The 67,609-nt window shown below is 37.7% G+C and overlaps 5 protein-coding genes across 5 annotated transcripts in view; 2 read left to right on the top strand and 3 right to left on the bottom strand.

Moving 5' to 3' along the window:
• Positions 1-13,356, top strand: part of LOC139124891 (xylosyl- and glucuronyltransferase LARGE2s-like) — a 16,119-nt gene extending 2,763 nt beyond the window's left edge. Inside the window, exons 4-16 of the mRNA XM_070690994.1 lie at positions 282-362; positions 1,325-1,392; positions 1,633-1,684; positions 2,286-2,397; positions 2,863-2,993; positions 3,855-4,006; positions 4,461-4,536; positions 5,141-5,187; positions 6,272-6,434; positions 8,290-8,368; positions 8,992-9,109; positions 9,523-9,612; positions 10,262-13,356. Coding sequence (XP_070547095.1) covers positions 282-362; positions 1,325-1,392; positions 1,633-1,684; positions 2,286-2,397; positions 2,863-2,993; positions 3,855-4,006; positions 4,461-4,536; positions 5,141-5,187; positions 6,272-6,434; positions 8,290-8,368; positions 8,992-9,109; positions 9,523-9,612; positions 10,262-10,442 — 1,350 coding nt within the window. The 3' untranslated portion in view covers positions 10,443-13,356. The remainder of the gene's footprint in view (positions 1-281; positions 363-1,324; positions 1,393-1,632; positions 1,685-2,285; positions 2,398-2,862; positions 2,994-3,854; positions 4,007-4,460; positions 4,537-5,140; positions 5,188-6,271; positions 6,435-8,289; positions 8,369-8,991; positions 9,110-9,522; positions 9,613-10,261) is intronic.
• A 1,295-nt stretch (positions 13,357-14,651) lies between these two features.
• LOC139124580 (charged multivesicular body protein 5-like) lies at positions 14,652-26,558 on the bottom strand. The gene is made up of 7 exons (XM_070690713.1): positions 26,321-26,558; positions 24,332-24,436; positions 23,300-23,346; positions 21,925-22,090; positions 17,416-17,524; positions 17,091-17,212; positions 14,652-16,069 (listed from the first exon to the last, which is right to left on the bottom strand). The coding sequence occupies exons 1-7, from the start codon at positions 26,387-26,389 to the stop codon at positions 16,019-16,021; spliced, it is 669 nt and encodes a 222-aa protein (XP_070546814.1). The 5' UTR covers positions 26,390-26,558; the 3' UTR covers positions 14,652-16,018.
• A 1,502-nt stretch (positions 26,559-28,060) lies between these two features.
• Positions 28,061-32,461, bottom strand: LOC139124552 (heme transporter hrg1-B-like). Its single transcript, XM_070690686.1, has 3 exons — positions 32,241-32,461; positions 30,833-30,997; positions 28,061-28,516 (listed from the first exon to the last, which is right to left on the bottom strand). The coding sequence occupies exons 1-3, from the start codon at positions 32,383-32,385 to the stop codon at positions 28,389-28,391; spliced, it is 438 nt and encodes a 145-aa protein (XP_070546787.1). The 5' UTR covers positions 32,386-32,461; the 3' UTR covers positions 28,061-28,388.
• Positions 32,462-37,346: 4,885 nt separating this feature from the next.
• Positions 37,347-55,004, top strand: LOC139124432 (uncharacterized). The gene is made up of 12 exons (XM_070690564.1): positions 37,347-37,487; positions 38,646-39,007; positions 41,513-41,692; positions 43,720-43,831; positions 44,429-44,964; positions 47,196-47,319; positions 49,620-50,158; positions 50,474-50,579; positions 51,226-52,311; positions 52,834-53,067; positions 53,847-54,149; positions 54,730-55,004. The coding sequence occupies exons 1-12, from the start codon at positions 37,406-37,408 to the stop codon at positions 54,807-54,809; spliced, it is 3,744 nt and encodes a 1,247-aa protein (XP_070546665.1). The 5' UTR covers positions 37,347-37,405; the 3' UTR covers positions 54,810-55,004.
• A 4,309-nt stretch (positions 55,005-59,313) lies between these two features.
• LOC139124800 (heme transporter HRG1-like) lies at positions 59,314-66,423 on the bottom strand. The gene is made up of 3 exons (XM_070690909.1): positions 66,275-66,423; positions 63,767-63,934; positions 59,314-61,749 (listed from the first exon to the last, which is right to left on the bottom strand). The coding sequence occupies exons 1-3, from the start codon at positions 66,408-66,410 to the stop codon at positions 61,598-61,600; spliced, it is 456 nt and encodes a 151-aa protein (XP_070547010.1). The 5' UTR covers positions 66,411-66,423; the 3' UTR covers positions 59,314-61,597.
• Between the last annotated feature and the right edge of the window lie 1,186 nt (positions 66,424-67,609).

Here is a 67,609-nt window from a genome sequence, read left to right as displayed (position 1 = left end):
TGTGTATTCATTTGTATATAGCATACTCTTGCCCATTAACTGTGTGTCTTACTTTTAAAAAAAATTGGAACTCGTGACGTGTTTGAACTTGTGACCTGGAAAGTGAGATTTAAACTTCGTTGGTTTTCCTGAAAAATCAATGATTGGAGCCGGAAAATTTTTTAAATTTGGAATGGAAAATTTCAAGATGTCTGCGAGTCCGGTGAAAGTCTGCAAAGTTTACACTGAAAGACTAAATGTTGTCGCACTTTTGTTTTGACCCTTTTTTCTCTGTTCTGCAGTTTAAAAGTGGCATTCCCATGGAGAAGTTGCTATTTTCAGCAAAGAGTTCAGCCACTGATATGAAAATATTTGAAGGAATGGTAAGTACATGTAGGCACAGAGAAACCACTTGCTTCACCTTCTGCAGTCCAAAATTGGTTTAATCCTATTGTTGTTTATGGTTTGGCATAACTCACTTGACTAGGAGAGCCATTCAGAGGGGTAATTTTATGTCATCTTTTTTGTAAATTCATAGAGAAAGTTCTATCTTGGCCACCTTTCATGGTATAGCTTCTGTTTGGGTCTTCATTTTTGTTTGATGAAATTGAACAGGCCAGTAGTGTAACTTTTGATGATTTTGCCACCGATTTTATATTTTTTATATCAATAGCAATTTCTTGTTCTACTCCCTATAGCATGTTGAGATACACAGTATTCAGCTTGTCAACTCAGCCTGTACATGTGTAGACTGCATTGTTATTGTTGACAAGTGAATTCTGGTCCGGACTAGAATTCAAATGTAAACGATCACAGTGCAGTACACATGTATACAATTTGTGTTGACAAGCTGAAGAGTGGCCAGGGTTTTACAAAATGCTTTGGGAAGTAGAACAAGAACATGCAATTGGCATATAAGACAAACAAAAAATGCAAAAATCATCAAACGTTACAGCTACTGTCACTCAATGAGTTGCGTACTGTAGAATCAAGAATAAGGCTTTGATCTACCGGGTGCAAGCTCTTTCTAACACTGCTTCTTGGTACTTATCAGACCTAGTGTAACTCAGTTCACAAGAAAAGACCCCACTTCAATCACTATTGAGTCAATGGAAATTCTGTTGTGATAGTAGTTTCACAAATGCCACTTTCCTATGGCACAGTGTTTAATTTTTGTGTCAATCATTGCAGCTTTGACAAGTTAATATTAGCATCAAAACATAACCACTTTCAAAATTGATAAAATATACCAAAAACTCTCCTCTTCACCGTAATTGCCATTCAGCGGTACTACTGTTATGGTTTTGCACTCAGTAAACTCATCTCATTGTTTAATTCTATACAGGACAGAGATGCCACATACAGTGCCTTTGCTTTGGTCAAGTATGATAATGGCCAGCAACAAACACTAAGGTAAGTTCTCATTTTGGGCAAAGTTTCACAGCTTCTGTAAAAGCTTGTAAATACCGACTGGTGTTTTTCATGGTGGTGCTAGAAAAACATGATTTCGAGAAAAAAATCTCTTTTGGTATTTCTCCATCCACAAACCTCCCTACTGATGATTACAATGTATTATCTTTATTGAAACCAACTGATCACAGACACATAGTAATATTTATATTTTTGGATTTTTCTCTTCTGTCTTTCATCCAGGTTAGATTTTCCTGGTGGAAGTCATCCTTATGTTGAAGCAGAATATGAATTGGTATGTGTTTGCACAGCCTTGTTTTGCTTCAACCCTGTTCAAAATTCTAATACATGACCAGTTCCAACACAAGCATATATGCTTTTCTTTCTTTATGACTGAATGGGTGAATTAAAGTCAAAACTGTTCCCCAGTACTGGCTGAAATAAACCCGGTCACATTGTATGGGCTCATTTTAAAGCTCTTGGAGTGAGAAAAAGTTTCACCGTCGTAGTTTTTCAAAAATTGAACATATTTTCCCCCGCAGAGATAACACAGGGATGGCGGCCATTTTGAATTTCAAATATTGATAAATGCATAGACCCTCCAAAATGCGTTAGGTAACTTGTTTCTCTAGTGCCAAACTTTGCTTTGTAACTGCTCATTTTTATTCTCGATTCAAAAGTTCTTTTAGGAAATTTTGAGCAAATGTCTTTCACTTTTGAGATGCATTCTACCTTAACACCACATACGTGATATTTTGAAGTAACAAAAAGTCTTGTACGTGCAAAAAAATGTTTGTAGAGGCATTAGAACTTTCATGGCATTTTGTCACAGACAAGTTTACTGAATTCTTATCAGATAAACTTTCTATTAAACCTGAGTTCAATTTCCTTTCTAGAAAATACCAAAAGGTAGACAAATTTGCAGCGTGGTTGTCATGCTTGGTTGCTATGGTTACTACGGCAGTGTCAAGTTCTTGGCTGTTACAATCAGGCCAGTTCCTCCCACTGGTAAGTAGCAGAGATTATGACATGAATGGCAAGTGCCATGAAATGTTGAATTGATATTTTTGCATCCTGGTAAACATTTCTTTCTGTTCAGTTTCTTTGTTTATTCCAGAAATTGATACCAAATACGTTGCAGTTAGAAAATAAACTTTCTAACCTGAAAGTAAAATCAAAATACTATCAAGCAAAGATTGGCCCTGTGAGTGCTCTAATTTTTCCCACCAAAATTTTAGTGCAACAGTCCAGCAATTTTTATGAATTTTGTGTATTTTCTTGATAATTTTGGACCACATTGACATCCTTTTTCATGGATTACAGTTTTCGATCACAATTTAGGGAAAAATCTAAAGAAAAAGTCAAGATCTGAAAAAAAATTGCTAGGTTTTATTTACAAAGGAGACAAACAATTTACTTTAGCGTTCAAAGGGTAAGTCCTTTTCATGATTTTTCTCATGCTTATCTTTAAAGGAAAGTGGAAAAGCAGTGAATTAGTGAGAAGTAATTTTGTTGAGCAGTGCCCGTCACCGAGTCCGAGGATTGAAAGCAGAACTGTAATGCCATTTGTCACAGAACTGATTTATGACTTACCAGAAACACAGGTGGGTGGTTTCCATGGTTACTTGGCAAACCAGAGATTCTAGAGATGGATGCACCATCACAGTACAAGTAGTGTTTGATCAATGTCATGGTTGATCCATGTGCTTTGGTCCCACACTGACACATCACAATATACGGCACCTCGTCACCTAGCGAAGACATCATGGTCAAAACCACTCGACTGAATCCCCTACCTAAAACAAGAGTTGTTTCAATTTTACTGACTGCGGCAACTCCCACATGTTGTAGTGTTCATGGAGCACTTGCAAACACACTTGCTATCATACATCACTTATAAACTTAAAGCAACGAATACATCGCCAAACTGGGTTTTGAGATAGCCTTGCGATCCCATAGTAATCCCATGGGTAATACATTATCACTTGACTCCCACAGCCGTGGGATCCCATTGTACCATAGTTCTATTGGTAAGGTCCCACAGGAACTCAATGATACTCCATTTGGACATTCTCTAGATTTTGATTGCCATTTTTAACATTGTTCAATGGTCATTCCATTGTCTTGTCAACAGTTTTGTCCCAAAACATTTCAGACCTACTCTGTTCGCATATGCATTTGTGAAGATAACCAGTTAATATGCTCTGGCTTGGAAGATTCTGATAAGTAGATTGCTAATATTTAGGCAACTTAAGGAGTCTGAAAGTAAGGCTGTTTTCTATCTGATTTCAGCCAGCCAATCAGATTAAAGCTTTCTAGATGCTGCACATTAACCAAAAGTTTATAAAGATGGTAAGGTTTATAGACCTGAGAGAGAAAAATATCCAACAAAACTCTGGCAATTATAGGTTGTGAGAGACCAACCATGATTGATAACTCCCAAGATACTTAATTTTAAATTTCAGGTGGAAAATGATGTTACCTTGGTAACACAAGTGTCTATGGATAGAATTGATATGCTGGAGAAGAGCATTGAATTCTGGGATGGCCCAATGTCCATAGTTTTGTATGTACCAACTAAATCAGAGACGGTAGACACAGATCATGATTGGAAAAGGTAAGTCGAAATTTGGTGTTTGTTTACCTTGTATAATTACTTTTCATCCAACTGATTTCCCATATACGAAAAATCTGATTGTTACATGGACTTGCTCCTTCATACCCGGCTGAACTCATTGAAGTCATCACCCTCAGCAAGTCTCTCCGATCAAGTGTGCAAACCACACTTAATTTACCAATATTTGTAATTCAAAGTGGCTGCCATCTGTGTGTCAACTCTATGGGGAAAATTAAGATTTTCGAATTTTGAAAAAGTAAGACACACAAAATATTTCTATGCCAAGAGCTTGGAAATGAGCCCCCACAAGTAGTAGATCAAAAAAGTATCGTACAAATTTGAGAGTCAAAATATCTGTCCCCGAGGCACATTCTACCTTAAACACAGCAGGCAGAGAAACATACCAATACCAATGCAATAAACCTTTTGTGTTTTTCACCTTCTAAAACGTTAGGTACTACATAACCAAAAAGTTGAAGAATCCAAAATTCAAATCACAGGCTGTGGTCAGAGCAGTCTATGCAAATACGGTGAGTTCCTCAGCCAATCAGGTTTCTCCCTTTCATACCAGTCTATGCAAATACGGTGAGTTCCTTGACCAATCGGGTTTCACCCTTTCAGAGCAGTCTATGCAAATACGGTGAGTTCCTCAGCCAATCAGGTTTCTCCCTTTCATACCCATTTCTCTGTATGGAAGTCCAGTTTTCCTGGAGGAAACAATAGAAGTGGGTCAAACCATGATAGTAAAAGGGGTAATCTTTTCTCTACAGATGTGCATCAGTACCACTGTTTGCTTTAATTTGGGTCAAACTTTTTACCCAGGGAATAGGTTTTAAACTTTCATGTATGGTTGTTGTATATGTTCATGAACTGGTTACAGCTGACAAAATGGTCTGTCATTGAGAAGGCCTGTAATTCATGTATCTGAAGTTGATAACAGACAAATAGTCTGCTTTAGTTTGCAGATCCTCTTTCAATCTTAGTCTAGTACGCGGCTTGCAAAGACTACAAAATTCTGTCAACTTCAGGGTTTTTCGAAGTCCTCAATCTACTTTTCTGGAGGTATGACATACTTCTAACAATACTATGAAAATAGCATGAAAATAACATCTTCATCAAAATATTTCTTTTCAGGTTGGTGATGAATATCCAATCAATTATCTCAGAAATTTGGCAATCAAGTAAGTATTTGATATGGATTTTGTAAGCAAAAATGTTTTCCAATGTGTTCATGCATTCAGTATCTTTTAGTTTTGCAAAGGACATCGTCTCACATTTTGGATAGTTTTCTAGTAATTTATAATTCTCCTACCTGTAAAAGATGCTTTGTCGTCAGTATTCACAAGTCTGCTCTCATTTTGTACTTACTTTGATGCTGTTATTATGGGTTCATACAAATTCCTGTACGTTGAAAGTGACTTATTAAGGTAGTACTCACCTCAAAATTGAAAGACTTAATACTTTTCCTCAAACTTTTCTCAAGGAAATTTCAACCATTTTCTTTCAAAATGGAGGATCAAAGTTAGAGGTCACTGTACAAAATATTCGTTCCAGAGAACAAATTACCTTAACCCTTTCACCACCATGGTTTGGCCCAATCCCATTGTTATCAATGGTGGTTGTGGACCTGTTTACAGGGAATTGGGGGTGAACAGGTTAAATTAGCTGACATTTGAAGGTAAAACAATTCCACCATAAACATTTTACTTTCAATTTTCATAAATAAAGTGTAAAAAGTTTATTTACTCCAGAGCTTCTAAATGAGCCCCCACAAGTGGTAGATCTGAAAAGAATTGTAAACAATTTGAGAGTTTGAATATCTATCCCAGACTCCCAGAGTATATATTACTTTAAGGTAGATCGCGCCTATGGGACAGATGTTCAGATTCTCAAATTTTTACAATTCATTTATAATCTACTACTTGCAAAGGGTTCATTGTAAAGCTCTTGGCATAAGAAAACTTTTTACCGTCTTAGTTTTTCGAAAATTGAACATTTTTTTTTCTCCATTGAGTCAACACAGGGTTGATGGCCATTTTAATTTCAAATAGTAGTAAATCTTGGGTAATCCTTGAGGAAAGTTTGAGCAAAATTTTAAAACCGACTTTCAAGGCGCATAATACAGATGCCTGGGATGACGCCAGACCAGTGTTGGGTTAACAAGATTGTATTTTTAGTCGCAATTTGTTCAGGGCTTTGTCATTTTGAGCAGTGAACAAATAGTTTAAACAAATTTCTTAAGGTCATTTTCTTTTTTGCTTTCAGACAAAGTCAAACAAAATACATGCTATTGTTGGATGCAGACTTCATTCCATCGCCACAATTTCGAGAAAATTTCCTGAAAGAAATGTCAAATGGCATTGGGATGAATAATGACGGCTACATGGCATTTGTTGTGCCAGCATTTGAATTCAGGGAGGGCTTAGAGGTAAGTATTTTAATTTTCACTCAAAATTAAGAAGAATATTTCTTTTTGCTGCAGAATTTTGATACAGTTCTGCCATTTTCTTTTGCACAGAAAGACTACAGTACAGAGAATTGTGGATGAAAGAACCTGTGGATAGCATGATAGTGGTGCTCTTAGGCCACTACATGTACAGCGTAAAAAAGACCCTTTTTGGCCAACATGCTTTTAAAGCTAAAGAAGTTCACTGCTGTAATGTGTTGATACAACATTTGCATTGCTGTCCTATATTACCCTATATTGCCCTATTTTACCAACATTTGCCTGTATTGACCTAAGTGCCAACATTTGAATTGCTGTGTAGTATTGTCCCATAGTGCCAACATTTGAATTGCTGTCTAATATTGCCCCATAGTGCCAACATTTGAGTTGTTGTCTAATATTGCCCCATAGTGCCAACATTTGAGTTGTTGTCTAATATTGCCCATAGTGCCAACATTTGAATTGCTGTCTATGGTAATATTGCCCCATAGTGCCAACATTTGAGTTGTTATCTAATATTGCCCCATAGTGCCAACATTTGAGTTGTTGTCTAATATTGCCCCATAGTGCCAACATTTGAGTTGTTGTCTAATATTGCCCCATAGTGCCAACATTTGAGCTGTTGTCTAATATTGCCCCATAGTGCCAACATTTGAGTTGTTGTCTAATATTGTCCCATAGTGCCAACATTTGAATTGCTGTCTGATATTGCCACATAGGTGCAAACATCTGAATTGCTGTCTAATATTGCCCATAGTGCCAACATCTGAATTGCTGTCTACGGTAATATTGCCCCATAGTGCCAACATCTGAATTGCTGTGCCAACCTTTGAATTACTGTGTAGTATCAGCACTTCTTTATCTTCTTATCATCTGAAGTGAACTTTGATCCCTGCCATTGGAAAACATGTCTAGGTGAAAGGGCCAGCAGCTGTAACCTTTTTGCCATATTTTTCACTATTTTGGGTTTGTATGACAATTGCAAGTACTCGTTCCACTCTACAAAACATGTTGAAGCACTTATTGTCTACTTTGTCAACACAGCATATACATGTGATTGATAAAATTTGAGTTCCCGTGCCAGACCAGAATTCACTTGTCAACAATAACAATGCAGTTTACATAATTATAGGCCGAGTTGACAAGCTGAATACTGAGTATTTCAATACAGTTTATGGAGTACAATAAGAACGTTAAAAGCAAAACTGGTAAAAAAAAATCATCAAACAGTTACAGCGCTTACAGGCAAGCCTTGCCACTTCGATGCCTGGTATGCATGTTTTTTTACACGCACTAAACGTTTTCATATCATTAACAGGAAGAAACCTAATGACTGGATTGTTTGTACAGGATAAACAACAGAAAACTGACACCGAAATATATCTAACATGTAAGCCTTGAGACAGATTACTATCACCAGTCTGGGGTGCAAATTAATGTCTTTACGACCAGATTACAAGCAATCCAGTCATTAAGTTCCTTCCTGTTAATGATACGAAAATGTTTAGTGTGTTTAAAAAAACATGCATACCAGGCATCGAAGTGGCAAGGCTTGCCTGTAAGCGTTGTACAGCTACAAGCCTTCTGCATTTAGATCTGTGAGTATAGATCCTCCAGATGTGCTAAATAAGCAAGTAGTAACCCTTTCATAACAATGGTTTGGCCCAAACCTATTGTTATCAGTGGGAATTATGGACCTGCTTACAGAAAATAAGGGGTGAAAAAGGAATATATTCTGGTATCCATACAAGTGCATATAGTCTAGTTTACAGTAACACTTAGCCTTGGCGTATACCGGTATATTACAAACTGTTGTATTTGTTTTGACTTTTTTCAGGAGTCACCGGACATTCCGGAAACCAAGGAACAACTCCGTGATCAGATTTTTGGATTCTCGGCCAAAATTTTACCTTTTCATATCCTTTCCAACCCAATGTTGTACATTTATTGACTTATTATGACCACAGCATCATCATTTTCATCTCTGAATATCTTTAAGGATACAGTCACCACAACAGTTTAGAATAAATTTGAAACATTAAACATTTTATAGTCCCTGAAATGAAAGGGAGGCTAGCAGTCGTCAGAACTCTGCTCAAAGGTTACCAGGGATCCCTACAACCGATGTAAACACTGTGTCTAGGTTATGTTGGTGATTGATGAAAGTTAAAAAAACATGTTTCTTAACAATGAATTTTGTGAAATTTAAATGTTGCAGTTATGTTGATTTGATGCATCTAGATATCATGCATGAAATACATTGTAAACAACAAAGTCGCACACGTGCAGTTCCGACGACTCCTTCCCTTTAACGCAATCAGTGTACTGCAATTTTTTTTCATTCCATATAAAACAGGTGGGGTACACTCACTTAGAAACAGTAGAAGTCATTACAATTATGCCAAAACACATAGCGATGTTTTTTGAATAATTTTTAGCAGAAATGTTTTACTTGCTGTCTCTCTTTGCCATTGTAAGACTTAAAAAAGATTGTTATTAGAAAAGTATCAGGGTTGTTTCCTTAACAGACGATATTCAAGTTTTGTTGATTCTCCAGAAGCTCATCGTGCTACAGACTACAATCGGTGGTACACAGCGATGGAACCATACATGGTGACAACATATCAAGATAAATTTGAACCCTACGTAGTGTTACAGTAAGCTGACTTCACACCTGTTTGCTACTAGAGGGCGCTGTATACAAATCTTTTCCAAGAAATTGCACATCTTTTGTTTTGCCCAATGCACACAGAGAAGCATTCAAATCCTTTCAGAAAACATCTTAGAAAATATTCGGTGGGGTCAAATTTTTTCAACATTTACCCTAAAAGGAAACAGTGCCGGTACATAGCAAACAAATATTTCATTGAAAACAAAAATGTTAACATTTATTTGTAAAAATAAAAAAAATATAGCAACAAACATAACTGCTTCAAGATTTGTGAAGACAGCAACAACAACAATAAAGCTTTCCACAAATAAAATCATTGTATGAAACTGTTAGAGAAAACAATAGTTTGTTTCACGATATTTTTTAAATTTACAATAATATTTCTCACACATTTTTCAGGAAAACTCCCAGAATGCCCCTGTATGATGAAAGATTCACCGGCTACGGAATGAATAAAGTGACTCACATCATGGAATTGATCGCCGCAAAGTGAGTATGCAGAAGTCAAGGATTGGGAATTCAAAAATCTGCATGCTGAATGTCAAGATATGTTTCTAATCCAATGATAGGCATCTGCTGTTGTAGTTGTTTAACTTGAACGATAAAATGTATGACTGATGTGAATTTTACATGTTGTCACTCAAATTTTGGCGTGGCTGTTTACTTCATCAGCAGCGAAAAACAAACAATACATATCAACAGTCTGAATGTAAAAACTAGGCATTAAAAAAGCCAATAAATTTGACGTCTTCTCAGGGGAATAGTGCAGAACATTGCAGTGGATACACAAAATGAAGGCCATAGAAAGAAATGTTACTGATGACTTTGAGTCTAGATTTACCAAAGTACAGCTACAAACTGTCCGCATTCAACTTGGCGATCGTTGCCCCGACTGGACTCTATACAAAAGTCTCATTCGAAGTCCAGTGGGTGCAAAAACTTGAGAAACTTGAGGCTAAATGGGGTTCAAAAGAGTTCTAACAGTCCCATGCAAGTTTTATGCTTTATGAGGCCACTCAACAAATTATAGACATGTGAATTTTTAATCTGATACATAGCTTTCGTTGATGATAGAATTTTAAAGTATGAAGGCTTATGTTGCAAAAATGTTTCATGAATTTTTCCACTTTTTCGATAGGTATGAGATATATGTGTTGCCTAATGTATGGGCAATTCACATACCACATCGCAGCACTTCCTACACCATGCAGTTTCTCCAAGACCCATTGAAGAGACTAGAAAACAGAGCAACGAGATTTGACTTTGTTGTTGACATCATGAACAAATACAAGGTCGGACCTTGCCAGCCTGGGAGGTAGCAATGTAGTCTTATGGACACAAAAACAAAAGAAGAGACTATTTTTGACACTGAGGGTGCTGCATGGCATACACTTGCCATCTTACTTTGTGGTCAACATCATGAACGAGTATCATGTTTGACATTGTGAACCTGAGAGGTAGTATCCTGGCCCTATGGGCTGAAAAACAAAAGAATATATTACCTTTAATGCTGAGGGTGCTGTTCAGCCTACACTTGCCTTGGAGGTTAATCACCATAACAGAAAAGCGTATATAGCAAATCATGCTGCTGCAATATAGGCTTTATTTACAAGAAATCATGAAAATTTTCTTGCTTCCATTTCACATTGAAATTTCATTTCAAATTGGTGCTTTCTCCATAGTGACAATGAAAGCTCTGTGTGGTCACGTCTGCAAAAACTGAAAGCTGAACCGAATGTGCTGTCGTGAGGGCGCTATTCAACCGCACAGCTGTGACAACTGGGACTTTCAGTGATAAGGACAGCGCAAAGATTTACAACTTTGGACTTGGCACTGAGTGTGTTGCTACTTCTCTGCAAGAGAAAGATAATTTTATTTAAGCTTTAAAAGATGTGATGTGAGGCAAAAGAGAAGTTGCGATCATGTCTTTTTTTTTTCACATTCGAGCATGCTTAATGAAATCACTGCCAACCTTTTCTGCAGCTGTGTCAGTATTACTTTGTACAACTCTGAAGTCACTCCACAATATTAACCCTTTCATCCTAAATACACTCAATGTTGGTACACCCACCAAAGGATGGGCATAATAAGTAATTCTGCATCTGTGCTCCTGTAGCTTTTCAGGAAGAATACATATAACGTGTGCTTTGGAAAATCTCATCATCTACAACCGTTTGTTGCAAAACCAAGCCGTGATTTGATGGCAATGTGATGACCTAAAATTGTACCCCCCACCTATTATTGCGCCTTGAAAGTGAAAGACGTAACCTTCTGCTCAAACTTTCTTGAATGAAACTTTCAACCATTCTCTTACCAAATCAGCAATAAAAACCCCGGGGTCACCGTTCAAAATTTGGAACTAGTGAAACAAATTACTCAACATTTTGCGATATTTGAAATTCAAAATGGCTGCCATTCCTGTGTTAACTCTATGGGGGGAGGAGAATTTTTTTTGATCGTCAAAAACTAAGGCTGTGAAAGTTTACCTTTGTCCAAGAGCTTTAAAATGAACACCCACAAGTGGTAGATCAGAAAAGAATTGTAGAAATTTGAGAGTCCAAACATCTGTCCCCGACTAGGCACTTTCTACCTTAACCTGAGTTGACTAGCGCAATAATATTTTTCAAATTGAGAAGACATTTCGAGTCTGTATCAAACTTTCTACACTTCCGATGAACCTGCTTACCTTTCAAAATCTTTATCAGACCTGAAACAGTTCATTTTGACACACTGGCCCAATAATGGGATTGTATCTATGTGTATTGGTGTAGGAATTAATAAAAGAGTGGGGAAAAAAGCAGACTTAGATGGACGTAATCTCCGCACCCTAGAGTGCCTTTTGTTATAAAAAGAAACATACTCCTTAGAATAGTCTATAATTGTAATATGGCAAAGCTCTTTCCATATTTCTTCAATCTTGTCCAAGATAGGGGGTACTGCAATGACTTGTTAATATTATTTGACCATCTTATTTTAGGGTGAGCTAGTTCTTTTTGAAGCACTTGCAAAAAATCCAAATGCGCTGATGTTATCATTTTGTTTACATATGTCATTGAAATAGACTAATGTTCTTCAAGATATGTTTTAGAATACTGGTAAGATGTTATGAAGACACTTTTCTTTCATGTTGCAAGTAGAGCTTGCAAAAAAAACATATATGGATTGCCTTTCAAGCTTATTGCTGCATCAGGAATGCAAATGTTGTGTAATTTTTTTAAAAATCTAGTGCGTAAAATTTATTTAGCCACTGGAAATTTGCATATATTTATATATGGTAAGATAGGCCAGTCGGCCATTTTTGTTTTAATGGAATGGTAGTAACACTGTACAGATTGGGGGCGCTCTTTTTCACATGGCAATCCAAGTGAAAATCAGTGATTACTTAAAGTAGATCTAGAGTAAGTGGGGGATTCCTATAATGATCCTCTTACTGGTAATGCATTTGATGTTGGGTTTTGCAGTTGGCTATGAAGAATGGCCCTCTAGTGTCCAGATTTCAAGCTAAGTGTTACCTAGCTCAGCAAGCTGGCGTAGCTTGGCTCAGCTGCACATTTTCCTTAGGGCTGGCTTAACCAGACCAGTGAGGGCACATCAGAGAATAGACAGTCTGTGGCTTGCTGAAATATTGCCATTATCCGTAATAAATCCAAAAATTCAATTTTTAATTTTTTTTTAGAATTCCTTACCTTTTTATCGAGTTTTGACTAACACCCTAGCTTATTGAGACATGGACAATTTGTGTTCAAATATGTATATTTTTGAAAAAACAGGGTACAGAAAAGATTGAAGAAGGCACAAACGCTAATAATTTGCCCAGGTGAATAAATGTTACTAATTATAAGTACAGCATACTGGCCAAATCCTGCTGGGTTGGATTGAATAAAAAAATATTTTTAATAGCATTTCAGTTTATGGAAACATTATCGTCATATAGTCAGTTAAGTCTCTCAAGAAAGAAAGCCAATGCTTTTTAGACTAAACTTGTGGAGGGACGCCATTATTTTTAAATTTTATTTTTGCTATGCAAGAATGAAGTGGGCCACTGTGATGTGAACGTGCAACTACGAGCAGCATTGAGAGTGTTTCCTATCTGCATGTTGTGTTCACAGTCTTCCTGAAAAAGTGTTCCAGGCACACTGAGAAATTTACCCACTTGTATCTTGTACCGAAATTACTCAAAAAATATGTTTATATTTTGCCTTAATATTTATTAAATATTTCATATTATCCAAAGATATGTGTGTATGTGTTCATTATTATTATTATTCAGAGTGATCCCGTTATGTGGATTTTTAAGTGTGAATGCCACATACCAACACCTCTGCGACCTGGGTGCCACAGAAACATTATACGTACCGGTATGCTGGGAGCAAGGATTCCACAGTTGTCTGATGATCGCATACAGCATGAAACTCACGAGTCACAACTCAGTTACTTTGTCACTCCACTCAATCCTGACGTACAAATCACTTTGTGGAAATCTCCCAATTGTGCACTTTCTCAGCAAGTACACCCTATATCTATATATATATGTATGTATGTATATGTATGTATATATGCACACACATCTCTACAATGCTGTTCCATGAGCCACTTGACTCGCACATCAGGAAAAACACACACACACATACAAGCACACACGCATATATATTATATAAATATATATATATATATATATATATCCCCCAGTAATATCATTGTCCTGAAAAGTTCTATATACAGAGTATCAATGTTCTGTGTCTATGGAAATATGACTGGTTCATTTGCCCGCTAACATTCATGTGCAGTTTGGTTTCATAGAAGAACAAAGTTGAAGTTACAATTGACTGTCAATGATTTATATCATAAACTAAACCACTGCATTTTGTGACAAAAACTGTGATGTGTCATTGGTTAACTAGTGTGACCATCTGAGACGGTTCCTGCTTAAAGTTGCGAGTTTCTGTTTGACGGTCGATTTCCCCTGCCAGTGTTGTACTATGTTACCCTCTTTACCACACAATGGTTCATCCCCTACATTGAGAACAATGGGACTTTACCAAAGTCTAGCTGTGAAAGGGATTTCTGCCACTATCTCATCACCCCTTTAGTCAGTATACAATTTCCTTTTCAATACAAGAGTTGTCATAATTTTAGACCATTGTAGAAATGCTACCTAACAGTACCTGTTAAAATGTACACACCAGCAATGCACTACATATTGACCACGTAGATGCTTTCAACTTTGACCCTTATCCTGTCAAGTTCACATCTCACCACCAAATCATGTTAGTCAGAACCAGTTATGCATAATATGTCCCATACATTGCATTTTAACAAAGCTTTGAACATCTGAACGTCACTGAAAACATGTATTGTAAACATAACTTTCACAGGTTAAATGTGCTATACCAGACCAAGCCAAGTGGGTGAAAATACGCATACTGGTAGGTTTCGACTCCACTTTTTACTAACTTGGCAGATGGGGAAGAGATTGGCAAGGCAGGATGAGGGTTAAACAACAGAGATTACGATATCAATCAAGGCAGTTGTTGTGTAAAATTCAGTGTTTATTGTTTGGATCACCATAGCCAGTGTCTGGACATCAATAGCTTACACAGAGATCACTTACATTGATATTGTTAATACTTAATATGCTATTAAAAACGTACTATATCACCATTACAGAACTTCAAACTGCATTACGATTAGTTGCCACGTAAGAAGATTCAAAAAATAATCGCTATTTAATTACCTGATGTCTACAGAAGGTGAAATTTTTCAGTAAATGTTTAAGTCTCATTCAGCAAAGAGAAAAGCTATAAATTATCTTACGAGGCCCTCTTTTTCTATTTCCGTAACTAGTATACAAGGAGAAAGAAAATGTCTAAGACTGATTTTTATTGCAAATGTGTTTGGTAAACAGTGGTACCATCTCCACGCAATGATCTTTGTGCTGCTCACCTGAAGATGTTTTGAGACTTTAAGCAGCCATTTGCCAGCTATACTGATACTGCAGGCTGAAGTAACATTTTTCACAAACAAATATGGCCAACAATCTGAACAGCGCCCTCACATGAACTAATTTAAATGATCACATCTAACATTTCAGTCAGGTGTCCTGTTTCAGCTGCATATTGAGCGAATGATATCTCACTCCTTAGGTAAATACAATTTTTGAAGAAAGGTCTTCCTTAAAGACAAACGAGATATTAAAATGATTTGTGTTCGGAGTGGAGCTCCAGACATCATAACGGTACGTCTGAATGACAGAGTACTCAGAGAACTCAGGATTGCTTCAGATCTTACAGTATTTTTTCATTTGTTGGATATTTATTTGAAAATACCTGTGATGTGTTCATATGACAGATGCAAGTTAGCTAATTATATGCCATACTTGAAGAAAACTACGCCAGATGCTCCGCATGGTAAAAATAAAGATATGCTTGGAGTGCCTTTCACAGTGAATAAATAAAATATACCCCCTAAGTTGATACTGAATGTTCAGCATAAGCCTAGAATTCTTCAATTTTGCTGAACTTTGATGCATACTGTAGTGTAGCATCTAAATAAGACGATAAATACTGCACATGACATCAACACCACCAGAAGGACAAGAAATGAAAAGCTTCAAGACCTAGCTAGTTCAATTGCAATACTAAAATCATGTACATAACAGCTGGTTAGAAACAATTGACAAAATTTTCAAGATAAGGAAATTACACAATTCTGAATAAGATACATTTTACTGAAACACAATTTACAATGGATTTGTCTTTTCTGAACATAAACTTCTTCATCCTGCTGTCTTACTTACAGAAAACAGATTACTTGTTTTCTACTTAGAAAAAAAGTTTGCTTTTTATAAAATACAGTATTTACAAAATTTGTGTCGAGCTACTTTTGAAACGATACCTCACTGCGCTGGAATCTGAGGAAGGCCAAACTCATCCACTGGGACACCATCCTGCAGGGAAAAAGGAATATATAATGAGAATATAAGTTCCTTGGCAACTCCTCTAACAGCTAGCCATTTGTCCCATTGTCTTAAAAGGTCAAAGTTGGCCATTTTTCATGATACAAGATACTACTCATTGTTTGACATGTTGAAAGATAATAAATAGGTGACCATGCATATATTTGAATCTGGTTTTAGACACGATAAATGAAACCATCGCGAGAATGAATAAATGGACACGATCATTAATTCATTTTCATGCTGGCTTCATTGAATTTGTTTAAAACTGGGGTCTATATATGCATGGTCACCCATTCATCATTATCTTTCAACATGTCACACAATATAAGTAGTATCTCGTATCACACAAAATTCATGAAAAATGGCGACTGTGTCCCTTTAACCATGAACTGGACTGTTTCAATGCCAAATAGTGTACTGAAAGAAAACTTGACTTAAAGAAAGGTGAAATGTGCCTTGGGGACAGATATTCAGACTCTAAAACTTTTACAATTCATTTTTGGTCTACAATTTGTGAGAGTTCAATTTGAATCTCACTGGCTTATTTTTGGTCTATCTGTTCACAAACAATTGTATTTTCACAAGAAAAAAAAGCAGAACTTTCAAATCTCATGCTTTCCGAGCTTTTGCAGCAGAGATGAATCACTTTGTTATTGACAACCAGGGTCAATAGCCATGTCACAGTTTGTGTTTTTAATGTCAACCATGATTTCTTGTTCTACTCCCCAAAGCATGTTGAGATACACAGCATTCAGCTTGTCAACTCAGCCTGTACATGTGTAGACTGCATTGTTATTGTTGACAGGTGAATTCTGGTCCGGACTAGAATTCAAATGTAAACAGTAACAGTGCATCTTACATGTATAGATACAACATGTTTTGCAGTGTACAACAAAAACTTGCAGTTGGAATACAAAACAATTGATAGCGAAAAAAAAATCATGAAAAGTTACAGCTAATGTCCCTTTCACAAAACAGATACAATTTCAGGTATGTGTATTTTCATTACCTTATTCGTGGCCACACTATCAGCTCCAGGAACAGTTTCTGGTGCTGCAGGCGCGTTCACGGCTTCGTCAAGATACGACGAGTCATCATCAAGTCCTATCTCATCACCGAGGGCGTCCAACTCTGTTGACAAATAAGATCAATACATTGTCATTTTGCTGCAGTAAACCGTCGATTTGCATTGCTCCACTGCACATATGGGGTAATTTGCATAAGTATTGCATACATTCACCACAATGGTTTGGCTCTACGAAACAGGGGTCACAGGGTTCTATGTGGATGAAATCACATTATAAAAATTCATCATACAGGTATATCGGACAGACCTGCTTCAAGTTCATCTTCATCCAACTCCGGCATGCCGTAACTTCTCCCTAACGTCTCTTGCACTTCATTGGCCTGTTCCAACATGTCCTCCATCTCATCTTGTAAGTCCTTCAAAGAATGGAAAAACAAGAAGCACTTAGTTTATGGTAACTTCATGATCAACTAGATTTAAATTGATCTTTTTCTTGCCAGGCACTTCACCCAACAGTTCACTAAATCAGTAATAATTGTAATAATACTGAGCTGAAACGTATTTTGACTGACTTGGTAAGTCTTGTATATAAGAATTTACCCCTCCTGTCCTGAGCAGCTTAAGCAAGTTGAACCTGTTAAAAATCCACTGGAACTTGTTTGCTATTTATAGACACTACTGAATATCACAGACTTCATACTGGTAGGATAATTGCCCCTGTATGCCAGCTTCTCAGCATGTAGAAAATCTGTGCAGATTCCATTTGCTTGGCAGTATTTGGGTAAAGACACTACTTGAAATGTAAACATCTGCATTAGTATTTTCACTTTTGTTTACTTTTTACAGTGTAATAATACATACCAGATCTTGTTCAGAATCAAAGTATAGAAAATCAAGATGTTGTAAATATATGATACGAAAGCTAGAAAATCGCAAGTTTTCAAATTTTCATAATGGTTTACCTTCACTATAAATGAAGAAAAATTGTACAGAATATAATCCCAGACCTAGAACGCCATTTCTTCATACAATAAAATAGCGTCAATGACACTGTAGCTCCCATCCTGGACTATTTAGTGTTTGTTCTCTGGTCAGATATTTGAACATGTGTGAAAGGGATAAAGTGCATGAAGTGAAAATACTTAAATGAAATGTACTGGAGACAGTGAAATATGTTTAACCCTTTTCCTGCCAAGTCGGTGAAAATCCGCTTGAAATTCGGTGTAGCCAGAAGCTGAGCAGCACGGCCGTTATCTAAGCACTGGTGACCGTTATTCTCCCAACCCGGTGGAAATCGGGCCCTTTTTGGGTACCCCCTTTCCTGCCAAGTCGACGGCACTACGTTTTGCTATCCCCTGTGCGTTTAGGGGTCATCCGAGGAGAGGTTTTCTGACAAGGAACGCCTTTTCCCCTCGAAATGGGTTCGCAGGGAGTCGATAGACAGGGAAAGGTGCAGAAACCTGTCAGCCAGTCCCCCACACCCGAGGGGGGCTGGTTTTTTTTTACCGCTTTTTAGCGGACTTGGCAGGATAGCATGGTGACGTTTTCTGGCGGAGTTGGACGTACTTGGCTGCCTGGCACTATACAGATTGCTGCCGAACTTGACCAACTCGGCAATGCTAATCTAGAAGGCTACCTCTTGCAAACGACTTGGCAGATATGCCGATGGTGCGAGACAAAGTCACTTATTCAGTTGTGCGTGACTGAAAATGAGAACGTATTTTTGACGGGACGGCTCGACTTGTTCCTCCCATGGAACGGATATGAACGACTCGGAAATACCATTACAAACTGGTGTCCGACATACTAAGCTGGGCTTCAGCTCTGCAAGTTCAAGCCAGGCAACGTCCTTCACCGCCTTGGCCATGCCATTCAATGGACGTAGCTTTGGATTTTTATTTATTCCATCGTCCGAAGTATTGGCTCTGGTTTGCAGGCAAACGTATCCTCTTGCCGACGCATTGGTAACTACGTACGCTGTTTGCGTACAGAGAATTCAAAAGGTGACATGAGGTCAATATGCTACATGTACGGGGATACCGTCTGCAGTTAGCAGGGACTGCTTTTGTTATGCAAACCAGCTAGCAGTACAATATGGCTGCCAGCATGTGGACACGTCGATGGCTAGAACAATGGAAGCATATTGCGTTGCACCCGTGCATCGCAAAAGTGAACTGAAGACTTGGGGGTAGTGACTGGTTATCACTGGTTAGCTGCAGCCCAAGCCATGTCGGTACAAACCCGTACCTGACTGAGGACCACTCGATTAAGTCAGTAATGAACGGTAACACTCGTAAGCCAACTCCCAACTGAGCTGGCAAAACTACGTAAGCTGTGCTTCAATGGCTCAGCCATGTCGTTAATACAACGGCAAAACGTAGTTTTTGTGCTACACTGCCAAGTCGTTGGAGGTACGTATTCAATTGACCCTACCCTGGGGAAACAGGACAGGTTTGACGGTGCTGCTGCACCCCTAGCACGACCCTCAGGGTCTCTGACTAACAGACGAGTGAGGTGATGTTTGTGCCTAGCGGACGTACGTAATACTGAAGGAGTTTATTTCCGAAAAAATAAACATGAAACGGCAATAAAATGACGCACTCCCAGGGGCAAACAAAGCCGGTGACCTCAATTTTTTTCTGCAGCAACCCTTGAGCTCCTTCCCCTGTCTACGGGCATGTAGAAATTATCGAAGTCTAACACGTATAAGTACGGCTAAAACTACCCTGAAAATGGGCGATTTCTGCCAAAATGCCTGGCAGGATAACATGCAGGAGAGCCAATCTTTTGCAGGCACATATTATGGGGCGGTTTTCTACTGACTTGGGAGGATAACGGACAAGGGCGCTCGGCAGGAAAAGGGTTAATGTAATTATTCAGAATATAAAATGGAAACAATACAGAATTAGATATATCGAATACTGTGATACAACCATTAACTCAACAAGTCATTTACAATGACATAGTCCCCACTTGTAATAGGAGTATTAGTCTTGATGGGGCAGGAAAATGTGGTCATTAAGAAGTATCACTGGAGTGTATATGTTGAGATCTATGGGCACATAGGTCTATGTCGGTTTTCCCAATTTGAAACACATGAGGCATGTCTAAGTTATGGTTCTAAATCGGGAAAAAAGATCAGACCTCTAGCAGTATTGGCCAGCCAAGAAATACATATGTGCATTATAAATGAGGTACAAGATGTGACATCTTAAGGTCTAATATCCTATCAAAATTGCAGGGTATAGAACTTGTGGTTACTGAAGTATGCATATATGTGTATAATCAAGGTCAAAGGTCATCGAGGTCACATGACATTTTGAAAAAAAAAATTATATTGCTAATTAATCCCTATATGCCAAAAAATCAGATCTCTAGCTCTATTCGCTTGCCTAGAATTAGATGTGTACATAATTGATGAGGTAAAGCGTGTGTTGTCATAAGGTCTCCCATCCTACTAAATACAAAGGACATAGCACTTGTGGTTACTTATTTATTGACATAAACATATATTTTAGGTAAAAGGTCATTGAGGTCACATGACATTTAGTCAAAAATTTCTCTCCTATAGTTATCCCTATATACCAAATATCAGACATCCAGCTCTATTGGCTCGCTCAGAATGAGATATGCGCATAATTATTGAGGTACAGTATGTGGCGTCATAAGGTGTCCAATCATACCAAACATGAAGGGTGTAGCACTTGTGGTTACCGAGTTACGAAAAATATGTATATTTGAGGTCAAAGGTCACCGAGGTCACGTGACATTTTGTCAAAAAATTGTTTGCTAAGTTATCCCTATATACCAAAAATCAGACCTCTAGCTCTATTGGCTCGCTCAAAATTAGATATGTGCATAATTAATGAGGTACAATATGTGGCGTCATAAGCTGTCCCATCATACCATATATGAAGGGTGGTAGCACTTGTGGTTACTGAGTTATGGACAAATATGTATATTTGAGATCAAAGGTCATCAAGGTCACAGGACATTTTGTCAAAATATCCGAGATATCTGCGTGAACAGATGGACTCACGGATGGACGAACAGACGGACATGACCCAATCTATAAGCTCACTGGACTTCATCCGTGGGGACTAAAAATTGTGTCACTGCATCCTTTTTGCAATATGAATACGATGAGAAACTAAATTTTTATTTTTTGTGGCCTTATACATGGGAGTCTATGGAGATCTGCCTTATACATGGGAGTCTATGGACGTGTAAACTAAAAATATGCAAATTTCACCACGAGTTGCCCAAATTTGGGAAAGGTCACTCCTTTGCACTTCCATACCAAGTTTCAAATCAATCGGACTGGTGGTTTCAGTCAGGAGATTATTTGACCAAAAATGGAGAAAATTACAAAAAAATTCATGAAAAATAGCAAGTCCAAGATACTGACCCAACATGCGCACAATCATTTCATGTCAGCCCAAAGTACTTACATGCTAATTTTTCATGTAATCTGCTCAGTGGTTATTGAGTTTTTTCAATTTTCACTGTTTTTTTACATTTTTTCACTTAATTTGCATATTTTTGGCAATGACAACTTCATTTGAACAAAATCTCATCTACAGCCCATCATCCATGTACACACCAAATATCAAGATGAAATGTACAGCGGTTTTGGAGTTTTTGATGTTGACGGACAGACATACAGACATACAGACATACAGACATACAGACACACAGACATACAGACATACATACATACAGACATTTTCCTAGCCTATAAGAATAGCTTCCATTGCCATATATACATATGGCTATGGGAGCTAATAACTGACCATGAATCATGAGTTATGATTACCTCAATTTCATCCAGGTTAACTTTTTTATATTCTTTCTTCATCTCTTTGACGCCCGTCTTCATGGCGTCCACCGTGGATTTTGTGTCTTTGAGCGTCTGCGTGGCATAATTTGCTTGCTCCATGTTAAAGGACTGGTTCCTCAGACTGTCCATCTGCTGTTCATACCTATGATTGTAACATTTTATACAGTTTGTGACAATGTTGCAAAAAGATCTTTACACATTGTAACATTTTACATCATTTGTAACAATTTTGTAAATGTATACTGTAAACAAACAGGCATATTGATTGACCTTCTAAGCAAAATGCAAAATTTGGAGGTAGTAAGGGCCCCTAAAACTTAAAGACTTAAAACATTTACTGAAACTCTCATAAATGAAACTTTTAAGCATTCTCTTAATTAAGCAAGAATACAAATTTGGGATAGTTTTACAAATTTTTGTACCAGAGAAACAAATTACAAAATATTTCCTGACATTTGAAATTCAAAATGGTAGCCATCCCTGTCTGAACTCCATGAGGAAAAATTAAACTTATGATTTTCACAAACACTTGGATTTATTCCATGAGCACCAAAGTGAGCCCCCACAGGCTGGGAATCAGAAGAGTATTGTATTTGAGAGTTGGAACATCTGTCCAAAAGGCACAATCTACCTTAATCTCAATTACAACATGGTCGAAAGTCAGTGTGGTTGTTTGTTTTGCATCGAGTATACATGTACATGCACTTCTTGATTTAAAAGTGTGTACCAAAAATTTATGTAGCACTTCTCAGAAATTGCCCTTGAAACTAACACCACTTTTCACTTCCACATTTTGTGAAACTCAACTGTGCTTGGCAAAGCTAAGCCTCTTTAAAAGACAGGTGCTTGCAGCGTTGCTTGGATAGTCAATCAAAGGCCTGTGATTGAAGTGTGAGGCCGAAGGCCGAACCTTGGTAGTGGTGTAAAGAATTTAAGGTTTGACATGACAAATCGGCAAGAAGTCCAAAACCAACACAATAAAACATCTGCCCCCAAAAAAGTAACATTGTACAATCAAATTTACAAAAGTTAAAATCTTTACTCTGGTATCAGTATTTAACTGAGACATGCCAAATTCAGGTGAAAATTCACCATCAAATTTTCTGCGTTTCAGGTTGCCAGTCAGCCATTGAGATGTGGCCTTTCATTCTTACAATCCCTTATACTTGAAAAATCCCCAGTGCAGAGGTTTGGGGACCAAGTGAACTGAGGTTTGACCTCAAACCTCATAATTTGATCCCGGGCCTTCAATTGACTATCCAAGAAGTGCTGCAAGCGCATGTGCTTTAAAATGACAAGGGTGTGAAACAAAATATATTAAACATGAGAGTGAAAGAATAATTTGGCTTACATTCTTTTCTGTTTCAACACTCTCATTGCTTTCTGCTTCACCATATTCTGTTAAAGAAGAAAATAATTGCACAAAATTAAAATTATCTTAGCAGTGTACAGTCAATGAACAGGTGTAACAAGTACAGGTAAAGTGACATTTACAAAGTCACCACTTTCAATTCAGGTGCCAAATTACGACAGTAACCAAATTTTGACTCCTGCCAACTGATGATGTCTGTGTAGATAATACTCACTTATTTGTTTTTCCTGTGGGAAGGTTGACTGAAGTTTATACTTACCAGACATAGAATCATCTAATTTCTTATGTATATTTTGTATGAAGTTGCATTTGAATAACTGACTCTATGTTGTATTTGCACAATCATAGATCCCAAAAATGGATATTTGTATTAGGGTCTGTGGAACATTCTAAAGTGATGCACTAATAAGGAGTCAAATGTTGCACTGAACACTATCATTCATTTGATGTACTTTCCATTATCTTTGTTCTCTCAGTAAACACAGTTTTCTTCTTCTACTCCCAACACTAAAATAAAATACCTAGTATTCATTTTGTCAATACACTTGTGTATGCAATTACTAATGTTCAACATAATTTAGTTTCTGTCCAGATTATCATAAATGTAACAAAAGTAATGTAGTACATTATACAGGATGCATTGCTACTTTGTATTTCAATGCACTAACATGCTTTAACGGGACAATTTAGACAAAATATTTGTTCTGTGGAACAAATATATTGAAAAGTCTAGCTATTGTCCCTAAGGCATATAACATGTTGACAATAATTTATGATGACGATTTCACCTGTTCACCCCTAATTCCTAGTAAACAGATCCACAATCAATATTGATAGCACTGAATTTGGACCAAACCATGGCAGTGACAGGGATTAAACTGCCAAAAATCAAACGTTTAGCAACGCTTCTTGCTTGTTTTTTTCCCCCCATGTTTCAATGTTATGGCAATCAGCATTTTGATGAGTCTCAGAGATATTAATTCCCACAAGATTTGTAGTTACAGAACTTACCTTTGACGGACCATCTCGCATCTTCTTCATCTGATCTTTATATTTTTTAAGCTCAGCATCCAGCTTTGCGACTTTTTTTTCAATGGAATCCGTCCTACTATCAACCTGTGAGAATTACAGAGGAAATGTTTGCAATGAAATGACTCTTGTCATAACACTTTCTGTTGTGGTTGGCCGAAAAATCTTTATTTTACTGTAGATGAACATATTTATTCTGTTCAGTGTTAGGCCATGTAAATGTTCACCATGGTTCAAAAGTCATGATGGTGGCTAATTCACATATCAATTTGCATATACTTTGTAAGTTATTTACATTTATTCATTTTGGCAATCGTCAGGTAGCTTGTCCTTTAGCATCAGGATGATATTTCTTTTCAGTGATTACTTTCTTTCTGTACAAACTGAAAAGATGTGGGCAATAATTTTCTTTACATGAAGCTTTACATCATTTTCCAAGAGGGCAATATGATTTTATGTTAACCCTCTGAGCGCCAAAGTCAATTTTGGTCACCTTTATAAAATATACTCTGGTCAAATTTTTTCTAGTTTTTGCCACAATTTTGATAAAAATCTGTAGCAAATGAAATGTGATGTTCATTTGCACCAAAATTATCAAAAAATTGCACAAAAGTTCATAAAATCGACAAAATGTTGCAGCACTCAAACGGTTAAGGTGATCTGAGTATGTTTATGAGAAGTGTAGACTGACATCCAGTGTTATAAAACCTACTTTCTGGAAACTTCTAGGCATGAGTGGCATACAGAAAAACATGATTGTGGAAAAACATTGTCCTATGAATTGTCAGTTGCAAGGTACACCTGCAAAAACCCATTCATCTTCTGCTGTCTGATTTTATCAGCTTGCATTTATACCTATCAATAAGGCCAGTTAGGTAAATATAGATGGTCAATGTAATAGAAATGTTCTCAAAGTTTGCACAGTTTTTTTTTCTGTGCAAGTACGTGAATAATGTGTGATACATCTTGTCTTAGATCTTGACTTCGTATTTGGGCCTTCATGTATGTTAACCCTTACACCCCCAGTTCCCTGTATACAGGTCCAACTTTACCATAGAAAACAATGGATTTGGGACAAACCATGGTGGTGAAATGGTTAAATAAATGGATGAATATATGGAGTACGGACAAAGGCCCAAAATATGAAATCAAGATTCCAGACAATGATACAACATGCTATGGGGCCAAGGGCTTGACATTATTCTACATGAAATGTGGTCAGAACATGGTCACTGGAAAGTAACCGTGGTCAGGATTGACTGATATTATATGTGGAATTCTGTCATGTCATGATTAGTCCAGTGACCCTCAATCCGGGTCAATCACACTCACATGATAGTTAAGTTGGAGTTGACTCACATGGTCTAGTCGCCACTTCATATCAATCGTTTTAAATACCTTGTTCTTTTTACAATCATTTTAATTTTGTTATAATAAGCAGAGATCATTAAAAGTACTGTTTAACAAAGGAGCAGGTCTCATAACTGGTAGTGGCGAGTAACCGAATACAATAGACAACAGGAAACACCTTCAAATACTATGCGACTATTGCCCGACGGACAAGGCATATCATATTTGTGGCATATTTCCTAAATCCCATAAAAGAGAGACATATGAATATTTTCATTCTGAGGAACTGGGAGAGGCAAGCTTTCCGACTAACAACAGCATATGATCCAAGTAGGTTCTTGATTTCAATATTTGCTAAACACACGAATGTGACGTCAACTCTCCCTTCCTTCCTACTTGGATTGGGAAGACGCGACGATCATAATAACAGCTATACTGGGCGTGATAACATTGCTGGGCTTCGTAAAACACCTCCATGAGGTAGTCAAATGGATGGTCATGAATAATATTGTTGACTTATTTGGAGTGAGAGTATGCAAAGTCGAAGAAGAGCTGCCTTGTTCTGCGAATCTGTGCGAGCACATCATCAATATGATTGTGTGGAAACTAGTCGGTACTTACATTTGCAATGCAGTCTGTAAGATTCGGTGGTGGTTCCTTGGGTTTTGACCTTCCAAACAGTCGATTCATGGCGGAATGAGATAATTAAAACACAAAATAAAATACGAAGTTGTAAGTGGTGTTGTTTCTGAGGTTGATTCACCGACAATTTGACAAATTCCTGGCACAAACTGCTGACGTACAGCTGGACGCCAGTGTTTTGGGAACTACCTGGAATGCGCAGATGTCAATGCGCAATGGCGAAATGACGTCATACCTAGGGCAACGTGATTATGAGTAATTAAACTATCCCAAGAGGGCGCTGTTTCAGAAAGTTTGCCTTATGGCATTTACTTATATGATAATCTTTGTAGTTAAATGACTGATTTTTTGTTTTCTATAGACAAATTTCATATTTTAACGCATTCACAGTTATGTAGATTTGTGTTATTTGCGACTTTGTTGAAATAAATTTATCTTTTTCAAAAAAAAGGATGCATCCTGAATGCATTTATATGATGATCTTTTAGTTCAATGACTGATTTTTTTTTCAGACAAGTTCCATTGTAATTTTGACACATTCACAATTATGTAGATTTGTTTTATTGGCGACTTTGTTGAAATAAATTTTATCTTTTTCGAAAAAACGACTTGGTATTTCATTCTAAAGTCATTTTTATAGTCAAGTGACATTATCTTTTCTTCTTTCACATCGTCTCTTACATACCATTTTGTACATTTTCGTTTTCTGTACTCATTTACAGTTATGTAAATTGACACTTCATGTTATTGGTGCACATACAGCTGTAGCAAAATTTCATTTCGTGAATAAACGTTTCAAAAAAGACTCGGAATTCACCCAATAAAAGAAACATTGCATGACACATAACACGCAATCTTTTCATATCAGAATAACAAGTCGTGAGACATGCAGTGAGCAGTGAACAATAGGAAGGGACAGCTCGAAAGAGAGAGGGACTCATAACACATACAAATAATATATGTTCAAGAGATCGTACAGATATCCGAAGACATGATGAAGACCGACTGTGACACGCACAGACAACTTCTACTTGGTACGCCACAAAACTGAAAGATTTAAAAACCTTAGAGGTCATCATATGCCGCACTGTACAAATTTGGGTTCTAAAAGAAACAAATTGCGCAACATTTACTGAAGTATCAAACTCAAAATCGCGTCATTCAGTTCCCTGTGTTTCTCTATAGAGAAAAATTAATTTTCGACATTCCCAGTAACAAAACAAGAACTCTGAAAACTTTCCTTAATCCACGATCTCAGCTTCAAAATGACCCCCACCCCACCCCAAAAAGCAGTAGACAAGAAAAGTATTGTGAAAAATTGAGAATGTAATATCTCTCCCCGAGGCGTATTCCACCTCTAGCTCAATAACGTCAGTACCTACTAGTACTTTCACTTTATTCTGCTTGCCCAGCAAACACGGCGCTCATGGCGTGATATATTTATGTAAGCCTTCAAAACATACATAAGTCCACTTTTTCAGTAAACTGGTAAACTTTTCACTCCAACTTCCCTTTGTATGGGTCCCCCATCCGACTGATATTAATCGTTATTTTCCAAAGCGTATGCTGAATAGGTACTGGGTCAGACTGACGGACGCACCGGAGCTGCCCTTTTTCTTCTGACTGGTCACCATGCAAAATGTCATATCTCTCAAGGAAATGCGAACGTGATTTTAGAATCAAAATGTAGTAGTATATTCACCAAGCTTGACTACGGAATAGTCATAATAATATTTTTATTCCTTCATTCACATGTTTGACACGACTTGAATTTTACATGGTGTGAGATAATTGACCACTTTGTTATCGCAACAAAGACTTGCTTACACAAGGGCGAGAAATTGGAGCCCTATCATGTGGAACAGACTTGACTCCTTCTCTACCGTGGCGAGGTCAGCTTAATACACAAATCACTATAATGAGAGGTATTGCCAACAACAAGCACACACTCGAACTGTGTTGTCGCACCGAGGTAGTCCGATTGCTTCTTGGCATTTTACGAGGTCATTTGAGGTCATCCGCGAGTGAGACAGCCAGCGTGGGGCGTTCATATCAGTTGGTTTTCGTCTTCGTACTTCCTTTTCTGAGATCTTGAGAAGTAGAACAACCCGAATGCCCACTTGGCTGTCATGAAGACCCAGACGGAAGTGACGTAGTAACTTGTTGGGTCCAATCCTGTGTGACATAAAGATGTACGTCTCCTAGTTAAATTCACTGTATTTCGTATTCTTCGTACAGAGCGATGTAAGTGAACTTATAATTATTATGAATAACATGCAAATGAAGGGACTACCATTTTTTCATTTAAAGCTGTACGTTGATGAAGCCTCCTTGAACTAATGTGTTGAATAAAAGAAGACTAAATGGTTGAAGCTTGAAAACAAACAAAAACAAAACAAGCGAGCGACCGTTTAAGATAAGCGCAGAGGGAGCAAGAAAAGTTTGGAAGAGATATACATGTATTAGGACAGGTTCCCTTCAACCGGGATGAGAAAAGTGTCGTTCATGGTTACACACATGTGAATACATGTACATGTAAATGCTACCCGACTGTACTTTACTCTTACCTTTCCGTACCAAGTGAAATTGGAGTAAGTTTATTCACGGTTTGTAGGAAAGAAACATGGCTTAGTGCAAGTGAATGTTTATTTCGAAAGTTTTGCAGTCAAGACGGGCGATGTCTGTAATTTAATTGCTAACATTTTCAAAGTGGCATTTTCTCAATTCCTGCGTCTGAACAAAGTCTGAACACGACACTTACGATACACGCTGTAGTATCGTTGGTATTCATTCACTGCAATATTGAAATCGGTACAAAATGTGTGACGTTCTGTAACACTGACTGCATTTGAAAGTGAGTTTTACCTGAAAATAAATACTGATAGGGCAAATGCTGTGGTCAACATCATTTGTATACAGTGTATTTTATAATCGCTCCGTAATTTCAGGCTAATCGGCGTGTCCATGGGGTACCGATAGTAGGATCATTATCACCACTGATACAGGGTAAAGTAACCGTTTTATCACCCTTCTGCAGACAGAATTTCTGCTTGCACCAGACAGGCTTGATCAACACTAAAGTTGCCACGGGTGTATTTTTTTTCCCCAACCTTAATTTTGCCACATTTACACCGTGACGATCTTGTTACTCGAGTCACAACGATCACGGATGACTATTACGACAAAAAAGAATTACTGCCGAGAGGTTTAACCTGTAGCTCGACAACACATTAGTTCACGGTCCCTCCATTGTAACACTTATCTTGTAATTTTGACCTCATGTTTTCGGCGAGGTAAAGTGCCGTGACACCCATGATAATGACTCACATCTCGCTAAGTGTCTCCCGGAAGAATTCAAAACATTGGGGGTGGACTTATCAAAATAGATAACTGTTTATAAAGGGCGGTAGACCGTCAGATTTTTTTTCTCGCATGTATGAAATGAGCACTCATTTGTATTTTTAAAATCTTGTTTGCCTTGTGATCGATGTTCCCGATATGTCGCAAAGTCTCGTACGCCGCCGTCAAATAGGCATAGGGAGAATCTACTGTTCCGTTGACACGCTCTTGGGAAACGGTGTAGCTAAGTCCATATTTTTGCATTTTGCTTTACTTGTAATTTGGTTTGATCCATCAAACAAACAAGTTGAACAACATTTGGTAAAAATCATGAAAATTCGAGCAGAAGTTAAAGTAAGGAAGACTATAAATAGGGCAGGTCGGGTTCTTAGTAAGCAGCAGCTAGTTGGTTTGCTCACTTAAATTTTGTCACCCGTTTTCACAAACGGAACAGGTCAAATATATTTGTAGTTTATCTATGACAAACATTATTTTTAAAGCAGAAATTTAAAAAGGAATAGAAATTAAAGTCTCAAGGTAAAAAATGGTGTCCGTAGAAAAGTAACAAATACACGTCATTGCGTAAAACTTCAGTCTGTCCATATAAATTTGACATATATTTCAGACTGCCACGAGGCAATCTGAAATATGTCAAATTTATAGTTAATATTTGTATTGGGCATGTAAGCAATTCTTTAAACTGGAATGGTGAATATCCATCAAAAATACAAATAAATAATCTAACTTATTGACTGGGGTCATGAACTCAACTGGCCATCTAAATCAAATCCTTTGTCATCACTAGATAAAAAGTTGACCTTTGAAGCCTGACCCTATAGGTGGCTATGATATCATATGGACACTTTTCTCTGGGTTTATTTCATAGGGCTAAACTTTGAATGCGATATTGCCTCAATTAATATTATATTTGTGTCTGAATCGTACAGATTTTAAAAGGTCTCATTGACTGAGTATCTAAACAAAAAATTCAGCCAATAAAATAAAGGTCAGTGGAGCTGCTGTGCTAGAGCTAAAGAGATCGACAACTTCAGCTCGTCGCAATCTACTGCGTATACACTGCTCGTTATCCAGTTATCACCACCATGACATTGTCACAGTCACGTGTACGTCACGTGTCGTGTTTTCGCTCACCTTGATGTTGTACAACGGCGAGGATGATATAGACGATGAAAGCAACGCAGGAACCTATCGCTACAACGAGTCCGAAAATTTGCAGGTAAAACAGAATCCGGTATCGCTGATACAGAAACCTGGTGTGTGGGACGAGGATGAGAACGACAAGCGTTGCGAAAATACCTGAAAAATAGAACAAAATTGTATCATGTCTTGGATTGAAGTATTTTCTCGGTTAACGTTATTTTGAAAAAAGTTTAACACAAACAGCATGATATATATAACAGTAGATTCCTTCCTCGTGGCTCTGTCTCTGTCTGTCTATCTCTCTGCTTGTCCGTCTGTCTCTCTGCCTGTCTCTGTCTAATCAATGATCAACCTTTGATATCTTTCGTTGTGGGAGGTCACACCTATATAAGCCACTTAACGTTATCATATCGGTTGTATAATCACGCACAGCGAATGAATGATGCTAAGGCATGTGATGTGATATGACATCTTATCGACTGAATATCATTAAATCACGCCTGAAAATGATCATCCGAACAAATTAACATTAACAAATAAGTCGATTAATGAAATTAAACGAACCCAGTCAATCGATCGATCAATCGATCCATCCATCCATAAATCAATCAATCGATCGATCAAGCACCTAATAATCCAAATCGTTCATTCATTCATTCATTCAAGCACCTCATTCACACATCAATTCATTAAGAAATGGCAAGGGATTTATCAAACGCTACCAAAGCAGATGTAAATGTGAATTAGCAAAACATGTTAAAATTCACAGGTGAATTAATGAATTAAAGTACGTTAGATTAATGACATGCATCTGTATATTTGCACTATTGTGTAGTATGTATGTAATTATGTATGTATGTATGTATGTATGTATGTATGTATGTATGTATGTATGTATGTATGTATGTATGTATGTATGTATGTATGTATGTATGTATGTATGTATGTATGTATGTATGTATGTATGTATGTATGTATGTACGTACGTACGTACGTACGTATGTACGTACGTACGTACGTACGTACGTACGTACGTACGTACGTACGTACGTACGTACGTACGTACGTACGTACGTACGTATGTATGTATGTATGTATGTATGTATGTATGTATGTATGTATGTATGTATGTATGTATGTATGTATGTGTGTATGTATGTATGTATGTATGTATGTATGTATGTATGTATGTATGTATGTATGTGTGTGTGTGTATGTGTGTGAGGGGATAGGACCTGTAAATTACACAACGTAGAAACATGGAGCTACCATGGTAGAAGGCCTAATTTACAAGTACTAAGAGCTGCATATCATTGCAGTATGCCGGTAATGCAATGAGTTGGTATGTCACGGTGTGGAAACTGTAACGTCGCTTGAGCTCTGAAAGACTCGCACTCACCGCTTACAAGCCCCCATATAGCTGCATGGTAGTTGGAGTACACGGCCAGAAAGGCTATGAATGCACTGAGGCCGACGACAGCACCGCAAGCAGCGTAAATCAAGTAGACACGGAGACGGACAGTTTCTGTGCACATTCTCGCCATCTTGAAATGTAATCACTGGAAGAGCTTGTTGCGAAACAGGTAAAAGGTCATCGCCCTTTGATCAGTTCTTTTAACAACTTGAAGATTAAAGTACACGTACTGTGCACTTCTTAGGGAGCGTTCAGTTATTATGGGCGGGGTGGGCCTGAAAATTCTTCACACGCCTCCGTCAGGATTGTATACTCACTCAAAACGTTTGATGGTCCCGCCCCTGTAGAAGATAATTTGGTGGAACACCTCTCCCAACGCCGTTATTAGAGGAAATTTTAATATTTCAATAATTTTGTTCTTAGTCAGTGTACAACCTTTAGTATCTGTAAATTACGACAATTTTTCCTGTAGTTTTGTTCTATGCATCAACTGCAGTTCCTTGCTCTACTTTCTACAGCATTTTGAAATACATGTCTGTTTGTCGCGTGCATTGGTGTCGTCTGAAACTAAATTCGTGTTAAGACCTGAAATTGATTATCAACACTGACATTGCGGGACACAGATATACAGCCAATGATGACGTTCTGAGTGCTGGGTATTTCAACACGCTGTGGGAACTGCACCTAGAAACTGTCTATGATACATGCAACAAAACCTAAAGAGTCTGACATAATTGTCAGATACGGTTACTAGGTCTTCAATCACATTTGCGCATTATTCTTTTGTAAAATCACGGTCTGTGGGTATTAGAATTTAATTCAATTGCTAACAATATGACCTATACATACATACTTTGTGTTGACAATACAATCGTACCTTTTGCGAGTCCTCCCATATCAGTGCTGTTTCAAAAAGCATAAACACTCCCCCTTCGCAAATAAACGTCCCAATCAGGATTTTGTCTGCCTACCCTGGCGATAATAACTGAACGCTCTCTTCTTATTATCGCAGGTTAACAAGTTTGGCTGAGATATAGGCAAGTTTTATCCAGCATAGGAGCAACATATGAGAGAGAGAGAGAGAGAGAGAGAGAGAGAGAGAGAGAGAGAGAGAGAGAGAGAGAGGGAGGGAGGGAGAGGGGAGGGAGGGAGACAGACAAATAGACAGACAGACTCATATATAGTGACTGTTGTCGCTACTCGCTGGCATTCATTCCGGTAGCTCATCCTATCACGAAGGACGATGTATGTAGCCTGGAAATTTATGACTTTGACCAAAAGTACAGTCAAAGGGACAATACACGGACGAACTACCAGCGCCGTACGTTTGTTCCTTATTTAGCAATGCACTCACCTTTGGTAACCTGTTGCTCTATAAATCACTTGGTTGTGCTAACACAGTAGCGTATGTATATTTGTATCTGTCTTCATGGATGAACTGATTGAAAAAATTGAAGATGTATGCAAATAAACAACACAACTTCACACAAACTATTGGTTACTTGATGAGTAGATACTTCTTCATAGTTGCCACAAACAATTTTCTGTCAGGAATATTTTTAAGGTAGGATACGCCGCCCTCAATGACAGATATTCAGACAGTCAACTTTTTACGATTTCTTCTTCGAATTTCCACTTGTAGGGGCTCATTTTAAAGCTCTTGAAGTAAGAAAAACTATGACAGTCGTAGTTTAAGATCGAAATTTTTATCTTTCTCCATAGAGTTATCACAGAAGTGGCGGCCATTTTGAATTTCATTGACAGAAACGGTTATAATGTCAGGTATTTTGTTTCTCCAGTACCAAAATTTGAACTCTGACCCCTGATTTTTATTCTTAATATGGCGAGAGAATAGTTGAATGTTTCATTGAAAATACTCGAGGCGCGTGCTACATCAATGTGAGTTGGGAAGTTGATGACTAGATGCAGCACAATAATGTTTATCTGTGTCAAAATTGCTTTGGGGACATAAAACTTATCATAAAGCGAAACTGGTGGGATGGTCACCAGGAATTATGCTAAGGTAAAGTTTAATATCTTGGGCAGAATGATTTCTTCGCAAGTCAAAGACAACAAGGCAAGTATGGAGTTACAGAGCGGATGTAAATCCAAACTCCGAGCTGTTTCAATAAATTGGTAGATGAGACTCGCAAGTAAGAAACGGCAATCAGTCTGGCAAGATTCGTTTGTCAGTTAATACAAGTATTGGCTTAGGTGATTAGTTTAAGGTAGTACGCGCCTGGAAAGTGAAAGACTTAAACTTTTGCTCAAACTTTCCTCAAAGAATATTTCAATCATTCTCTTTCAAAATCAAGAATAAAAATAGGGGGTCACCGTGCAAATTTTGGAACAAGAGAAAGAAATTAGTCAAGATTTACCGATATTTGAAATTCAAAATGGCCGCAATCCCTGTGTTAACTCTGTGGAGAAAAAATAAAATTTTCACTTTTCAAAAAACTAAGCCAGTGAAAAGTTTCCTCACACCAAGAGCTTTAAAATGAACCCCCACAAGTGGTAGATGAGAAAAGAATTGAAAAAGTTTGAGAGTCGAATATCTGTCCCCGAGGCGCGTTCTACCTTAAGGTCATGCTCTTTTCAGCAAGCCATTAATCAGATCACAGGTTGAACTATTCACCCTACTGGTCGTTTTCCGCCAACACCCTTGACAATGCCAGGGTCACATCGTGCGGCACTTTATTCGAGGACTGAGTGATTTTTCATTGAAGGACCGATAAAAATAATGTCAATGTAAACAAAACTGATTTATTACAAGGAGACAGGCACAAGGTATTGTGATAGTCGACCTTCCTATCATCAATAGTTGTTGATAGAACGAAAATTTCAACACTTTGGGAAATAACTGAACTTCAAGATGGTTTGCACCTCGAAAATAAAAAACAACATAAACTTTTGCTCGAAGTTCCTCAAGCAAACTTTCAGCCATTCTCTTTCAAAATCAAGAATAAAAATAGGGGCAACCATGCAAAAATTGGTACAGAAAAACAAATTAAACAATGAATATTTTATACAAATGTTTGACATTCAAAACGGCCTCCATCTGTGTCATCTCTATCGGGGGGGGGGGGGGCGGAATAAAATGCCCGATTTTCACAAAACTAAGCCGGTGAAAACTTTATTGTCTCCATAAGCTTCAAAATGAGCCCAGCAAACAAGTGGTAAGCTTAGGCCAGAAGAATATTGGGAGTCTGAATATCTGTCCCAGAGGCTCGTTCCACCTTAGCCCGAAAGAACACCATTTGTGTTTTGGCCCTACTTAAGGTAGAACCCACCTCGAGGACAGATATTCGGACTCAAACATTTACAATTCTCTTCTGATATACCACATGTGGGGATTCATTTTAAAGCTCTCGGTGAAAGAAAACTTTTCACCGGCTTAGTTTTTCGAAATTCGAAAATTTTTATTTTTCTCCATTGAGTTAACACAGGGATGGCGGCCATTTTGAATTTCTAACATCAGTAAATCTTGGGAAATTTGTTTCTCTAGTTCCAAAATTTGCACGGTGACCCCCTATTTTTATTCTTGATTTTGAAAGAGAATGATTGAAAGATTCCTTGAGGAAAGTTAGAGCAAAAGTTTAAGTCTTTCACTTTCGAGGTGCATACTACCTTAAGTTATTATTACTGTACCAATCCAATATCTGCAATATTATATTAATGTTCGCCCATGTGATTTTAGAGTCAGCGTTAGTTTTTCGTTATCTTACCCCGCCAAACATGGGAACACGCCCCAGGCTGTGTTGAATGCCAAGTAATCCAACTAATATTGGACTAAAACAGCTTAGGAAAGTGTATTTTACAAAACAAGCAAACATATTGACAATATGTGAAAACACAAACAGCAAGTGAAGTTTCATATCACGTATTTTGTTCCGTTCTTTACTTCAATTGCTCTCCTCAATCCCCTCTGTATGTTCACGCGCCAGTCGTTGGATTTTAACGCAGTACAACATACACAATTTGCAATCGATAATGTGCACTACTGGATTTTTGTTCGGACAGAAATCGAATCAGCAACAACAACATTTGAGGTAATTTACAACTGTTCAGAAACTATGACAAATACGGGGTATTCCTACCTGCTGTGGGGAGTTTAAAAGGAATGCGTTATTGCACTGTATTCTACAAAAAAGTCGAAAAAATGGAGAGAGTAATGTTTTAGGCAGAACTTAATCTGAAGGTAAATATGCTACATTCACTGCAAAGAGTGAGTATACGTGAAAAATCACATTAAACCAAACAGTTAGATATTGATCAGTTCGCTTTGCAAGTTTAATAAACATCAAGCATGTAGAAACGATACCCCAGTTCGAACAATGCCTTTTACATACATCATGAGGTCAAAAATAGAGATGCGGGGTTATTTTCGGAAATAACATGAATCGTGATACAGTCGACTTATAACTTGTACACGCAAAAAAGTTGACCTGCATAGAATAATGTGAACATAAATCATATGTTTATTCTTATTCTTAACCTTAGTAACCTGACTTGACTCGTGTAGTTCTCCTCATCAAGGTGGCGCCGGCGAAAACTTAAAGCGGGAGGCAATTGCAATTTTTTGTGACATCGGTAATTTGCGTTCTCTCTCTCCATTGGCCCGAAATTTAGTTAATTTTCCCTCTGGAAGGTGTGAAAGGGAATTCAAAACATCTGTGTGACAATGCGAGAATGTTCTCGTGTTCCATTTTATATAAACCAGTTTTACGACAGTTTAAATTTAGTAAAGAAAACTATTGTTCACTGGTAACATTCAAAAACCAATGCACGTTGTTGGAATATTTTCCTGGGTGTTTCAAAGTAATCGTGTAACTATACATACAACGTGTGTAATAAAAGAAATTCAGCTAAAACCCTTTGGAATTACAGAACAATCCATTACATATTTTGACCATTTCATTTCTCGCCCAGGGTTGTTTGAAAAGCCCCCTTGTAGCTGTTTTTCACGGTTTTTTTTTGTGAATGACTGAATAAATGAAAGTGAATTTATGATGTCCTATAATTAGCTGAGTTGAAAACGTAGCTCGTCGGTGAGTTTAAATCGGTCCTCCATGGTCGAGGGCTGTCAGAACAGACGAAACTTTGTCTGGTTTGTGTCAAACGGAATCTTCATTGAGATCTGTGTGAACAGGATGGTAACTCCAAACCCATGGAGGTATTGGCTGCTGGTCGTATTCCAGCTCCACTTGTGTTCGTTCACTGTCGGTGTTTTCGGTGAGTTTCGTCGTGAAACTTTATCGCTTTCATGCCTTAATGTTTTTCGTGAGAAATGTCAGGATATGTAGAAAAGAGATTTGAGATGCCCTGCTCGCGTGATTTGTACGAGCCTTGTGTTACATCGCGGCAATTTCAACCCTTCATCTCCCGGGTACTGCAAGACCAAATGCAACATTAACCAACAAGAACTAGACTAGCATCTAAACCTTCAGAACTTGAGTTCTTAAAAATGAACACTGCGACTTTACGGAAATATAATCGAGATTAAAGCTTCAAGCATCATATCTTCTTTCAACACAATACAAGTCTGCAGCTTTGATAGTCACAGTCTTTTAAAATTTTGTTCGGCTTTAGTAATTAGCACGATTAGTAGACGCTATACCAGGACTATCACTATAGAACAAACTGTAAATATTTCAAAATCCGCTTTAGGTAAGATGCACCTCGGGAAAGATAATATTTTGACTCTCAAATGTTTTAAATCCCTCTCTGATGTACCTTGTGTGAGGGCTCATTTTAAAGCTCTTGAAGATCGAAAATCGAAAGTTTTATTTCTCCCATAGAGTACAACATGTACAGTTATGGCGTCCATTTTGAATTTCAAATATCAGTAAATGTTAAGTTAATTGCTTCTCCAGTGCAAAAGTTTTGCACGGTGACCCCTGATTAATTTAAATTTCGGTACAAAATGGTGCTTCCCTAAATTGTAAATTTTAGTCTAGGACCCGGTGATTTTATTACTCTGTATCATTTTTGATTATTAGATTTGTTTTGATGTCATATTTTATTCTCGATTTGGTGAAAGGATAGTTGAAAGTTTCATAATGAAGAAAGTTTTAGCAAAGAGCACAAGTTTAAGAATTTCACTTTTGAGACGCATTCAGGTTTAAATGGCTTCACCTTGTGAAAAGATTAACTGGGAACAACTTTCAAAGGAGATCGAGAACTACGTACCAACCTTACGTCAATGTAAACAAGTACGACTGCGGCGAGAAGCAGGGATAGTGGATACCGCTTTACGAGGCTGAGACGTGTTGAACTTGGTCGTCATAGTTGATCATGGCCGGTCCTAAGGTTAAAATATTCTTGACATGTTCGTTGATAAAATTGACGATTTTGTAGGTAAATAAGGATCTTTTTTCTTATTTCTTTAAGATTACTACAATGACTATCCTTTCTATGACGAATCATGTAAGGGGAGCGCACTAGAGGAGAGATCTTTACATTTTGACGGCCAATCGAGCTCCGCGACTGTGACGGAGCCCGTGCCGGACCTGACGGAATTCACAGTCTGCTGGTGGATGAGGTCGGACGCCGAAGACAACACCGGTACGATCGTCAGTTACTATGTGTCGCCAGACGCCAGCATCCAGATCGAAAATCCGTCGAACTTGAAACTGACCGTCAACGGGGACCAGGGACTGGAATCCGGTCTGGAGTCCAACTATGGATTGTGGCATCACATGTGCGTCGCCTGGAAAAATTTTGAAGATCTGGAAAATCAGGGAGTCTATGAGGTAAAATAATAATTTTCCCTTGTCATCACGTTTTGTTTAAACATGATCGTGAATATAAATCGTCCTAACCAGAAATGTCCAAACGCCGGATATAGGCCAATTCATTACCTCTCTCAGTTACTCACATACATGTACTCACTTTCTTACTTACTTACTTACTTACTTACTTACTTACTTACTTACTTACTTACTTACTTACTTACTTACTACTTACTTACTTACTTACTTACTTACTTATTTCCTTCCCTACTTCCATACTTTCATTACTCCTGTTACTTGCGAAGAAACTTTGAAGTTTGTTCTATAGCTCTAGCTAACTACTTTTTTTTGCTTGCTAAATAAATTTCCGTGTTTGCTAGTTCGTTTGTGTATTTTATAAGATAAATTACTGATTTTCGTTCTCTAATTTGCTGACAGAATTTGTAGAACGGTTTGGAAGAGTTGACTTGAATATTGTCTATAAAACCTTGGCCAGGATATACAGAGTATTGGCTTCCTTTTTGCGTAGATACCTTCGTTCTAAAACACCCGTATAACTTGTGACATATTCAATCATTGGGCACATAGCGGTGTCCTCACATATGGAATCCAATGACAGGTGCCAAAATAAGTGTCGTCTACTTCAAACCATTCATCTTGTCAAAAAGCTGGTAGGACATCCTGTATCCAGTTTATTTAGACGTTGAAAACACTTCGTATAGGTCGGTATAAGCCATTTAATGTGAACGTCTAAAGGTTACGGGTTCCATACATAAAATACGACCGACGGGCGCCAGGATGGTGGGCGTAAACAGGACAACTCACTTTGTAGAAACCGGGGTCTGGTCTAGATACGAGGTCATGGATGGACGATACAATATAAAAATCACGCACATTTACGGCAGTTACTTACATTTACCGGAAGGGAGGTAAACTCAGACTTGTACGGCGCATCAGTCATGGTCGCATCAGTAATATTAGCCAGAAAAATGCGCTTACAAAATTGCTGTTATTCAGATAGATGTTTCAACGTGACTAGATAATAATATAATATAATATAAAATTGTTCCCTGTGTACCATTGTAAAGAGGACTTCATGCGAGAACTCGCAAGAGTTGAACATTGGATGTGCTATATTTATTGGTCGCATGGCATTTGAAAGAAGCTATGTCATTGTATAACATCGGTGTTTTTGACATAATTTAGGTAAATTTTGTGACTTTTGGGCGGCCTTCAACATTTATAGCCAGACCTTGCCTCGTTTATCGTTCGTCTGGTTCCCGGAGTGCGCACATCACAGGCAGCAGCAGAAATGCGACAGGGAACCAGTACGATTGTCCCGTGTCACGAGACAATACCTTGCCATTCTAGTATACATTAAGCTCGGCGAGATCTCGTAAAGCGTAGTTCAGCATGAAAAATGGTCTTTCTATGGTATGCCTTTGTCAGTGGAAGTGACATTTGGTCCTGAAGCTACTTGAATGCTGCCATTGTAGACGACTTTTCTCAACAAATGCTTCACACGCAACACCTCACTTTCGATTCCACTCTCTGCCGCAGTGTGACTTATCTGTGCAGTGCATGGGACGGATTTTTAGAATGAATAATGTCACCAAGAAGGCTAATTTTTTGTCAGCAGAATTGACAGACAACGCAAACTTTGTCTTAAAAACCTGCCACATGAATATATATATATATATATATATATATATATATATATATATATATATATATATATATAATATATATATATTTCAAATCCCCGAAACAGTCGCCTTGGTAAATAACTGATGAACACCTAGGAGATTTTATGACGTTATTTCTTTGCTGTATATTAATTGTTATAAACTAATCCTGCTGATGTCATATCTTCATCATTCATATGACACAATCATAGAGAACCCATAATGATCTATTGCTTGCACTTGCATGACGTTACTTTACATCATTGCTGTATTTATTTCCATCCGAGTGAATTTAAACTGTTTAACTACTTTTGAATATATATATATATATATATATATATATATATATATATATATATATATATATATATATATATATATAATTTTTATAAGACTAAGTGACCAGTTTGCTTGTTTAATCATGTAAACAACGAGGTGTCAAAGTCATCTATGGTCACTATTTTGGTCGTCTATTGATGGGACTATTGGACTGGGGATTTTTACCATCGACAAATTTGTAGAAAATGGCCGACTTTGTCCCTTTAAGGCAAATCTCTCTCTCTCTCTCTCTCTCTCTCTCTCTCTCTCTCCTCTCTCTCTCTCTCTCTCTCTCTCTCTCTCTCTCTCTCTCTCTCTCTCTCTCTCTCTCTCTCTCTCTCTCTCTCTCAATACTGAACAGTGGCTAAATCTGTTCATGCGCCTTTATTGACAAGAAACTCACTTTTCATAGTGTATTATTGAAGTAATTATAACCAAATGACATCCGAAGGTCCGATATTTCAATAGGCTAGTAACAGAAAACTTGCCCTTTAACTAAAATCACTTAATCTATACTTTGCAGATCTATAAAGACGGCAAACTACGATTCGAAGGGACTGGTATGGCTATCAATGACACAATTCTCGGTGGAGGCACGTTGCTCATCGGGAAACCCAACCCCGAGTTGTCAGGTAGCGCGTATGAGGGCGAGCTAACGCAGTTCAACATGTGGAGTTCTAAATTGGATGAGAGTGAAATTCAGGTATGTCATCAGAAAATATGCACAATAACACGCCCTCACACGACTGGCATACCCTCATTGAGTCTGTGCGCACTTACTGTGACATACGCTACACATACCTTTAATGCTGCAAGGAAATTAGTTGTGTAGCGATTTTTTTGCATGCAAATGTTTAGTTCCACCGTACCTTTCCAACAATTGACATGACATGCGCATGCTCCGTACTCTTGCATAGTAACTTTGGGCAACCCTGCATTCAAAATTCATAATGTTATCGTTTGATTTCCAGCACTCTTTGGTTCAATTTGCGTAAATGAAAACATTTTACAGAAAATCGAGTGTAAGATTCATTTATGGAGACTTAAAATTGGTAGATTCTGATTCTGTTAACGCTGATATCGAAGTCATTTTTCAATCTATGATCAACATATAACAGGATGGGTTTTTACTTATTTCAAGATATGACTAGCTCACACAAATATTCAAGTCTACGTTTTTGAAGCAAGCTAGACAACATAACACAGAAACGTTAAACTTAATATGTTGAACAAACGAAATTGCAATTCAAATTGTCGAAGCAATTTTGAAATCTTTCTTATTAATTATTTGCATTCATATCACGGCACAACCTCTATGCAAAGTAACAATCGCGTCTCTATCCCCAAAGTTCCACGATCTTGTAATCGCCTGTATTTTCTCGGCTGGTACAAAGAGACTTCCTTTGGCAACCGTTGCTTAGCAGTTATAATCATCCGATAACGCTTACGTGTGTTACGAAAATGGCTTTCCATATGAAAAGCAGGGCTCGAAATTAGCGGTAGTCCCGCGTCCACAGACAACCAACTTTTCCCTGCAGGGGGGCTACCAAAATCCACGAAATGGTAGCCCACACGGACTACCAAAGACCGGGACATAAAATTCAGTCAGTACTTGGCGTGCGATATCTGAACTGATATACCTATACCTGAATGGCAGGCACTGGAAGTGATGGTAAATGGAAACGCATTTTCATTGCATTTTGATCATAATGTATCAATGGCGGGCAATATGCCTCCTCCCTACAGCCCATGGTCTATTTTTAGCACTGCTACAGCATGCCTAGTCTCGACGTACTGAGAAGGTCGTGTTCATGACGACTATCAACATTTTCATGCAACTCTGAGAATGAAACAAGATCAGCAAGATGTCATGGATCGCCAAACTCTTGAGAATCACTGTCGTCCATTAGGCCAAAAAACATCGTTTCTGGTCACCGCATGTGTCATTTCAGAACCTGCGCGTCATGGCATTTTTTATTGGGTTACATACTTATCAGTACAGCTATCCTTGATATCCCTGTTTGCATGTCCAAAAATGCTGAACAGAAAAACTGAAGTATTATGTAGCCAGTGATGAAAGAAAATAACTGTTGCATCAATAGTGCCAAACCAGCATTTTTAAGAAAAAAGATGGAAAAAACGAAAAACGCGTCGCCACATCACTTTTGCTGAATGTCAAGGACCAGAAACAATTTTGTTTTTGAGGGGGGACCTTTTACCCGTTTCCTACTGGTACTAGGTGTAAGTATTCACAACAAATGACTGGAAAATTCACTTCATGGGCAGAATCTTGAAAAATTGCTTTTTCTTGTCTGGTTAATGAAAAAAATATCCCTAAACTAAAATATGCATGGGCTACCAGCCATTGTCACTGGGCTACCAACTTCAGAAAATGGTAGCCCGAGTGGACTACCAGGGGAAAAAGTTAATTTCGAGCCCTGAAAAGCAACTCACTATTGCAAAGCCCATTGTCTTGCACATGCGCACAATCTGCACCGTCTCCTAAATTCGGAGATACTGATAATGTCGCGCTTATATCCTTGATCTCACAAACTTTACAAAAAACATACAATAATCTTTAAGAGCTGACTTTTGGATTAATACCTTGTGTGGGCACGTTTACCATCATTACCTGATTAAAACAATATTTTGATACTCAAGATTTAAAAAAATGAAACGTCCTTGTCAAAAATAAGATCGCTGATAGCAAAGTTTCTTCGTTGTTCACAGGCGCTTTCAGAGGACAGTATTAATCGTGGCTGTGGTGATATCGTACGCTGGACCTCCATTGAACCCAGTGACCTTGACTCAGTGTCAGTGTCAGACTCAGACCTACCTGCAAGTAAGTGAGCTTTTCTGGTTTGCGTGTCTGTTGATTTATCAGTTTGTACAGAATTAGTTCATGAAAGTTGTACACAAATCGGTCTTAGCCATTTGTCTGCTTCATAGGAACGACACCCTATTTATGCAAATAATTTAAATCAACGCGATGTTTGTAATCTCCTTCCCAACCGTCAATCTCTCTCAATTTGTCTATCCGTCTGCATGTCTGTCTGTCTGTCTGTCTGTCTGTCTGTCTGTCTGTCTGTCTGTCTGTCTGTCTGTCTGTCTGTCTTTAAGTTCCTATCTATCTATCTATCTATCTATCTATCTATCTATCTATCTATCTATCTATCTATCTATCTATCTATCTATCTATCTATCTATCTATCTATCTATCTATCTATCTATCTATCTATCTATCTATTGCTCAATTCTTAAACATTACTGCTTCAACATGAAGCTAAATTAACATACAAAGACTTTCTTAATGAGGGGGGACAGAGAGAGGCAGACAAGCAGGCAGACAGACACAGACAGAAACAGATAGACGGACAGAGTAATTGCAATCATTCATCACGATCCTATATCTCATTCATCAATATCATCTTAAACACAGCTCCGAGCTACCCTAGATTCTGTCAAGATCAAAGTGTGAAGAACGATTATTGGGTGTTCGATGGCGGAGACAGTCAGGTGACATACGACAGACCAATCCCTGAACTGTCGGAATTCACCGTCTGCTTCTGGATCAGGGTAACCGATCCTTCTGGACTCAACCAGCAGACTATTCTCAGTTACATCGTGGACGGCGACGAGGAGGGAAGCATAGTTCTGGAGGATCCGTCAGACCTGGAAATGACGATCCGCAACGAGAAGGAGAAGAGCTCACGGCTCGGGGTCGAGGACGGCGACTGGCATCACGTGTGCGTATCCTGGAGCAGCAAGAACGGGCAACACAAATACTACGTCGACGGCCAAGTGAAAAAACGAAGGAATCTGGCGACGGACAAGAGCATTCGTGGAGGCGGAACTTTGGTCCTTGGGCAGAAGCAGACCAATTTTGATTGGGGCAACGATCCGTTTAGCGCCCTCTCCGCCGATATATCAGGCTTCAACATGTGGTCAGAGGCTTTGCATCAAGACGATATCGGGGTTAGAAAAATCATTTTATTACTAAGTTGAGGGGAATTATTGCAAACTGGCTGCCGCTAAAACCAAACTTCTCCTGCATAAGCAGTTTCACTGGACCTTGGTCTTAATTTCATAAATTCCAAAGTTCTTATTTAGTACGGATTTTATGTGGTGCCAATATTTCTGAATTAAGTAGTTTTGGTCGGTGATCGCCCCTATAAGGGACTGGTCAGTTTCTTCGGCCTGGGGGGGGGCGGTGGATTATTTTTTGCCGACGCCAAAAAGTGGCTGACCCCCCCTATTCCAAATTTTGAAAACAGGGTGACCCCCCCTATTCCAAATTTTGAAAACAGGGTGACCCCCCCGCACGTGACAACTGTAATATGTAATAATATAATACTGTAATATATATATATATATATATATATATATATATATATATATATATATATATATATATATATATATATATATATATATATATATATATAAGGGATGCTGGAGAATTGATTTTACAATGTCATCTCTACAACGTTGTTTCGTGAGTCGCGAAACTCACTCATCAGGAGACTAGACTGGAGTGAATCTACATGGGCTAAACATCGCTGGTTACACAGGTGGTGGAATTTTGGTTGAGATTGACAGTTGTTGCATAACAATATATTGCTGCTGCTATGAATATTCATGTTTACGGAGAGGACTGATTTACTTCGATGGATATACCGGGAGTTATTAGTTATTGCATAACAATGTCTTGCTTCTGTGACGGCATGATGACACAAGTTCATTTCTTTTATTGAGTGTGGAACATTCTGGATGGCGGATGATAATAAATTTTTCTGTTAAACAAAGGTTGCACCGCTTGTTAGTACTGTCATATGGCTTGGCTTTGGCTAGGACCTTCCATGAGATAGTGTGCGTGATGTTGTTGTTCTTTAGCGTCCAAATGTGTTTACTGAGTTCGGTGGAGTTTCTGGAGCGTTCATGTCGGAATGATGTGATGTGGTTTCTGTATCTTCTCCAGCATCCCTTATATATCTTTTGTATTGAGCACTTTGTATCGGACAAGTCGAACCGCATACTTCGTATATATATATAATATATATATATATATATATATATATATATATATATATATATATATATATATATATATATATATATAATATATATATATACACATACATATATATGTAATATATATATATATATATATATATATATATTATATTTTACATACATTTATATTTTAACTGTCATTCTTTGTTTTAATGAAATTGTTGGCATGTCAGTTGTAAGATAGGAATTTCAAAGTGTCAATCTTAAAGTTTGAATACAGTACATTTTGAATGAGCTGTGAATGTATTTCACACTTTCTATGCTTAACCAGATGTCCTGAACTGTTGTACAGAAATGGATGTCAATCATTAATATCAAACAGGAAAAAGCAGTAAATCAAAAACTTTGATGGGTGTTAAGACTTGCCAGCCATCCAATTAAATCTCCTGAAGAACCAAAGAGAGGCATTTTAGCCAAATCTGATGTGTGCGGAGTCTGAGATGACCTTTCTTGTAACATTGATATTTGTGCATGTTACTTTCTCATACTGAATTCTCAAAGAGAGAACAGAAAAGTATCAGGAATTTGTCATACTTTTCATATGAAATGCAGATTTCATAACGGTACACTTTCACTTAGCAAACATCAAGATATCTCTGGCATATATCTCTGATTTATTAAAGTATGGTGCCCGAAGGGCGCGGAGAAAAATATGAAACATCCTGATATCTCTGATATATATGTCTTGTATATTAAAGTCATGCACAGGAAGGGTGTGCTGAAAAATGTCTGATATATTAAAGTAATGCGCTTGAAGAGCATGCTGAAAAATATTGAACATACAGATATCTCTGATATATGTATGCCTGATATGTTAAAGTTGGGCATGCTGAAAAATATGTCTGATTATTAAAGTTACGGGCGCAACTGGATGAAATTTGTGGCTGACACGATGCATTTTAGGCTATGATGAGCCTGTGTCGAAATTCAAAACACACTGACCCCCCTATTGGGCATTTCAAAAACATGGTGACCCCCCCCCCCCCTATCACCAAAGTCAAAAACAGGGTGACCCCCATGAATCCACCGGCCCCCCTCCCCCAGGCCGAAGAAACTGAAGCATAATCGTTAGTTCATCTTTCTGTTACCCTTAAAATAGTCAAACACTTTCCATTACTTTTTCTCATTTCTAGGGAATGTTCCGGGATAGGTGCAATAGGACATGTGGTGATGTGATTTGGACGTCCTACTTTGACAGTGAAAGAACTCAAGGTGTCACTGTGGAGTCGTTTGACGAGAGCCATGAACTGTATTGTAGTAAGTACCAGTTCAAGTTGTTGGTCGCTCGATCGATTGATGAATCAATCAACTAAATTATACCCCGCTTTGGCAAATATTATAGACCATGATGATAGGTCAACATTAACACTGAGGCAGTAGCAGGCCCTACTTTAAATATCAGTAAAACTGAAGGTTTGTGGATTGGTTCCTTGAAAAATATAAAAGACTCCCATGCAGGCATACGTTGGCCAACAGAACCTATAAAATCTCTTGGTACTTATTTTTCAAGTAACCCGTATGATGGGATTCGTTTTGCCTTAGATAAAAAACTGTCATCTGTTGAAAACACTCTAAATCTTTGGACTCATAGAAACCTTACTTTGTTTGGCAAAATTACTGTTATCAAATCCTTGGCAGCTGCAAAAATCATGTTTCTTTTAAATATCTGCACTGTCTCGGAAGATTTTCTCAAACGTTTAGAAAGAATTTTCTTTAACTTTCTGTGGGGATCAAAGTTCGACAAAATTAAGCGCAAAACTATTATTGGTGATTATAACCAAGGTGGATTAAAAATGTATGACGTATTCTCTCAATATAACTCCTTCCTTGCTGCTTGGATTTCACGTTTTCTGAGAGAAAACTCCGATAATATTATGCCTTCATGGAAATGCATTCCCCTGTTTTAGAGCAGGACTTGATAAAATGATTTTTCACATGAATTTTGATGACTCAAAGTATTGTCCGGCCACACCTGGTCTCCCAGACTTTTATAGATATGCCATCATCGCATGGCACAAGGCTGGTGGGGGCTGTTCACCAGTCAACAATGTAAAAGATACATCGTACAACAAGTTATCTGGTGTAACAAACATGTTCAATTTAAGGGTAAAGTTCTACTATTCAAATCATGGGTCGAGTCTAATATTTTCTTAATAAATGACGTCATTGATACTGATGGTAGTTTCGTATACGATGGCTTTCACGTAATATTCATGACAAGTCAAATTTTGTATGTGAGCTGTTTATGTTGTATAATGCCATACCAGCTGGCTGGCGTGCTCAAGTAGAGCAGTCAACTTCTATTTTTCAACCAGAGCCGCTGAACTTGTTGACAGCCTCTGTTTTTCTGCCAGGTTTTTCTTCACGAAAATTTGTCAACAAAATCACAACAAAGGAATACTATTGGTCTTTCATTCGTAAAAAAATTGTCGAGCCTTGGGTTTCCAAAAGTGGAATCGAGTTTTAAATTTAGGAAATGACCTTAATGGTCAGAACTATAGTATAACAGAGTTATAACTGTAACTAAGGAAAGAAAACTGTCAAACTTTATGTACAAATTTATACATGACATACTTCCACATGGTTTAAACCTGTACAGGTGGAAAATAATGGAAACCAGTCTTTGTCAGATCTGTATGTCAACAAATGACCTTTGTCATATGTTCATAGAGTGTGAGCGTGTTAAGCTTTTCTGGAGAGACTTTCAATTCTTTTTATTACAAAACTTTCATTTTCATGTAGAGATCACCTTGAAGACACTTTTATGTGGTCTACCAAATCAAAACAAAGTTGTTAATCTTCTTATAGTAGTAGCAATGTTCACCATCTATAAGTCATGGATGCTTTACAAAGATACAAATAAGCTGCAAAATATTAATTTATTTGAATTTTTTAACGCTGAAGTGCGATTAAGAGAACATGAAAGTGATTTCTCACAACTTGTAAAAGACAAGTAAAGAAAAAAAATTTAATACTATTTTGTATGTTTTTCACCCAGTTACAACCAGTTATGTATTGATATTTTTATTTAGATTATTGATTTACTGAAAGGAAAGCTGCTTTCAAAGGGGAGAATTTATATAAGATGGCTACCAATTTTGTTCAAATAAGAATGTAAAACTTTCATAAAAGCAATAAACGAGTTAAAAAAAACAAACAAAAAAAACAAACAAACATTAACACTGAGATAAAACTTTCCTAAAATGCAAACAACAGATGCTAATCCGATCAGTTTCCATAGATATATTGAGCTGACGCTTAAAACAGTAAGCTGTCTTGAGAGCAATGTGTGAATTTGGCAACTAAACTACTTATAAAATCGAGTAATGAAATACTAATAAACAATATATATAAAATATGACGTGTTAAAGTTAAGGAATGAATGAATAATATTTCAAGTTGAAGGTTTGTTCAGATTGTCTAACAAAAACTTCTTTATGAATCTAAATTGATGGATACATACTGTATACGACAGCACCAAGGAGAATATTGGCTTTAAATATCGTAATTTTATTATTAAATATAACATAATATCCATTTTGATTAACTTCTTACAGCTAAACCCGATACATGTGGACACGGTGTGTTCAATGATGAATTGTGGGTAGTTGACAACTCCGGGGGATGGAGCTTGTCGCCGTTACCACAAGAAGTCCCTGACCTTGACGAGTTCACCATTTGCTATTGGATGTCACTTGACTCGGATTACGCCAACCTCACCAACACCGTGTTCAGCTACTTCGTCCCAGGGGACACAGAGGGCAGTATTGTCATCGAGGATGTAAATGACTTGGTGGTAGTCATCAACAACCAGAGGAGTGAACCGACAGGAATCAACCTCAACAACGGCACATCCCATATGTTGTGTATAACATGGGACTCATCCGATGGCAGCTTCGTCATCTACGACAGGAAAGAAGAGCTGTACAGAGGAACTGGTCTGGCGGTTGGGGAAACGATCCAAGGCGGTGGATCGCTCATTGTCGGCCAGAAACAGAGTGCGCCCGCTGGTGGATTCAACAAAGAGGACGCCTTCTACGGCAAAATGAGATACTTCAACTTCTATAGCTCGGTCCTGGGCAAAAGAGCATTGCGGGTAAACTTTATCCCTGACCAGTTTTTGTAGTTTTGGTGGCGATCTTTTGGTTTGGTAAAACACACTGAATCCTATGGAGCGCTCGACGTTCGATGTAGAGGCATGGAATAAAGATTACTAGTGTCCCGGGTAAACCTAACAACCACAACCATCATGTTATCCACTATTTTGATCTCATTGATGTTAAAAGGTGGTTCAATTATTATGACTGGAGAACACCAGTGTTCAATTTATCATACCGCTCTAACCAAGAAGACAATTGTACCTGGTTTAACTTTTTCCCTCTTACTTTCATTTTGTACATTGTGAATGTAGAGAGCATCAAGGTCCTGTTTTCCTGACTGTGGCGATGTAGTCTCGTGGCATGAACTCCACTACGTTGATCTGATTAACATTAAGCATAATCCTTTTATTTGTGGTGGTAAGTAGGGTTGTTAATGGAATTGCCATTGTTGAGTCACAATCGTAATATCTTATAATAGATGCATTTAAGCCTTGCCAAAATTAAGGGAATAGATACCGTCTCTTATTTTAGGGAATAAAAATGACTAAAACAAGCTCATGGCAAACGCTCTCCATTATGATTAGTTGAATGATTTTATGATTTGATGTGCCCCATACGCGAAAAATTGAGGGAAAGGTTGGTAGAAGTTTAAGATGTGGAAAGCTTTTGAGCGACAAACATTTTGAAGCCTAAGTACCATGCATTACCATAATTTCCACTGTGTAATCGTCAGACATCGTTGGTACAAATGTTGCTATCAATGATAATCTAAAAAGAGCCGCCATCCCATACACTAAGTTGTTCCCATGTTCCCTTGATTTGATTATGAATGGCCCATTCTCATCTGCCTCACAGCTACGTGAATGATAAGTGACTGATCAAAAGCTGAATTTCATATCTTCTACATTCAACTTTATGTCTCATATGTTTTGGAGATTTAAATAACCCTCTGCATCTATAATGTCATGGTTGAACGGGATTCTACAAGGGTTATATCATGAACGCACCCGATCTTGCTTTGTTATGAGTGGTTTGTTTGTTTGTTTGTTTGTTTACTATTCAGGTTCGAACGATACATGGACAACAATACCACCAACAACAGTACCGACAACCCCTGAACCTCCAACCACAGCGGCACCAACAACAAAGACACCCACGACTGTGGAACCAACAACACCCATTCCTCCTACAACACCCAAACCTACAACCAAGATGCCAACAACTGCACAACCAACGACCCCAGTGCCACCTACTACACCCAAACCTACAACAGAGGCACCCACGACTGTAAAACCAACAACACCCATTCCTCCTACAACACCCAAACCTACAACCAAGATGCCAACAACTGTACAACCAACGACCCCAGTGCCACCTACTACACCCAAACCTACAACAGAGGCACCCACGACTGTAAAACCAACAACACCCACTCCTCCTACAACACCCAAACCAACGACCCGGAAACTAACTACTGCACAACCAACCACCCTAGTTCCACCTACTACACCCAAACCTACAACCAGAAAACCGACGACTCTAGCGCCCACGACACCAGTGCCACCCACGACACCAAAGCCAACTACTAAAATACCCACAACTCGGAAACCAACGACACCTGTTCCTCCCACAACACCTAAACCAACCACCAAAATACCCACTACTTTGAAACCCACCACACCAGTTCCTCCCACAACACCTAAACCAACAACCAATATACCCACCACTTTGAAACCGACAACACCGGTCCCTCCCACAACACCTAAACCAACCACCAAAATACCTACTACTTTGAAACCAACGACACCAGTTCCTCCTACGACCCATAAACCTACCACAAAGGCACCCACAACTATACAACCAACAACCAAAGCACCTCCAACAACCGCAGCTCCAACCACAAAGGCCAAAACAACTGTGAAACCTACAACACCACCTCCACCAACTACAAATGCTCCTACTACCCATGCGCCAACCACAGCTAAACCAACCACTGCTAAACCCAAAACCACTGCCAAGCCAACTGAGCCACCACCACCACCAACTACAGTAAAACCAACGCAACCACCACCACCAACTTGCGTACCAGAGAAACCAATCAATGATTGCCCATGTCCGGACATCTCACGTCCTTCAACCGACTGCAGAGGTATCTTGTAAGATTAGTAACAAAAATTTAATTCACTCTGCAGAAAACTTATCGACTTCTTGATCTTTACCAAAGATTTCAGCATATCCAGAAAAGGTATAGACCTTTAAGTTTCGCATACGGGCAATTGGTTTTGTCATTTGTTTTACAAATATTTTTCGTGTGTTTCAAATCAGATAACGCCAAAATTGTGAAGGCCAAAGAATAATGTCACAGATACTGATATCTCTACTTCAATAGTTAATGTCTTAAGTATACTTATGTGTATGTTCAAAAACTGCAAATAACTTTATGGAACTCTACAAAATACAAACACACTTTCTTGCTTTCAAGTTTTGAAAAGACGAATTCCGCAATGCATGCACATACTTGTCGACCATTTCATGAGACTGGGAAAATGTGGGTATTTTTCAGACTTTAATGTTAGATTTTAATTTCTCCGATGTTTTCTTAATGTAACACGTACTTGATGCTACTAGTTATATAAAACTTTAAGTTGACAATATCTCCTTTTATTCATAGCACGCATCTCTGGTTGCTACACAAACATTGCTCTTGACAAGAAAGTTGAACAGAGTTCTGGTTTCTGGTACACTCAAACCAAGGCAGCCGTCGATGGTGACAGTGACCCGGCCTTCTGTCATGGTTCCTGTTCTGTTTCGCAGCTGGAGTTTGAACCTTGGTTCAGAATTGATCTCGGAAAGCCTCGCACAGTGCATTTTGTTTCGGTTACAACGGCAGACGATTGCATAGATTGTAGGTTAATGATAAGTTAATTTACATGAGAAAAGTAACTGTTTAGGTGATGTTTATGTCATGACGGGTCATTCAAGAGCAACTCTACAGTCCCAGATCTTTGATCATTCATGGCGAACATATCCCAAAAGCGTATATTTCTGGAAGTTACCAGATCACACGTGGATATTATCATTGCCATTATGCATATAATCTTGAAGTAGGGTCGCTTATTTGTTGACACTTTTCCAACATGTACAAAATCCTTGATCTACAAACTATGACTTTGTGATTTAATTCCCGCGGAAATCATATATTATGGCTACTTATAGATTACTTTGTTGGGCAGCATCAATCATTGGTTAACAAAAAATTATCGTTGAAATGTGGTAACGTATTACATCTTATTATATCTTATTAAATGAATGCCTGTTTGAGTACATCATCTTAAACCTTTTCAATGCAACTTACTGAAATTGGAACAGGGTTATTGAACTGCATCTTTCAGAAAGAGAATGTTCCGTCATGGATTTTTGGTGCTAACTTCTCTGCTATACGAGTTCTTATAATTGGGCAGAGTGTTGACTGATCCCATTAGGGCTATTCTATGTATGGAATTTCTGCACAAAGTCCGTTTTCTTGTGTAAGGATACACAAAAGTCATCATCGTTTGGCACATCGAATTATAAGGAAAACCCATCGGCTTCTTTGGACTTTGTAAAGGTTCTGACCAAGGAAAAAATTGCAGGCTGGGCATCTCACACTGATAGCTATCTTTGTATCTATAACCTTATCACCAGCTAAACCTCTTCTGGGAGCCGAAGTCAGAGTTGGTAACTTCATGGACTTCAAGAAGAATCGCCTGTGTGGTGTGGTAACCGAGGATGTGTCTATGTACCCTAACATCGATATGCAATGTCTGCATGCTCCTGTGACTGGTAGATATGTCACTGTGCAGATACGATGTAGAGAGTCCAGGCTGTATGTATGTGAGCTTGAGGTTTGGACTGATGACACGGATGAGGAGCTTGACGTTGGTGTTGAGAATGGCCAACGGCCATGTGCTCCACCAGCTGTACCTGCACAACTACCAGGAAACAACGGTATGAATATATGTCTATCCTCTGGTATTCCCATTATGACTAGGCAACTATCCCCTACCCATTGGCAAACGTATTAGATAGAAATTCGTAGGAATTACCATAGGACAATATAAATAAGAAGTATATGATCTTGGACAATCATAACAATAAGTGTGAAAATTCAGCAAATCTTAGAGATATGAGCCATTGAGGTTCCCATTTGTCCCCGCGGATATTCTATGAGGAACCTTGGTCTACTATCATCCTATCCAACATGTGTTATTATAGTCAAAGGGAAGCTGTGTATCTGTTAGCTTGCTTAGTGGGCCTTCTTTGAGAGACAAAAGTAGGCAAGCCAGTTTTATGGCAAAACACGAAGACAGTAGACGGGTCTCTTCTGTCCATCATTAAGCTTATATGTAGAGCCTGTTACTATTAAACTCAAGCCTCAAATGCAAGCTACCAATGCAACAATTCTTTACTACTTCTGTCTTTTGTACCAGGTTTGCGATGTTGAGTTTTGAGTCACTTTCAAAAGTGAACAAAATGCGACATGTTTATTGGATAATGTGTGATATTTCATTTTTTTTTCTTATTTCAGGTGTCCCGGCCATTCCGGGTATGTTCGCTCAATTCCAGCAATATGTGTTCAACATGTGCTGTTCACCAAATAAAAACTAACAAGCATCAGAGAAATGGGATCTTTCTTCCAAGACGACACAAAAATTTACAGTAAAGAAGAATGGGGTACCTTGTAACATGAATTGCTCGTAGATACTAACAAGACTTACATTTGCACAAAAATAAAAGATAGTTAGGCTTATAAATTGAATTGAAAATTTTATTCTGTAAGTTATTTATGTCATGAGGTGGTGGAAAATAAAAACAAATGAAAAACAGAAATGTTTTGTTTTTGTCGGTCCAATTTTTCAGTTGTCAAAACTACTTTATAAAGCCAGACTATCAAGCATTGTACCGATGTCAAATGTAAAGTGGGAATTCTATCTGGCATTTCTTGAAATTCCTTTGCTTGAGCCCTGTGCCGATTTCCGGCCAAAAATAATGATGTCATTGCAAACAGCTCTATTAACAGAGCTGTTTGCAATGACATCGTTATTTTCTCATTAATATGCAAACATAATTGTCCAAAAATGTAGCCATCAGTTCTTTTCGACCATAGCGCAAATAGTGACCACAAAGTCAAATGTTTTGGCTATGATGCAAATAGAAGCCATGACGCAAATGATTCGTTCATGGTGCAAAAAGTGACTACAAAGCAAATGTCATCTTAGCCATAGTGCAAATAATCATACTGAATTACGTTGATTTGACTATTATGTAAATGGTGACCATAAGCAAATGCTTTTGACCATGATAAAAACTGTGACTGTGAAGCAATATGGTTTTGACCATGGTGTGAATGGTGACCATAAAACCAAAGGGGACCTTTTGACCACGATGGAAATCCTGACCATAAAGCCAATGGTTTTGACCAAAGTGCAAAGGGTGAATGGCAGTGTAAGGCTTTATTCACGTTCACGTAAAATAAACATGGCTACAAAAATGGACTATGCTAGGCATGTAAAAAATGTCAGTACTATTAAGATCACATATACTCAGGTATGTTAATGCATGGGCATAGGCTTACATACATGTAAAATCAGTTTGAACATACTTTTTAATCAGACCTGGTCAGAAAATTGTGAAAATTGCCAAAATATGTTTCGCATTTTATTAAGCTGAAATTTATCATAATATATTACCTAAGTCAGGTCACGTGACCATAATCTGTTATTTTCCCGCCAAAATTGTATATTGCAAATAACTGAATATTCCAACCGCTAAACATCAAAATATTTAAAATATTATGACCAATTAATGTAAAATGGGATGGGAACTTGTGTTAGAACTAGTGGCAGATGCAAAATTATTGAATTTTGAATATTATTTCTTCACAAAAAACAACAAATACAATATTTTTGACGTTTTACATGAATATTTTGAATATCAGAAAGAAGTATAGATAGAGTTTCATGAGTGCCATGTATTTTTGAAAGAATATGATAGATGTTGTTTCCAAAAGTGCAAAGAAAATCAAGAAAATTTAACGGTTTACGGTTGGAATATTAAAATTAATAAAGACGTAAATTTTGGCGGGAAAATATCAGATTTGGTCACGTGACTCAACTCGTCAAGATTTAGGCAGACATTTTTTTAAAGAATTTAATAATTCCAATAATTAGGCTAAATATCAATCTAATCTGGTGGTTTTTAAAGATAATTGATCATTTTCTTACTTTTGGGCTTGATGGGTACAAACACCCATGCATTAACTTACTTGAGTAGACAGACACATTTCAGAAAAGTGAACTTTTGTCATTTTCGCTATGACAGAATCACTGCTGTTTCCATGTCAGTGGTTGATCTTCTGAGCTGCATTTTGTCATTCTCACAAGCCAGAGCATAATTTCCACTCCGCTGACCTGCGCAAAAATCATGTAGCACTTAGCTGTGGGGCATAGTTTACGACGATTCATTTGTATGAGACTTGCAATGAGAAAAAACACAGCGTCAATGACACTTGGCTCACATTTGTTTCGATGCGCCACGCCAGAGTGAGTATACTTAAGTAACTTTACCCCTGGGAATATGCATACCAAGCTTCAAAGCAATCAAACGAGCGATTTCAGAGCAAACAATTTTTGTGACTGAAAATGGGAAAAATTGCCGAAATAACAAATGTGAAGATTTTAGTAGAATTTGAAGACACTCAAATAAGGTTGCCTCTCGGTACATTCATACTAAATTTCAAGCAACCAGGACAGTTCAGAGAAAATTATTTTATGACCTAAAATGTGAAAAAATTGCCCCAAAATACTAATATGAAAATTTCTCAACAATGTTACCAAATCTGACAAAGGTCAATCCTAGAATCAAGCATAAAGTTCCAAAGCAATCTAACAAGAACTTTGGGAGAAATGAGTTTTTGACCAAAAACAGGAAAAAATTGCCCCAAAAATACAAAGTCAAAATTTCACCACAATTTGAGCAAATCTGACAGAGGCCAATCCTAGGATCATGCTCAACCAAGTTTCAAGGCAATGGGACGAGCGCTTTCAGAGAAGACTTTTTAACAAAAAACAGGAAAAATTTCACCACAATTTGAGCAAATCTAACTAAAGTCATCATGAAGAACCTGCATATTAAGTTTCAACCAAATCTGGCCTGTGACAAAGTTTTTAGCAATTTGCATGATTCTCAATTTTTTACCTCATTTGCATATTTTTGACATTGACATGTTCATTTGAACAAATTCACATCTCCTTCCCTGGATAAACCTGTACACTAAACACTAAAACGGTAGGTGCTGTGGTTTAGGACTTTTTGATGTGGACAGAAATACATACAGACACCACTGACCTACCATATGAGCTCTCTTTGGTATATATACATATACCAGACGTGAGCTATAAATCTATGACATTTGTGGCAAAATAGGTAATCTGCATATATGCTATCCCATCTTCATGTTTAGATACAAGGACACATAAATTACATTAAAATGCACATGAAACACTTTATTTTCTCAAATGGTTATATGACATTTCTGTGGAATTTTCTATTCATCAGAAAAAATAAAAATAAAATGACAAATTTTGCATTGATACTAAGTTCACCATAACACATTTAGTTTTGTAATACACCACCTAATAACTCTTTGTTGTGATTTGTTAATGTACGGTCATGTGGCATGCATCATGTTGATGCTGATACATGCAGTGAGCAAGTTACAGGTCAACAGTTTCCCAAACTGTTAACCGGTTAACAGTTCAGAACAACTGTTGACTGGGGAAATTTCCAATTGGCGTATAACATGTGCACATTCTACAATGCGTAAAGAAGTTGGCAGTGTCATCTGTGACTGAAACAAGTGACGATAACTGAGAAACTTCTCAATCTTTTGGTGAGAAAATTGGATGAGTTATATTACAAAACACATGTTGTCTGACTACATTGGGTTAACAGGATAGGTTGATGTTCTCTCTGACCTGAGAGTCAATAAAAAATGTGTGTTTCCCTTAGTCTGTGGCCTTGTGATATGACGCTCAGGCCCTTGGGCAATGAACATACGCTGTTACCATCATGGCCAATCAATAAATGTGTTCTGTTCTCTAAGAAGACAAAAATTTCTAAGGTTTTCTTGAGAATTTGTGATTACAACAAAAATTATCTTGGGCATATCAAAATCTGAATATGAACGAAACTGAACGAAGTCATACGTCATAAACAATAATTCATACAAAATTCTATACACTTAAAAACATGCTTGAAGTACAGTTTACAACATAATTGATTTATTGGTGTTATCTTTACTACATTAGAAAAATACAATTTGAAGGAATTTTAAATAATAAATAGAAACATGGAAAATATAACAAAAACAAAATGAGTGAATGTTTAACATGTTTGTAAGACAAACTGCAATATACAATGTGATAATTTCTAGCCTGCGTGACTGATTCATGAAATCAACTGAAAGTGTTCTGCTACCTTTTTGTGGCACTAGAGTGCATCACTTATTTCATACAAATAATTGCAGTTCATTGATACACAATATTTTATTATTCTGAGGGAATAATATTACATAAAACCATAGACCCTCGGTTCTCGAGGGTCTATGATAAAACAGTCTCTGTAGAAAACAGTGGTATCAGGACAGTCACCCCAAGTCAAGCCATTAGTTTTGGTTATAGATGGGGTTAGAGAATATATCTTGGGGGTGACTCTCCTGGAATCATGACTATTCTATGTAGATTATATATTTATAGATATACTTGCAGTGTATGTTTTTCAGAGTAATTTTTCAAAGAAGCTTTGTAGCTTGACGTGAACAAAATGTACAATCAATCACACTGACATAAGAGTATACTGAGTGCTCCTTGTTTTGCCATACCTTTTTACATACAAATAGATTGTCAATAAGGTGAATAGATTGCAGAAATGTGGCCTACAAATAAACATGTACCTCTAAGTCACATTTTGTAAAAACCATAATTTAAAAGTTTGAAGAATCTCTTTGATTGAATAAACCTACATATTAACAATTTTTACACCTGAACACTAGAAATTTTAAACACATGGTATGGTCTATCTTTGGACATGACTTTCATCTTTTGCTTATGAGAAGCATGTGGTCAGTTAAGTTGATGATGTCTTGTAGCTCCCTGAGAGAATAGTAAAAGATACCTTTAACATGGCCTAGAGACAGGGCAGTTCAAGAAAAAAAAAATATCATAAATTTCTTGTTATTAGCTACATGTTACAAGGAGATTCTGTAATTTGATCAACAAAGCTGCCATGTATTTAGTTCTTGAAAATACTTGAAAATCTAACATTTCGTCCCTATCACTGATCAAGTTTTGAGGGATAGAGTCATACTTTGTCATGGCATGCTGCCTGACTTTATCAGACATAACAGCAGTATTAGCAGTCTGGCAAAAAGTGATCAAGCTTTGAGAACATCTCTCCAATATCAAGGTCACCCACTCATGTATTTTCAAATGAACAATCACATGTACAGAAGAATTAAGGGGGACACTGCACCCAACACAGCGTATTTTGCTCAAAATCACTTTTTTTGCAAATATTCATTCAATTTTAATTAATTTGTTGACCAAAGATTAAAATATTTGTTGGGTTCACCTTTTAGCTTGTAAAGCAGTCCTACGTTGCGTGATAAAGAAGTTTTAATTTATGCAAAAATATGCAAATTACCCAATTTCCTGGCTTCTCTTTTCTTCCGATTTCAAGATTTCGAAAGAATTTAACTCCACTCTGGCTGGGTCAAATTTTGTGAAATTTTCACATTATGTTCTTTAAATGCTAAATAACAAAACATCCATTTTGTTTTGCCATAAAATTCCTAATTTTGAATAAGAGGCATTTAATTTGCTACCCATCTTTTTATTCACTTTTTGAATGTGTCTTTAACCCTTGCCATTTAAAAATGAGGATGGATAATGCAAAATAAAATAGTCGTTTTTCTACATCTACTCTCGTTTCATGTGAAGTATTACATATCAGAAAAAAGTACCAAGATTTTTACTTAAATATTAGAATTTTTATCATTAATATCATAATTGAGGTTTTTTACATCAAATATACATTCCTTCATCATTCGAGTAAATTATTGCTATATACTTGACTTCAGATTCTCTGCTTTTTTAAAATACATAGTATGAGGGGGCTTCCTTGTCATCCAAGATGAGAAATATTCCTTTGAAAAAAAATTATGTTGGCTAGGTGCAGCTCAACCTTAATGTTTGGTTAGGTTTGATTTGGATGAATTTTTCCAATATTTTCGTTCTTTTTGCACGTTGCAGTTTCTTGTTCTAATCCCAAATAATATCAACTAGCCAAGGGTACAATTTTTCAATATAGCCTCCATGGCTAGAGAGTCTAATGCTGTTGTTGACAACTGATTTAGTCCAGACTAGAATCAATTTGTCAACAAAAACAACAACAACAACAATGCAGCACATTGTAAACAATGTGCTGTGTTTACAAGGCAAATACTTGGTATTTCAACACACCTTAGGGAGAAAAATAAAATTTACTGTTTTACAGAAGAAAAGGAATGAAAATTTTATCAAAAATTGCAGCCTTTGACCCAATGACAGATCTGAACCAAGTCTTGCTAATATCAAAGCCATTATGCATAATCATCACTCCATTTCAACAAAAAAGTAACATTTTCAAAGTAAAGAATTTCCATAAAACAATTCGAGAGTCAAACCTTAGTTTAGTGGATATTTTGTTAGCGTGATCACCTCTTTGTAGTGGTCACTTTTTCTTGGTCCTTTAGGCTTGAGTGCACACGGTCTGACAGATATCGATGTCACAAAATTTACTTTTTGGTTACATAATACTGTTATCGATCTCAAGCAAAATTCGGTATTGTCAAATATTTACAAATATGTGATACTTTTGGTCCAAGATGCTAAATAGATGTGCCACTAACTCATGAACTTTGAACTTGTGACCTGGTGACCTTTCCTGATATGCATGACATCATGCTTCCAACTGGGAACGTCTTGGCTGTAAATGTCTAGGCGGGAATTGTCCCCTTGAGACAAGGAAATTTTACATCTGTACTACAGATGCTTTGAAATTTCCAGAAATGACAAGAATTTCAAAGATTGTGCCAATGGTGAACCATTTTACAAATTAACACAATCCTAAGGAGTCCAGGTAATACAAAACACAACGGGACGACCAACAAGGAAAACTCCATTATTTTTATACAGAAGGTTTGGCCCATTTTTCTTCAGGTTTGAATTTTAATGAAAAAAGTTTGTGAATTTGACAGCAGACTTGCGTGATATGTAAAAATCCTTACATAAAAATTATACCCACTTTTTCAAATATCAATAAGTCTGATCTGTATTGATATAATATTGATACTGACATCAGTCTGTGAATGGCGGCAGTATGTACTCGTCATCATAGAGACGTTTGTAGCTCCGAGAATACAGGAAGAGAGCTAATGACCACTTCCAAGTCATGAAGACCCATACACATGTCACGTAGTAACCGTACGGTGATGCAATTGGTGTGATACCTGTAAGAAAGCCATAGTAAATCAATATATTAACAACTGCTTAAATAAGTAAATAACAAATAAATAAATAAATAAGTAAATAACTATTGAAGGCCGCAACTTTCAATCCCCAGGTTCTCACATTAGTGGAGTTCTCCTCCCAGTCAAACACTTGGCCAGTACGATGTTTGATTTCTATAACATTGATTACACAAACTGATCTCAACCTTTTGTCACTGTTTGCTAATCCTGCAAACAGAGTTTATACAAGCGTTTGATTAACGGTCGGTTCAAATCGCCAACGGTCATTGATTCCCTACCACCAACGCTTGAATTTCCTAAAAAATTGTCTTCCAGTCCCGTTAGAACTTGAATATAACCAAAGAGTTTGATTGGCAGCAGCTTCACGCTTACCGCGTAGCAGTCTGTCTGCGTTTTTGTGGCTGGAAAAAACTAAAAAGTGGCATTCTCTGGAGCATGTGCCCCCATGTTGCCTGTTTGGTGTCCACTTACACAATGAACGCCGCCATAGCTTTGCACCCTATCCTATCCTGTCCTGTGCTTACAAGTAGGTCTGGCAAATAGCATGCACATTTGCTCACTCCTGATACACCTATATGTAAGAGGGCCTGTAGCTATAGATTTTGGGATGTTTTCACTATACTTTTCTGTTTCAACAGTTTCTTGTTCTTGTTCCAATGCATGCTGAGTACACAGTATTCAACTTGCCAAATGCGCTTCGGGGACAGACATTCAGGCTTTCAAATTTTATCAATTCTCTTTAGATCGACTACTTATGGGAATGGGTAGAGAAGAGTTTTCACCACCTCAGTTTTTCAAAAATCATAACATGTATTTTTCTCCATAGAGTTAACACAGGGATGCGGCATTTGAATTTCAAATATTGAGAAATCTAAGGTAATTTGTCTCTCTAGTAATAAATGTTGCATGAATACCTCAGATTATTTTTGTTGATTTTGTAAGAGAATGGTTGAAAGTTTGATTGAGGAAAATTTGAGCAAAAGTTTTAGTTGTTCACTTTCGAGGCACATACTCCCTTAACTCTGTCTGTATGTGTGTACCGTAGACTGCATTTTCATTATTGACAAGTGAATTCTGATCCTGGCTATGTTTCAACACACATTGACTAAGTTTATAACATGTACTTGCACTTGAGAAACAAAAGTTACATCTACTGACTCATTTATTTAACCCTTTCACCACCATGGTTTGGTCCAAAGCAATTGTTATCAATGGTAAGCGTGGACCTCTCTATACAGGGAATAGGGGTAAAAGGTTAAGTTATTTTACAAAAGGCATTTATAATAGCCTTCTACAAGAGGATAGCACTATCAAATCTTGCACAAGGAATTATATGATAAAAACAATTATCAGTGAGAAAGAAGGTATAATAAGCAAATGGTTGATTGAAAGCTCATAAATAAATTATAACATTATAAACAAACAGACAAACAAATAAATAAATAAATTTAAATAAATAAATACATAGATAAATATATGAATAAATAACAGCAATCTAGAAAGGGTTTTTTTCTAAAAAAGATTTCAAAATTACTGGGAAAACTGTAGACTGAAAGATTCAGTCATGTGCGGGCGCTCAGGCGCACTGTGATCTACAACCCTTTACTACGAATGAAGGCACACTGCACTTGGCTGCGGCAAACTCAAAAGAAAAAAGTACCGCCCACAACTGACATTACAGACTTCTCGAATATGTAAATCATGGTAGTGTAATTTGAATATTCATCACGTGGGCAATTTACGTACATAATGGCAATAAAGAGTGAGGGATGTGGGCGGTCTTGTTACCCTACATACTGTCAATTAACTCACTCCTGTAATATGATTGGTTCCAACAAAATTTTGTTGGAGAACAGGATTTCAACAACAGTGTGCCTTCAGTCATAGTAAAGGGTCATAGGTCACAGTGCGCTGGAGCGCCCGCACACGACTGAATCTTTCAGTCTAGGAAAACTGCTTAATTGAGTTTAGTTGTTGAAGAAGATGAAATGCTAACCTTGGTGTTGAACGATTGCCAAGCTTAAATAGACTCCTAGTGCCGGAATGCAACCCAACATTACTACAAATCCAAGGATTTCAAAATAACTTAGAGAGTGGTAGCACCTTCCCCACCAGTCCTTCAAATGTTGTATGTGTAGAAACAGTACCACAGATGCAAATACAGCTGAAATGAAATCAGATGATTTGGATTAATACAATGCTAATTATTTTCAAGTAGACTGTTGACAGACAATAATACCTTCTCAACCCTTGGAGTAAGGTCATTTTTCCCTTCAAAATTTTAGTCAGACATTTTACCAATTTTTATGATATTTTCTGTGTAATATTTTTACAATTTTGAACCACATTGACATCACGTTTCATTCGCTAGAGTTTATTTTCAAAATTTTTGACAAAATCTAAAAAAAAATTGAACAGGGTTCAGTTTATGAAGGTGACATAAAAGTGACTTTGGGGCTCAAAGGGTTAATATCTCAAACATAGGGCCAAAGTCCCTGAAGCTACTATAGACATGGATACAAAATTAAGTATTTCCTGACTGTATCAAACTATCTCACTAAGGTCATCCTAGGGACATGTAAACCAAATATTAAAGCTGTCTGACCAGTGGTTTTAACAGCTGTTATGAAGAAGAAGATTTTTAACCAAAAACACCTTTTTTGGCATTAATTTGCCTATTTTCAACAATATCAAAAAATTAAAAAAAACAGTTTCTCAAAATCATATTATTCATCTACACAACAAATATCAAATCAGTAAGTACTGCGGTTCTCAAGATATTTGAGTGGACGGACGCCTCACAAACGGACATACATACATACATACATACATACATACATACATACATACATACATACATACAGACTGACGACGGACGCCGGACGGATACCCATCCCAATAGCTTCTATAGACTATAGTCTATAGTAGCTAAAAAAATGATACATGTACTGTAGAATAGGTATGGGCTGTATGAATTTACCGTAAGTCTTTTCAAAAATCAGAATATTGTGAAGTGGACCAGATCTTAGCAGGTTGTATCTGTTGATTAAATTTTTCTCTCTCTCACCTTTACGGGAAAAATATGTACTGGTACATGTACTTGTTTTTGTTACATTGTTCTCCCATAGGGGAGCCCTGATTGTCAGTGGAGGTCCCCCCCCTATTGTCCATGGTGCTCCCACGGAATTTCTGATAGCACAGTGCAAAGTTGCATAACAACACAATTAACAGTTATGTTAATGAATTCTATTAAAGAGCAGTGACCACTATGCTTCAATTGCTCCAGGAAGAGCTCTGCTGTTATACTCTGTGAACGACAGCAAAGCTCTTTCAGTGACAATATTTTGTGATCATATATTACCCAATGAAACCTATTCCGGTGTTGTACCTTGCAATTTGTGCTGAGTCAGACATAAGATTAAGTAGAGTGTTTGATGCCACACAAATGACAAAAACCGGAGTGAGAAAAAAATCTTTGAGAATAGCAAATGTAAGAGAGGATGCGCCTTAGGGACAGATATTCGGACTCTCAATTTTTTCAAATTCTTTACTGATCTACCACTTGTAAGGACTAATTTTAAAGCTCTTGGCGTAAAAAAAACTTTCACCGTCTTAGTTTTTCAAACATTAAAAATTTCATTATCCCCCATAGAGTTAACACAGGGATTGCGTCCGTATTGATTTTCAAACACTGGCAAATTTTAGGTAATTTGTTTCTGTAGCACCTAACTTTGCTCAGTGACCCTGGATTTTATTCTTGATTCGGTAAGAGGAAGAAAGTTTCATTTAGGAAAGTCTGGGCAAAGTTTCAGCACGGTCTTTCACTTTCAATATTCGCCTACCGACTGAAAATGAAAACTGTACATCTATATAATTATTTATACAAGCATGGAGAATAAGAAAAGAATTGAAGACATTGGAATGGCCTGGAATGGCCCCTCTAGTACGTGATGAGTACAGGCATTGTGGAAGCATGTTGAGCATTGGGCAAAAACACGTATTGTTATTTTTTATGTGCAAACGTAATTTCTTCATAAAGTGCAATGTTTTGGACGAAAATGTGACATTTTCATGTGGCTTCGTATTCGAAATGGAATAACGTCTACACCCGAGCAGTAACATCACGAAGCAGTGTGCAGCTCCGTGCTGGTGATAACTCGCTGAGTCATCTCCTCACAGTTAGCATGCACGTCAAACTAATTGCCGTAGCACGTCGCTTTGATCACCTCAACCATGCAAGTTCTGCCCGAGGCATATGCCAAAGCCTAGGCCCTAGATATATGTTTTTGTGTAAAGTCAATTTCAAGAATGGCTGTTAGAATACGGTGAACAATCTGGGCGCTTTTAGGCCATCCGTGCCTTTCCACTGTGTCGGATCTGTCGGAATTTGGCCAGCGCCCATGCCTTGCCTGTCACTGTGTGAGAGTCAAGAGTGACCTCGCGGTCGAGGGGTACACATGTTTCGTACCATGATGAGTTTCGCTGAAGTTTTTTTGTTACCTACCACTGACACCGCCCCATGCTGCACTGTGATAGTTTTTTAGACCTGCTCCAAAGGCAAAGAGGGCGATGACGCCAACCAGAGCACCAGTGATTGCGAGAGCCACTCGGCATTGCATAGCTCCCTTGGACGGCGCCATTTTGTTTGCACGTTAACCTTTGACCCCATCACTTGAACTTTCAATGGTGGTGTTAGCAACCGACCGCGGGCGTAGTATGGAAGTACCATTGATAGACTTTTATTAAATCGGGGCCTTTTTCACTCGATAATTTGTTCGGAAACAAGGATGAATCGGCGAATCTAACGAAAATTATAGCAACAATAGAATAAAGAATTGAAAATAACATAGCTCCCCTGCAGTATAGCCTACTCGGAGTGTTCAAGCCGAGAAATCACATCTGATTCTTTCCTCTCAAGTACGCGCCTCAAAATACAAGCCAAACTTTTGCACTCTCCATGTAAGGGAAATTAAAAATTAGGTGTCACTTTGCAAATTTGGGTATTAGAGAAACAAATCACCCGATATCTGCCGTTGATACAAATTCAAAATGACAGCAGTGACACTGCCTGTGAATGATATGAAATAAGCTTATGTATTGGGTTGTCCATTTATAGCTGTACTTTTTTGGCTTATTATGTTTCAGCAGTTTTGTTCTCTGTATCAACTGCAGTTTCTTGATCTACTCCACTCAGCATGCCAGAATAACAAATACTCTGGTTGCTAAAATAATGACAAGTTTGTTCTTGATGACGAATGAATTCTGGTCCGGGTTTGAATTCAATTTTAAACATAATGACGGTAAGTTGTATGATCTTTGACCTATCATGTAATTTTTTAACCCTTTCCAATCAAAACTTTAGTGCAACATTTTATGAGCTTTTCTGTAATTTTGTTGATAATTTTGGACCAAATGAACATCACGCACATTTCATTGGCTACAGCTTTTCATCAAAATTTTGGCAAAAATCTGAAAAATTTTGACTGCGGTACATTTTATGAAGGCGACAAAAAGTCGACTTTGGCGCTCTAAGGATTTATTAACATCAGTATCGGGCCATTTTCCTCCTCGCCACCAAGTTCGTGCTTTATATCTGAACTGTCTAGGGTACACCTGTAGCACATGCAGTACCGAGTGCCCCGTCTCCAGGAGTTATGTTTTGATAGGGCCTAAGTGAAAAAAAGAAAAGATTTTGTAGGATCACAGATACACTTGCACCTCTCAAAAATATCTGCAAAGTAGGACAGTGAGTGTACGATTAGGGCAATGTAATCAGCAGAGACATCAAGTTCCATTGTCTGTGTATGATATGATATAAGAGACTTGTTTACATGTCTGT

Source organism: Ptychodera flava (genome assembly GCF_041260155.1).
Source record: "Ptychodera flava strain L36383 chromosome 23 unlocalized genomic scaffold, AS_Pfla_20210202 Scaffold_24__1_contigs__length_23054250_pilon, whole genome shotgun sequence".
NCBI classification, from domain to species: Eukaryota; Metazoa; Hemichordata; class Enteropneusta; family Ptychoderidae; genus Ptychodera; species Ptychodera flava.
The sequence above is the reverse complement of the archived record's forward strand: the minus strand, read 5'-3'. Positions and strand labels throughout refer to the sequence as shown.

Coding starts and splice junctions, on each gene's coding strand:
- LOC139124580 (XM_070690713.1), bottom strand. CDS start 26,389: ATGAATCGACTGTTTGGAAGGTCAAAACCCAAGGAACCACCACCGAAT. Junction 22,091..23,299: donor GTGTTGAAACAGAAAAGAAT/GTAAGCCAAATT, acceptor TTACAATCATAG/GTATGAACAGCAGATGGACA. Junction 17,213..17,415: donor TGAAGATGAACTTGAAGCAG/GTCTGTCCGATA, acceptor ATTTGTCAACAG/AGTTGGACGCCCTCGGTGAT.
- LOC139124552 (XM_070690686.1), bottom strand. CDS start 32,385: ATGGCGAGAATGTGCACAGAAACTGTCCGTCTCCGTGTCTACTTGATT. Junction 30,998..32,240: donor TATATGGGGGCTTGTAAGCG/GTGAGTGCGAGT, acceptor TCTATTTTTCAG/GTATTTTCGCAACGCTTGTC. Junction 28,517..30,832: donor CGCCGTTGTACAACATCAAG/GTGAGCGAAAAC, acceptor TATGTCACACAG/GATTGGACCCAACAAGTTAC.
- LOC139124432 (XM_070690564.1), top strand. CDS start 37,406: ATGGTAACTCCAAACCCATGGAGGTATTGGCTGCTGGTCGTATTCCAG. Junction 41,693..43,719: donor TGGATGAGAGTGAAATTCAG/GTATGTCATCAG, acceptor CGTTGTTCACAG/GCGCTTTCAGAGGACAGTAT. Junction 50,580..51,225: donor TAATCCTTTTATTTGTGGTG/GTAAGTAGGGTT, acceptor TTTACTATTCAG/GTTCGAACGATACATGGACA.
- LOC139124800 (XM_070690909.1), bottom strand. CDS start 66,410: ATGGCGCCGTCCAAGGGAGCTATGCAATGCCGAGTGGCTCTCGCAATC. Junction 63,935..66,274: donor AGCATGGGGCGGTGTCAGTG/GTAGGTAACAAA, acceptor ATTTCATTTCAG/CTGTATTTGCATCTGTGGTA. Junction 61,750..63,766: donor GGCAATCGTTCAACACCAAG/GTTAGCATTTCA, acceptor GCTTTCTTACAG/GTATCACACCAATTGCATCA.